This window comes from Rutilus rutilus (genome assembly GCF_951802725.1).
Source record: "Rutilus rutilus genome assembly, chromosome: 14".
In the NCBI taxonomy this organism is placed as follows: domain Eukaryota; kingdom Metazoa; phylum Chordata; class Actinopteri; order Cypriniformes; family Leuciscidae; genus Rutilus; species Rutilus rutilus.
In genome coordinates, this window is record NC_140219.1 from 34,339,034 (window position 1) to 34,402,770 (window position 63,737).

At 41.1% G+C, this 63,737-nt stretch overlaps 2 protein-coding genes and 2 long non-coding RNA genes across 9 annotated transcripts; all 4 read right to left on the bottom strand.

Annotated features, from left to right (window-relative positions):
- Positions 1–6,853: 6,853 nt before the first annotated feature.
- LOC311303519 (uncharacterized protein) lies at positions 6,854–20,907 on the bottom strand. 4 transcript variants are annotated; one of them, XR_014629769.1, is made up of 4 exons: positions 8,685–8,891; positions 8,016–8,153; positions 7,505–7,829; positions 6,879–7,283 (listed from the first exon to the last, which is right to left on the bottom strand). XR_014629769.1 is itself a non-coding variant. In XM_084430042.1 (3 exons), the coding sequence occupies exons 1-3, from the start codon at positions 8,767–8,769 to the stop codon at positions 7,096–7,098; spliced, it is 957 nt and encodes a 318-aa protein (XP_084286168.1). In that variant the 5' UTR covers positions 8,770–8,954; the 3' UTR covers positions 6,854–7,095. The 4 variants fall into 4 exon arrangements, 3 of the variants coding, with proteins under 3 accessions (XP_084286168.1, XP_084286169.1, XP_084286170.1); XM_084430042.1 differs by having other exon boundaries at positions 6,854–7,829; positions 8,685–8,954; XM_084430043.1 differs by lacking the exon at positions 8,685–8,891 and adding an exon at positions 20,634–20,877 and having other exon boundaries at positions 6,884–7,829.
- A 14,437-nt stretch (positions 20,908–35,344) lies between these two features.
- LOC311303538 lies at positions 35,345–36,602 on the bottom strand. The gene is made up of 2 exons (XR_014629780.1): positions 36,343–36,602; positions 35,345–35,908 (listed from the first exon to the last, which is right to left on the bottom strand). It is a non-coding gene; the product is annotated as an uncharacterized lncRNA (long non-coding RNA).
- Positions 36,603–45,485: 8,883 nt separating this feature from the next.
- LOC311303539 lies at positions 45,486–46,707 on the bottom strand. Its single transcript, XR_014629781.1, has 2 exons — positions 46,451–46,707; positions 45,486–46,016 (listed from the first exon to the last, which is right to left on the bottom strand). It is a non-coding gene; the product is annotated as an uncharacterized lncRNA (long non-coding RNA).
- A 3,234-nt stretch (positions 46,708–49,941) lies between these two features.
- On the bottom strand, positions 49,942–55,904 carry LOC311303524 (uncharacterized protein). 3 transcript variants are annotated; one of them, XR_014629770.1, is made up of 4 exons: positions 55,642–55,904; positions 54,979–55,116; positions 54,494–54,731; positions 49,942–50,472 (listed from the first exon to the last, which is right to left on the bottom strand). XR_014629770.1 is itself a non-coding variant. In XM_084430051.1 (3 exons), exons 1-3 carry the CDS (start codon positions 55,724–55,726, stop codon positions 50,039–50,041), a joined length of 657 nt encoding a protein of 218 aa, XP_084286177.1. In that variant the 5' UTR covers positions 55,727–55,898; the 3' UTR covers positions 49,942–50,038. The 3 variants fall into 3 exon arrangements, 1 of the variants encoding a protein (XP_084286177.1); XM_084430051.1 differs by lacking the exon at positions 54,494–54,731 and having other exon boundaries at positions 55,642–55,898; XR_014629771.1 differs by lacking the exon at positions 49,942–50,472 and having other exon boundaries at positions 54,412–54,731.
- Between the last annotated feature and the right edge of the window lie 7,833 nt (positions 55,905–63,737).

The following is a 63,737-nucleotide window of genomic DNA, read 5'->3' on the forward strand; positions in this document are numbered from 1 at the left end:
TGTGTGTGTGTGTGTGTGTGTGTGTACACAAGAGTACACACTGCAGCTTATGAAATGTGTTTTGTGTTGTAAGTGTTTGTTGCACATTTTGACGCCTTGATAACATTGATATATTTAATGTTCTGGCCTAAAAATGTTAGACGAGCTTTCTTAATTCCAACTTACCTTCTCCATCACGACGTGTGTTCGCGTGATGTTGTTGGTTACTTAGTAACGAACGTACGGCGGCCGAGAATTTTCCGTCAACTTCCGTGTGTTCGCGCCTATGGTTCGCGCATCTATGTTGCCTAGTAACGAACGCAATCTGGCCGAGATACGAGCTGGCGGCAGGAAGCTTCACTTTGTGTGCCTGCGCCTCGTATACAACGTTATATATAAAGCTTGCAGGACAACTTGGTTGGCATTGCCTTTTCAGCGTGAGAAATACACGGTGTGGCGTGTGAGCGTGTGAACTGGTTGAATTGCGTGTGTCTCACGGCCAATGCGTGAGACTTGAGAACCCTGTTTTCAAGTTGTTGCTATGAATAACCTCTTACACCTAAACTCTACAGGAAGTGGATCTCTACTGGCATAAATCTGTGTAGAATATAAAGAGACACAGCATACACAGACACAGGGGCATGTCTAAAATTGGAAACTGAATTACAATTGCTGATTGACTTGCAATGCGGATCCAAGTAATTATGACTAACAACAGTGTTTCAAGCAACTATAGGGAATATATATATATATATATATATATATATATATATATATATATATATATATATTCTCTGTTCCCAGAGAACCGGGGTTACGCAAGTGACCTAACGTTCTCTTTCAAACGCTATATAAGGCCATACAGTTGATGGGGCTCTAGCGCTTTGAATAGTGTTTATAACCTTCTGCAGAAGCCCGAATGTGTTTAAATTTAACCCTTCACAGGCGTAGACACAAAGATCGACTTGTTCCGGGTGTGGGTAAAATATTTGCCAGTGCAGTGCGTCTGACAGTGCAGGTCCAGCTGGACAATCTCTGCCAGCCACAGCCTCCCCGGCCAACGAGGGGCTATCAGAAGGATAGATCATTAGTTTTCTCTTACTCTGTCCAGCGTGGGAGAAATTAGACTCAGCGGTGGGAATGCATAGCAACACGTTCGGCCACAAATGTGCCGGCGCATCCACACCCAAAAGCACATTTTCATTACTGAAAGAGAAAGATACAGCGGACACTTTGCGTTTGACTGCAAGGCGAAGAGATCTACGGCAGCCCTGCCACACATCCCCAAAGTTGATTCTGGACCCCAGATTCATGAGATGAGATGTGAGCATCTCTGTGTCCCATTCCGCACACTCCCGTGAATGAGCACATATCAGAAAATCATCCAGATAAGCAGATATTCTGGGCTCATTGTGTCTCAGCGCTGATAACGCTGCCTCTCTGCACCTGCTGAACCCGTGCAGAGTTAGGCTGAGCCTGAATGGAAGAATTAAAAAAAATGTGTACACTTCGCTCTGAAAGGAAAAGCTGATATATTTCCTGTGTGCAGGACAGAAGCTTATATGCAGTGGTGGAGGAAGTACTGAATCTCAGTACTTAAGTAAAAGTCCAAATAACCAGAGACATAATTACTTTAGTAAAAGTAGAAGTACCACAATGAAAACCCTACTTAAGTAAAAAGTACCTGATTTTAAATATACTTTAAGTATTAAAAGTAAAAGTACTTGCATAATTTATTTTCTTAATGTCTATATTCTAATAATTAGGGCTGTAACAATATGCAATATGAAACCGAAATAGCACCATTCAGATCCACGAACCTGTGTCACGGTGTGAGAAGGCAGAATCGCGACACACCCCTTATTTGAAGCTAACATTATACAATACATAGATCTACACCTCAAAACTAGTTGAGGATAAATTCTTTAAAATTGGGCAATCCCACCGTTATGGACGTGACATTTGCAGTAAAAACTTGAAATATAAATTCTCAGAAAATGCATTTGATAGGCTACATATTGAAACTGTTTATATATCCATACTCAGTTCAGACATTAGGAGTCCAGACATTAGAAAAATATCAGTCTACATACACATGCGTTTTATATTTAATATGAGGGAAATAGGCTACACATGCGTTACGGACGTGACACAAAAAAATCTTGAACTTTTAGGTGGCAAAACATTTTTTTGTAATTTCTTACACTGCGCAAACCAAAATTAATACTACCCACCGGATGAAGAAGGGTTGGCTCTCCACTGAACATAAAATATTCATTTTATTTTTTGTGTTCGCATTTATGAGGAAAAAAACAATGTTACGGACGTCACCGCTCTTGAAAGCGGCACTAAAAGACTGCTTTAAAACTTTCACAGAGCCCTCAAACAGGAGGCACAAAGCCAGGGCCGGCCCGCGGCATAGGCGGTATAGGCAAATGCTAAGGGCGCCACTCATCCATAGGGGCGCCAGAATGAGTGAACGAGTGAATTTTTTATTTATTTTTTACATTTTTTTTTTTTTATAATAGGCTACTATTTTAAAACCATTAATTCGAAATACTACCAAATAAAGCAAAAAAAAAAAAAAAAAAATCCGGCTCTTCAATCATCGAGTGCTTGAAGTGCGTCAGAAACAGAGCGCGCGCGCGATCAGTTGTTGGTAATTTGTTGTGTAGCGTGCCCGACGCCGCATCCAATGTAGACAGCACTGCTAAACACACAGCTCGTAGAAACGGGCCTGGCAGCTCGCGCCAGTTCTAGACACGGTGAAAGTTTCCTGATTGTGACGGAAGGCCGAATTTACATGACACATTATAAATGATCATAGTCTGCGATAGATACAGTGCCAAAAAGAAGAGAAGAGGATAAAGACAGAGGTAAAGAGATGTAGTGAATGAACAATTTATTGCATAGGAGTAAGATACTATAATTTCATGGCAGTTATTTTTACCTTAAACTTAATGTTAGCAGCTGTTCTGAGTTCTGAGTCCCCAGACTGTGATTTTGTACAATCATGTCAGTTTTAAGACGCATTTTTTATTATCACTTTTTTTATTAAGGTTTTACTCTACAGTTGTGCAGTTTTTTGGGGGATACAGTACAGGCCAAAAGTTTGGAAACATTACTATTTTTAATGTTTTTGAAAGAAGTTTCTTCTGCTCATCAAGCCTGCATTTATTTGATCAAAAATACAGAATTTTTTTTTTATATTGTGATATATTATTACAACTTAAAATAATTTGTTTTCAATTTATTATACTTTAAATTATCATTTATTTCTGTGATGCAAAGCTGAATTTTCAGCATCATTACTCCATTCTTCAGTGTCACATGTGACATCCGGTCTATCACATGATCCTTTAGAAATCATTCTAATATGATGATTTATTATGAGTGTTGATGCATGGGGCGCCAGATAAAATCTTGCCTAGGGCAGCAAATTGGTCAGGGCCGGCCCTGCACAAAGCCATTCTTTAAAGTGAATTTCGTTTTGTATTAATTGTATCTTAATTTTAATCAATGTTTTATCAACCAATTGCCTTGATTTAATAAATAAGAAGTAAATATAGCAGACTATAGCAGATAATCACGACACGGAGGCGCCGGCGCGTGAACTGGAGCTCGTCTCATAAATGAACCCGAAACTCAGCTTATAAGGTAGCCTACTTGCCTCACAGACTTGAGAAATATATATATATATAGAAAGCTTGAAATGTCTACTTTTAAACAGAGCAACCCAAAACAAAAGAAAATAGACTGCTATCTGCTTATGTAATCCTTATGAAATGTGCATTTCTCTCTGGCGCGTTCACTACTGCGAAGATCGCGAATCAGCATCGTCAACTTCATCTTTGGAGCCGACACTGACACAGAAAACACTTATTTATTAATAAACAGTTAAATGTGTCCTTGCTATATTTTACATATTCATAATCATTATTTTTGCCGGTTCTTTGTGACAGCTTTTAGGTGCTTTATTAGCAGCGCCACCCTTACATGTTACATAAACGCTCACCACCGCATCAGCACCGAAAACATGGAGATTTTTTTCAATCCCTGTTTTGGCAGGGTGGAAAAATGATCAGAAAATGTAACGAAACGTTGTAGAAATGTAGTGGAGTAGAAAGTATAATAACTGCTGCAAAAAGTAACGAAGTAAAAGACAAAAGTATGCACTATTGATTCTACTTAAGTACAGATACGTGAAAAATGTACTTAAGTAACAAAGTATTTGTACTTCGTTACATTCCACCACTGCTTATATGAAAGTAAGCATCCTTGAGATCACCCCTGCAGATTGTGCGAGCGAGAGCTTTGTACGCACTACTGCAACTCTTTACTTTGGAATTGACAGCAAAGCATTGGCACGTCTTCAAAATACAGAATGCTGGCGAGAATGCTCAAGTCAGCCAAAACAAATTTGAGTCAATTACTCAAATTGGCATTTAAAGACATTGTAAACACACCTAAGGTTTAAGGAGGTCTGCGCGGGACTGTTTTTTTTTTCCGTCCCGCTCCCACAAGGTTCTATTCAGCAACAGCTTAAAATACACTCTGTGTTCACCCGCTTTATTTCCCGACCTGACGGGTCCGCAAAATTTAGATCTCGTTTCTAGAATCTCACATTCAAATGTCTCTAACGGAAAGAAGGAGATTAAGTAGCCTATAACAATTCTAAATGCTATACAAAAATTGTGTTTGTGTCAATGTAAATATTAGGCTATTTTAACATTGTACTGTCAGCAGAGAAAAAATATGTCACAGAAAAAAATAATGAAATATAAATAACAAATTAAATAGGACAAAGCCTATCACTCAAATTTCTAAGCAACATAAACGAAAACCATATTGCCCTACAGACAAATGAAGTAGGCTATTTTCTGCTGAACTATTTCAAACATCCTTGCAAAAAAAGAATGTTGTTGACTGACAATGGTTTCAGTAGGCTACCAAACAGCTCCTCAGAGCTAGGTGTACAGGTGGTCAGAATGAAGTGCGGATACGCTGTCAAAAGATGTCGGGAGTGGGCTATTGTCAGTTAGACCGCCCGCTCCGTCTAAAGTATAGGTACACCAGAGTTCCGACCACTACCGTCTTTCTACTTTAAAATTTAATCCCGCGCCGCATGATTCCTTATGGGCGTTTCACACAGTATGACTACAGCTTTTCTCAAGTTGTGTAAGAGTTTTGTGCAGCATTTAGGACTTCCAAAATAATCCGGCGGGCCAGAAAATATTGCTGGCGGGCCAGTTTTGCCCCGCGGACCGCCAGTTGCCGACCCCTGCTGTACATGCTACCATTAGGAGATATCATTAGGAAACATGGAATTAGTTTTCACTGTTATGCCGATGATACTCAGCTGTACTTTTCTTCAAAACCTAACGAAACCTACCAATTCACAAAATTAACGGAATGCATAGCTGATATAAAAAACTGGATGACTAGTAATTTCCTACTACTAAATTCAGAAAAAACAGAGATTCTAATTATTGGACAAAAAACTTCCACACGTAATAACCTAGAATACTGTCTAACACTTGATGGCTGCTCTGTTAAGTCTTCGTCGTCGGTTAGGAATCTGGGTGTGCTCTTTGATACCAATCTTTCATTTGAAAGTCACGTGTCTAGTATCTGTAAAACCGCATTTTTCCATCTTAAAAATATATCTAAATTACGCCATATGCTCTCATTGACAAATGCGGAACAATTAGTTCATGCGTTCATGACCTCAAGGCTAGATTATTGTAATGCTCTACTGGGTGGTTGCCCTGCACGCTTAATAAACAAACTACAGCTAGTTCAAAACGCAGCAGCTCGAGTTCTTAGCAGAACCAGGATTGCATTAGCTCCCTATTAAACATCGTATGCATTTTCAAATATTGCTGATTACTTACAAAGCACTAAATGGTTTAGCTCCGCAGTACTTAAGGGAGCTCTTAACGCATTATAGTCCTTCACGTCTATTGCGATCTCAAAATTCCGGCCAGTTAAGAATACCTAGAATATCAAAATCGACTGCTGGCAGTAGATCCTTTTCCTATTTAGCACCAAAACTTTGGAACAGTCTTCCTACCATTGTCTGGGAAGCAGACACACTCTGTCAGTTCAAAGCCAGATTAAAGACACATCTCTTTGACCTAGCATTCACATAATACATTATTGACTTCTATAATCCAATGTTAGACTGCATTGATTAGGTCAGCCGGAACTGGGAACACTTCCGCACACATAAGAAGAATGGCATCTACGCTAATTTTTGTGTATCCCGAGGTTTTCCCGCAGCCTGCCGGATCCAGGCCATATCCAGATCTGACGAAGGACCTTCGCCTGGACCCGATGACAACGCAGTGCTGAAGTGCCAACTAGTCTCTCCCCTGTGAAGGATCCCTTTCCCACTCTACAGATAAATCGCTGTCAGGATAATTTCAGTTTCGCATTCTACCCTGAAGTGATAAAATTCTGTATCAAAATGTTAAGGCCAGACAAGTTGTTTAAGGCTTAGTTCATAGGGAATTACAAACCTGCGCACATATATTCAAATGCGCATAATTATAAATTAATTCTTGATGCGCACGCCATCAGCGTTTCTCTAATGATATAACTAATGATCCTTGCGACGGAAGTGAATCAATCAAAACTAACGTGAGCTGGAAAATATCTTTATTCAAGAACCGCTATAAAGCCAAAACAATCTGTTACCTTAAATTATCCGTTTGTTACTATAAAGCCGCTTTGAAACAATTTACATTGTTAAAAGCGCTATATAAAGGAAGAGGACTTGACTGAAATTTAAGGCCATGTTAAAAGCACATCTTTTAAGACTTCCTGGGCATCTTCATGATGGGTGTTTGATCATTATCTTGTCTTTTATTTTCCTCTCTCTGTGCTGTTATTTACGTTTAGTTATTGTGAACCACTTGGGCAACAGCTGCTGCAATATAAAAATGAAACTCTTCAGGCAAATAACTAAAATAAAGAGACTTAAAGTATATGATTTATTTGTTAAACAGGAAAAGCATTCCATACGACAATGGTAAAATCAACACCGTTAACTGCATGCATGGCCACATTCTTTATGGCCAGGAGGATCCCCCCTTAGTGACAGGACATTGGCCATCAAGGTGAGTTTTTTTGGCAGTTTTCAGCACATACTGCAGGCTTTGCTGGTTTGGCCCCAGGCATCACTGGAGGCTCTGGAGGACCCCCCTTAGGGCCAGAACATGGGGCATCAGGGTGAGTTTGTTGGCAGCTTTCGGCACACACTGACGGCTTTGCTGGTTCAGACGCAGGCTTCACTACAGGCTCTGGAGGACCCCCCTTAGGGCCAGAACATGGGGCATCAGGGTGAGTTTGTTGGCAGCTTTCGGCACACACTGACGGCTTTGCTGGTTCAGACGCAGGCTTCACTACAGGCTCTGGAGGACCCCCCTTAGGGCCAGGACATTGGCCATCAGGGTGGGTTTTTTGGCAGCTTTCAGCACATACTGCAGGCTTTGCTGGTTCGGCCCCAGGCATCACTGGAGGCTCTGGAGGACCCCCCTTAGGGCCAGAACATGGGGCATCAGGGTGGGTTTGTTGGCAGCTTTCGGCACACACTGAAGGCTTTGCTGGTTCAGACGCAGGCTTCACTACAGGCTCTGGAGGACCCCCCTTAGGGCCAGGACATTGGCCATCAGGGTGAGTTTTTTGGCAGCTTTCAGCACATACTGCAGGCTTTGCTGGTTCGGCCCCAGGCATCACTGGAGGCTCTGGAGGACCCCCCTTAGGACCAGAACATGGGGCATCAGGGTGAGTTTGTTGGCAGCTTTCGGCACACACTGAAGGCTTTTCTGGTTCGGCCACAGGCTTCACTGCATGGATTCAGATAGTCAGCGTTAGTCAGTCCATTTTGCAACATTCAGTCTTAGATGTACAGTACAAAACACGCAAAGCATGAACAGCAAGTTGTACTTCCAGAAAGAATTTTGGTGAACGATAAAATAAATCCAACTGAAACAACGAGAAGGCTGACTCAAACACTAATAGAACATAAATACCTGTAAATGGAGCCATACACTGACGTCCACATCCATTGCTGCAGCATTTCTCATGTTTCGGACAGTCACTATCATAGGAACACAACTCAGCACAATTTCCTCCTCCAGATTTTGTGCTTGGACACTGTCCTGGCTTTTCTGTGATACAGACACATGACAGAAATGAAAAAAGTGGTCAAAGATCAGAGTAGGTTTTACAAGAAAATACTAGTTCAGTCTTTCTATTTTATAGTTTCACATTTAGTTCAGTTTAATTCACATTGTCCTCCAGAGCAGTCTCGATCACAAGTACATCCTCCACGGCACGACCGTCAGCTTTACCAGACACCACAGGAGTGTTGTTGCAATAGTTTCAGTATTTATAAGTCAGGGGTTTCGCAGTGTGCGTCTCAAACTTGAAAATATTCATACATTTATCTGCTTCAAAATCAAGTAGAAATACCATTTATAACTAAACTGACAATTAGTTTCAAAGACACAGAGTGCCATTACAACCTACCCCACTACTGGTGAGGTGTGTTATAGAAGCACAATGCAGAAAGAAGACATCCATCAGTATGTTGTTCATAAGTTTACTATTACAACTAATTGTACTGAACATCATATATTGTAAGGCATTTATTTATGCATTTCTTAGGGCAGTGTAATGAAGCTAAAAGATCTCCTCACCTATGACTCCAGCATGGTTTATGCTCAAACATGCAGACAGACACAATAAAACAACACTCAACAAGCAGTATACTTGAGCTGTCATCCTCTCGACCTGTGATCTCACAATCAACTCTACTGGAAAATGCACTTAATTAGTCAGTCAGTAGGGACAGTGAGACACACAAAACTACACCGAAAACATGTGCTGCTGAATCCCTTAACATACGTTGCTGTCCAAAGATTTATAGATCCAAGGAAGTCTGGGTAATTCCAACCCTGATGAAACTCACCTGCGTGTAGCTTTCTAGTAGCCTAATCCTGAAGACCTTGATTAGCTTGTTCAGGTGTGTTTGATTAGGTTTGGAGGAGCGGAGCACTGCGGTCACGCCAGATGACATAATTAGAAGATTGAGTGTTTCTATGGCAACACTATCAATGACAAAATGGTCAGGTGGTCAGAGCTCTCAGAAAATTGTACCTTTTCAAGTTGTTGCTATGAATAAACTCTTACACCTAAACTCTACAGGAAGTGGATCTCTACTGGCATAGATCTGTGTAGAATATAAAGAGACACAGCATACACACACTGTAAAAAATTTGTAACACTCCCAAATCAAAAATTTCAATTGACCGATATCATCTAAATTTTTCAATTGGCCCAAGTGAAAATCTGTACATTTAATTTTAGAATTTACAGAATTTCACTTGGGCCAATTGAAAAATTTAGATGTTATCGGTCAATTGAAATTTTTGATTTGGGAGTGTTACAAATTTTTTAATTGGAAACTGAATTACAATTGCTGATTGACTTGCAATGCGGATCCAAGTAATTATGACTAACAACAGTGTTTCAAGCAACTATAGGGAATATATATATATATATGTGGCAGTATAGATGTTTGGCTTTGGGCCACTATTGGTTGCTTCAGGTCTCTTTATTAAGCCTATCACCGTTAAAGGCAGTGTATAGATGCTTTGTATTGAATTACGTGACCGAGCTTCTTCCTCTTCCGGTTCCGCATGCTGAGCTGCATGCGTGAAATTTGTTTGTTTAGTCACTCATATGGCATGTAGGAGATCGAGTGCTGTTTCCCATGGCTGGCGTTCTTGTGTAAAATTTTTACAGGTAGGAACGCGGTTGGTTATAGGTTTCTTTTCTTTTATAGGGCAGTGGGTGAATTAAAATCCCTTCTGTTCTATCCACAGCGTGCGTCTTGAACTCACACTTCGGACTGCCGTGACTGCGATTCCTTGCACTCCAAGTATGCAGTTTATTTGTAAACATGTCATGCTTTATGAGATTTCTTTTAATTATAGCTGTCGTTCCAGAAGTGCAGTATATTCTGCCGAGTAGCGGGGAGGATTCCGTTGCTGGGGTAACCTGTGATTCGCTCATTGATCACGAAGCGCTGCTGTTTTGCTGCTGTCTCAACTATATTAAAACGAAAGGATTCGCGTCAATTTCATTCCACTCTGGCTGCGGCCGAACAAGAAACTGTTAGCGCTTTAATGGCGTGTGCAGGTTGACAGGAGGAATATCGCCGCCCTGCAGTTTTTGTGTGTGTGTGTGTGTGTGTGTGTGTGTAGGCCACGTGCGTGTATGCGTGTGCGTTTACAAGGAGAGTGTTGTTTTGTATGGTAATTGTATTTTTCTTACAAATGTTAATTGTTTAGTTAATTTTTGTATTTTCCTTTCTTTTGTTATTTTGTATTCGTGTTTCGATTGTGAACTGTATTTAATTATTCTATGTACATGTGTTGTCGTTTGATGTCATTAGGGGTTGAGTGTCCAAGAGCAAACAGGGGTGGGGCTTGCCTTGTGGATTATCTTGTGCTGTGCTGTGGATGTGCACCGGTGTGAAGGTGATACTGATGTGGTTATTGCTTTGGTTTTTCTTTTGCATCTCTGGTGTTACTTACGGAGTGTTGTGGTGCTCATTGAGTGTCCCCCTGCTGGCCTCCCTCAGTCCTGTTGTCTGATTATTTTTGTGTTGATATTGTGAGGTTTGTGTATTTTATATTTTGAACATTTTCCTTGTATTGTCTTTGTCTTGAATTATTTATTATATTTGTGTCCTTTAATAAAAAAAGTAATTTATTCATCCACGTCTCTTGTCCTGTTAAGGGAATAAATCTGTGCGGCCTATTTATTAGGTTGTTTTTCCTGGGTTGAGAATTCCCAGCTGGCGTAGTCATTACATTAGATCCTTAGTAACTCCTCGTCATGCCATATATATATATATATATATATATATATATATATATATATATATATATATATATATATATATATATTCTCTGTTCCCAGAGAACCGGGGTTACGCAAGTGACCTAACGTTCTCTTTCAAATGCTATTTAAGGCCATACAGTTGATGGGGCTCTAGCGCTTTGAATAGGGTTTATAACCTTCTGCAGAAGCCCGAATGTGTTTAAATTTAACCCTTCACGGGCGTAGACACAAAGATCGACTTGTTCCGGGTGTGGGTAAAATATTTGCCAGTGCAGTGCGTCTGACAGTGCAGATCCAGCTGGACAATCTCTGCCAGCCACAGCCTCCCCGGCCAACGAGGGGCTATCAGAAGAATAGATCATTAGTTTTCTCTTACTCTGTCCAGGGTGGGAGAAATAAGACTCAGCGGTGGGAATGTATAGCAACACGTTCAGCCACAAATGTGCCAGCGTATCCACACCCAAAGGCACATTTTCATCCCTGAAAGAGAAACATACAACGGACACTTTGCGTTTGCCTGCAAGGCGAAGAGATCTACGGCAGCCCTGCCACACATCCCCAAAGTTGATTCTGGACCCCAGATTCATGAGATGAGACGTGAGCATCTCTGTGTCCCATTCCGCACACTCCCGTGAGTGAGCGCATATCAGAAAATCGTCCAGGGGTGCGTTTCCCGTACAACTATATAGCTCGCTGCTTAACTACCATAGTACGATGCATCGTTGGAGAAATCAACTAGCTAGTCACGACTGTTTCCCGAAACCATATGTCGCAAAGTATCGTTCAAGCATGTTGGTTTATGACATCTCGCACGTGGTGGACTAATAACTTATTTTAATTAATTTGTTTGAGATCGAATTAACGCTAGATTTTGTCATACAAGTTACAGACATGGCATCTGAAGACTATTTCTAATTTTTCTCAGTTATTTTGCTTTATTACCAGACTCAATATTTGGCTCGTTCTTACATAGTAGAGCACGTTTGCACATGCACAGTCTTCAAAAACGGTGCTTTAAATCTCTTGACAAACTAAAAGACGTAAATTACATTTGTATGTATTCTAAATAAATAACACTGGTTGTACTGAATGTCAGCTTGCTTATTTTGCTAAAGATAAGGATTTATTCAGTCTACATCTCATGTAAACTAGAAACTATGCTTCTAACAACCACACAAGTTTGCGATGCTGTTTGCGAACGTTCGTTGGAACGATGGTTTCGGGAAACACCAAATTGTTGAACTATGCTGATAACAACGGAACTTGCGACCATAGTTGGTTAACGATGCTTTGGGGAAACGCACCCCAGATAAGCAGATATTCTGGGCTCATTGTGTCTCAGCGCTGATAACGCTGCCTCTCTGCACCTGCTGAACCCGTGCAGAGTTAGGCTGAAGCTGAATGGAAGAATAAAAAAAAAATTGTACACTTCGCTCTGAAAGGAAAAGCTGATATATTTCCTGTGTGCAGGACAGATGCTTATATGCAGTGGTGGAGGAAGTACTGAATCTCAGGACTTAAGTAAAAGTACAAATAACCAGAGACATATTTACTTTAGTAAAAGTATAAGTACCACAATGAAAACCCTACTTAAGTAAAAAGTACCTGATTTTAAATGTACTTTAAGTATTAAAAGTAAAAGTACTTGCATAACAGTTTATTCTCTTAATGTCTATATTCTATATGCTGTTTTAAGTTACTCTGGGTTAACATCAGCAATGACCTTACCTGGTCTGCTCACACGGACAAGGTGGTCAAAGCGGCCCGGAAACGCCTATTCTTCTTGTGGAGACTGAAGAAGTTTGGCATGGACCCAGTCATCTTCACTAACTTCTATAGATGTACAATTGAGAACACACTGACTGTCTGTATCACAGTGTGGTATGGGAGCTGCATTGACAGGGAACGAAAAATACTATGCAGTGTGGTTAGGTCTGCAGAGTTCATCATTGGCAGGAAGCTCCCAGCCCTACAGGACATCTACCACACACGATGCCTCAAGAAAGCGGGCAGTATTCTAAGAGACTGTTACCATCCATCTTTCAGTCTTTTTACCCTGCTGCCTTCAGTAGATTCGGTAGATACCAAAGCATCCGGGCCCGCACACAAAGACTGGATAACAGCTTTTTCCCAAGGGCCATCAGGCTCCTAAATGGACAATGACCATTTGTGAAGACCTAGTGATCTCTTCACTTTCTCTTTAGTTATCTATGCACTGTCACTTTAGTTATCTGGTTGCACCTAGTATATTATATGGTTATTATGTGGTGTCTTGTCATAAGAATATTAGTGCCAGCTTAACCTTGTGTTGTTCTGTGCATCTGACAATAAAAGACTTGAACTTGAACTTCTAATAATTAGGGCTGTAACAATATGCAATATGAAACCGAAATCGCACCATTCAGATCCACGAACCTGTGTCACGGTGTGAGAAGGCAGAATCGCGACACACCCCTTATTTGAAGCTAACATTATACAATACATAGACCTACACCTCAAAACTAGTTGAGGATAAATTCTTTAAAATTGGGCAATCCCAGCGTTATGGACGTGACATTTGCAGTAAAAACTTGAAATATAAATTTGCAGAAAATGCATTTAATAGGCTACATATTGAAACTGTTTATATATCCATACTCCCTTCAGATATTAGAAAAATATCAGTCTACAGACACATGCATTTTATATTTAATATGAGGGAAATAGGCTACACATGCGTTACGGACGTGACACAAACAAATCTTTAACTTTTAGGTGGCAAAATATTTTTTTGTAATTCTATGAATTACACTGCGCAAACCAAAATTAATACTACCCACCGGATGAAGAAGGGTTGGCTCTCCACTGAACATAAAATATTCATTTTATCTTTTGTTCGCATTTATGAGGAAAAAAACAATGTTATGGACATCACCGCTCTTGAAAGCGGCACTAAAAGACTGCTTTAAAACTTTCACAGAGCCCTCAAACAGGAGGCACAAAGCCATTCTTTAAAGTGAATTTCGTTTTGTATTATTTGTATCTTAATTTTAATCAATGTTTCATCAACCTCACATCAACCTCACATCAACCTCACAAATTGCCTTGATTTAATAAATAAGAAGTAAATATAGCAGACAATAGATAATCACGACACGGAGGCGCCGGCGCGTGAACTGGATTCATCTCATAAATGAACCGAAACTCAGCGTATAAGGTAGCCTACTTGCCTCACAGACCTGAGAAATACATATAGAAAGCTTGAAATGTCTACTTTTAAACAGAGCAACCCAAAACGAAAGAAAACAGACTGCTATCTGCTTATGTAATATCCTTATGAAATGTGCATTTCTCTCTGGCACGTTCACTACTGCGAAGATCGTGCATCGTACAGCATCGTCAACTTCATCTTTGCAGGCGACACTGACACAGAAAACACTTTAATTGTTTATTAATAAACAATTAAAATGTCTCCTTGCTATATTTTACATATTCATAATCATTATTTTTGCCGATTCTTTGTGACAGCTTTTAGGTGCTTTATTAGAAGCATTACATGTTACATGAACGCTCACTACCGTCATTTTTTTCAATCCCTGTTTTGGCAGGGTGGAAAAATGATCAGAAAATGTAACGAAACGTTGTAGAAATGTAGTGGAGTAGAAAGTATAATAATTGCTGCAAAAAGTAACGAAGTAAAAGACAAAAGTATGCACTATTGATTCTACTTAAGTACAGATACGTGAAAAATGTACTTAAGAAACAAAGTATTTGTACTTCGTTACATTCCACCACTGCTTATATGAAAGTAAGCATCCTTGAGATAAACCCCTGCAGATTGTGCGAGCGAGAGCTTTGTACGCACTACTGCAACTCTTTACTTTGGAATTGACAGCAAAGCATTGGCACGTCTTCAAAATACAGAATGCTGGCGAGAATGCTCAAGTCAGCCAAAACAAATTTGAGTCAATTACTCCGTTTTTAAAATAGTGGCCGTTTTGGTAGAATTATCGCTTAAAATACACTCTGTGTTCACCCGCTTTATTTCCCGACCTGACGGGTCCGCAAAATTTAGATCTCGTTTCCAGAATCTCACATTCAAATGTCTCTAACGGAAAGAAGGAGATTAAGTAGCCTATAACAATTCTAAATGCTATACAAAAATTGTGTTTGTGTCAATATAAATATTAGGCTATTTTAACATTGTACTGTCAGCAGAGAAAAAAAAAATGTCACAGAAAAAAATAATGAAATATAAATAAATTAAATAGGACAAAGCCTATCACTCAAATTTCTAAGCAACATAAACGAAAACCATATTGCCCTACTGACAAATGAAGTAGGCTATTTTCTGCCGAACTATTTCAAACATCCTTGCAAAAAAAGAATGTTGTTGACTGACAATGGTTTCAGTAGGCTACCAAACAGCTCCTCAGAGCTAGGTGTACAGGTGGTCAGAATGAAGTGCGGATACGCTGTCAAAAGATGTCGGGAGTGGGCTATTGTCAGTCAGACCGCCCGCTCCGTCTAAAGTATAGGTACACCAGAGTTCCGACCACTACCGTCTTTCTACTTTAACCCTCTGGGGACCAAGCTGTTTTTGGGGCCCTTGAGATGTTCTGACATGCTCTGACATTTGTGCTTTTTTCAGTTATTTATAAACATGTTAATGGCAAAGGTGTAAATTCACTCTATATAGCACAAACAGGGCTACCATAATATGCGAGCAACGTGTATGTAGATGTTTGTATTTTTAAGAGAATAATGTTTATGCGTGGTTATTTAAAAAAATAAAAATGAAAGTTGCTGAAATAAGACCACAAAACTCTGCATAATTAGCCATTCATTCAGGTGTGACACTGACTGAGCCACAATGCAAGGACAAAATATATATTTTGAAGAAGACTTATATTGACCATTTAAGATTTTGCTTACATCTATCTTGTAAATATGTTTTGCTATTTTATAAAAAAGGTTACAATTACAACAATAATTACAATTTCAGCAATATTTCTGCAAAAAAGTACTCTTTCTTTGTAAAAAAAAAAAAAAAAAAGATTATAGGCCTACATTTTATCATATGTATTCATTAGTTTGAATATAGCCAACATTGGAACATCTTAGTCTATGACTTTATTTTTGACAAAATAGTATTTTATATATATATATATATATATATATATATATATATATATATATATATATGAGCAGAAAAGCTTATTTGATGTGACAGTATATTCTACAGTAAAAACTGTACCCAAATCTAGTCAACAAAATGTTGTCTTTCATACTTCGCCTGACTGTAACGTTGTTTTTATGAAATATTAGGGCATAGCCTATAAATGTTAATTTGCAGTTTAATACGTTGCTTATACAAATACATTTTATTTCAACATATTCCAGTCGATTTTTACTCATCTCAGTAGGCTATAGCAAAGCAGTTTATTCTTTCACACACAGATGCGCGATTCATATTTAGGCTAAACAGTCTTTACAAATATGTACCCTTCATTCATCTCACAGAAACGCGATTCATATTAGAAACGCGATTCATCTTTTTGTTTACATAGGCCTACACTAACGTTATAACGTTATTCCACATTAACACTTGAGAAAGGATAACTTAGCCTACCTCACTCCTCAGCGGGATCTGCTCCTCATATACTCCTCATATCAGCACGGAAACTTTTCTCCATAAGGTAGGCTATATTATGCCTCTTTGTTTACAGCTGATGTGGGGGCGTTTCACAGACTGAAATGGTTCTCAGAATTTGCGTTTGAATAGCACGCGCTCTCCGGGGCGTGGTCAAATTACTTTTGAATGGCTCGTAATGAGCTCGACTGGAGTCGCTCTCTTTTTATACAGATTACAGAAGCTGATAATATTTGTTTTTTATATAAATTACTTCATTTAAAAGCTGCGATCTCAAGCTTTATGCCCGTGGGTCTGTTTGCCTGTTTGACTGAATTTTCGCGGAGTTATAGATCATTTTCGAACGCGTTTCAAATGGGAGTTTACTGACAGAGAGAAGGCAGAAATAGCATCATGTTAATTTTTCTTTATTTGTCAAAAAGCAAAACACTTTATTTTTATTGCGAGTATACAGAAAAAAAATAGAAACTGAACAGGATCGATTGATGTATTACACGAAAATGAAAGATCAAAATTAACAGAGCATTTTGTGTTTATTTTTCATTGCTAAAAAAAAAAACGAGCAAAACTCGCCCGCGCGTTTTTGGTCCCCAGAGGGTTAAAATTTAATCCCGCGCCGCATGATTCCTTATGGGCGTTTCACACAGTATGACTACAGCTTTTCTAAAGTTGTGTAAGAGTTTTGTGCAGCATTTAGGACTTCCAAAATAATCCGGCGGGCCAGAAAATATTGCTGGCGGGCCAGTTTTGCCCCGCGGACCGCCAGTTGCCGACCCCTGCTGTACATGCTACCATTAGGAGATATCATTAGGAAACATGGAATTAGCTTCCACTGTTATGCCGATGATACTCAGCTGTACTTTTCTTTAAAACCTAACGAAACCTACCAATTCACAAAATTAACGGAATGCATAGCTGATATAAAAACTGGATGACTAGTAATTTCCTACTACTAAATTCTGAAAAAACAGAGATTCTAATTATTGGACAAAAAACTTCCACACGTAATAACCTAGAATACTGTCTAACACTTGATGGCTGCTCTGTTAAGTCTTCGTCGTCGGTTAGGAATCTGGGTGTGCTCTTTGATACCAATCTTTCATTTGAAAGTCACGTGTCTAGTATCTGTAAAACCGCATTTTTCCATCTTAAAAATATATCTAAATTACGTCATATGCTCTCATTGACAAATGCGGAACAATTAGTTCATGCGTTCATGACCTCAAGGCTAGATTATGGTAATGCTCTACTGGGTGGTTGCCCTGCATGCGTAATAAACAAACTACAGCTAGTTCAAAACGCAGCAGCTCGAGTTCTTAGCAGAACCAGGATTGCATTGGCTCCCTATTAAACATCGTATACATTTTCAAATATTGCTGATTACTTACAAAGCACTAAATGGTTTAGCTCCGCAGTACTTAAGGGAGCTCTTAACGCATTATAGTCCTTCACGTCTATTGCGATCTCAAAATTCCGGCCAGTTAAGAATACCTAGAATATCAAAATCGACTGCTGGCGGTAGATCCTTTTCCTATTTAGCACCAAAACTTTGGAACAGTCTTCCTACCATTGTCCGGGAAGCAGACACACTCTGTCAGTTCAAAGCCAGATTAAAGACACATCTCTTTGACCTAGCATTCACATAATACATTATAGACTTCTATAATCCAATGTTAGACTGCATAGATTAGGTCAGCCGGAACTGGGAACACTTCCGCACACATAAGAAGAATGGCATCTACGCTATTTTTTGTGTTTTTGTTTATCCTGAGGTTTTCCCGCAGCCTGCCGGATCCAGGCCATATCCAGATCTGACGAAGGACCTTCGCCTGGACCCGATGACAACGCAGTGCTGAAGTGCCAACTAGTCTCTCCCCTGTGAAGGATCCCTTTCCCACTCTACAGATAAATCGCTGTCAGGATAATTTCAGTTTCGTGTTCTACCCTGAAGTGATAAAATTCTGTATCAAAATGTTAAGGCCAGACAAGTTGTTTAAGGCTTGGTTTGTAGGGAATTACAAACCTGCGCACATATATTCAAATGCACATAATTATAAATTAATTCTTGATGCGCACGCCATCAGCGTTTCTCTAATGATATAACTAATGATCCTTGCGACGGAAGTGAATCAATCAAAACTAACGTGAGCTGGAAAATATCTTTATTCAAGAACCGCTATAAAGCCAAAACAATCTGTTACCTTAAATTATCCGTTTGTTACTATAAAGCCGCTTTGAAACAATTTACATTGTTAAAAGCGCTATATAAATGAAGATGACTTGACTGAAATTTAAGGCCATGTTAAAAGCACATCTTTTAAGACTTCCTGGGCATCTTCATGATGGGTGTTTGATCATTATCTTGTCTTTTATTTTCCTCTCTCTGTGCTGTTATTTACGTTTAGTTATTGTGAACCACTTGGGCAACAGCTGCTGCAATATAAAAATGAAACTATTCAGGCAAATTAATAACTAAAATAAAGAGACTTAAAGTAGCCTATATGATTTATTTGTTAAACAGGAAAAGCATTCCATACGTCAATGGTAAAATCAACACCGTTAACTGCATGCATGGCCACATTCTTTATGGCCAGGAGGATCCACCCTTAGTGACAGGACATTGGCCCTCAGGGTGAGTTTTTTGGCAGTTTTCAGCACATACTGCAGGCTTTGCTGGTTCGGCCCCAGGCATCACTGGAGGCTCTGGAGGACCCCCCTTAGGGCCAGAACATGGGGCATCAGGGTGAGTTTGTTGGCAGCTTTCGGCACACACTGACGGCTTTGCTGGTTCAGACGCAGGCTTCACTACAGGCTCTGGAGGACCCCCCTTAGGGCCAGGACATTGGCCATCAGGGTGAGTTTTTTGGCAGCTTTCAGCACATACTGCAGGCTTTGCTGGTTCGGCCCCAGGCATCACTGGAGGCTCTGGAGGACCCCCCTTAGGGCCAGAACATGGGGCATCAGGGTGAGTTTGTTGGCAGCTTTCGGCACACACTGAAGGGTTTGCTGGTTCAGACGCAGGCTTCACTACAGGCTCTGGAGGACCCCCCTTAGGGCCAGGACATTGGCCATCAGGGTGAGTTTTTTGGCAGCTTTCAGCACATACTGCAGGCTTTGCTGGTTCGGCCCCAGGCATCACTGGAGGCTCTGGAGGACCCCCCTTAGGGCCAGGACATTGGCCATCAGGGTGAGTTTGTTGACAGCTTTCGGCACACACTGAAGGCTTTTCTGGTTCGGACTCAGGCTTCACTGCATGGATTCAGATAGTCAGCTTTAGTCAGTCCATTTTGCAACATTCAGTCTTAGATGTACAGTACAAAACACACAAAGCATGGACAGCAAGTTGTACTTACAGAAAGAATTTTGGTGAACGATAAAATAAATCCAACTGAAACAACGAGAAGGCTGACTCAAACACTAATAGAACATAAATACCTGTAAATGGAGCCATACACTGACGTCCACATCCATTGCTGCAGCATTTCTCATGTTTCGGACAGTCACTATCAAAGGAACACAACTCAGCACAATTTCCTCCTCCAGATTTTATGCTTGGACACTGTCCTGGCTTTTCTGTGATACAGACACATGACAGAAATGAAAAAAAGTGGTCAAAGATCAGAGTAGGTTTTACAAGAAAATACTAGTTCAGTCTTTCTATTTTATAGTTTCACATTTAGTTCAGTTTAATTAACATTGTCCTCCAGAGCAGTCTCGATCACAAGTACATCCTCCACGGCACGACCGTCACCTTTACCAGACACCACAGGAGTGTTGTTGCAATAGTTTCAGTATTTATAAGTCAGGGGTTTCGCAGTGTGCGTCTCAAACTTGAAAATATTCATACATTTATCTGCTTCAAAATCAAGTAGAAATACCATTTATAACTAAACTGACAATTAGTTTCAAAGACACAGAGTGCCATTACAACCTACCCCACTACTGGTGAGGTGTGTTATAGAAGCACAATGCAGAAAGAAGACATCCATCAATATGTTGTTCATAAGTTTAATATTACAACTAATTGTACTGAACATCATATTTTGTAAGGCATTTATTTATGCATTTCTTCAGGCAGTGTAATGAAGCTAAAAGATCTTCTCACCTATGACTCCAGCGTGGTTTATGCTCAAACATGCAGACAGACACAATAAAACAACACTCAACGAGCAGTATACTTGAGCTGTCATCCTCTCGACCTGTGATCTCACAATCAACTCTACTGGAAAACGCACTTAATTAGTCAGTCAGTAGGGACAGTGAGACACACAAAACTACACCGAAAACATGTGCTGCTGAATCCGTCAACACACATTGCTGTCCAAAGATTTATAGATCCAAGGAAGTCTGGGTAATTCCAACCCTGATGAAACTCACCTGCGTGTAGCTTTCTAGTAGCCTAATCTTGAAGACCTTGATTAGCTTGTTCAGGTGTGTTTGATTAGGTTTGGAGGAGCGGAGCACTGTGGTCACGCCAGATGACATAATTAGAAGATTGAGTGTTTCTATGGCAACACTATCAATGACAAAATGGTCAGGTGGTCAGAGCTCTCAGAAAATTTTACCTTTTCAAGTTGTTGCTATGAATAACCTCTTACAGCTAAACTCTACAGGAAGTGGATCTCTACTGGCATAAATCTGTGTAGAATATAAAGAGACACAGCATACACAGACACAGGGGCATGTCTAAAATTGGAAACTGAATTACAATTGCTGATTGACTTGCAATGCGGATCCAAGTAATTATGACTAACAACAGTGTTTCAAGCAACTATAGGGAATATATATATATATATATATATATATATATATATATATATATATATATATATATTCTCTGTTCCCAGAGAACCGGGGTTACGCAAGTGACCTAACGTTCTCTTTCAAACGCTATTTAAGGCCATACAGTTGATGGGGCTCTAGCGTTTTGAATAGTGTTTATAACCTTCTGCAGAAGCCCGAATGTGTTTAAATTGAACCCTTCACAGGCGTAGACACAAAGATCGACTTGTTGAGGGTGTGGGTAAAATATTTGCCAGTGCAGTGCGTCTGACAGTGCAGGTCCAGCTGGACAATCTCTGCCAGCCACAGCCTCCCCGGCCAACAAGGGGCTATCAGAAGGATAGATCATTAGTTTTCTCTTACTCTGTCCAGGGTGGGAGAAATTAGACTCAGCGGTGGGAATGTATAGCAACACGTTCAGCCACAAATGTGCCAGCGTATCCACACCCAAAGGCACATTTTCATCCCTGAAAGAGAAAGATACAGCGGACACTTTGCGTTTGCCTGCAAGGCGAAGAGATCTACGGCAGCCCTGCCACACATCCCCAAAGTTGATTCTGGACCCCAGATTCATGAGATGAGATGTGAGCATCTCTGTGTCCCATTCCGCACACTCCCGTGAATGAGCACATACTGTATCAGAAAATCATCCAGATAAGCAGATATTCTGGGCTCATTGTGTCTCAGCGCTGATAACGCTGCCTCTCTGCACCTGCTGAACCCGTGCAGAGTTAGGCTGAGCCTGAATGGAAGAATTCAAAAAAATGTGTACACTTCGCTCTGAAAGGAAAAGCTGATATATTTCCTGTGTGTAGGACAGATGCTTATATGCAGTGGTGGAGGAAGTACTGAATCTCAGTACTTAAGTAAAAGTCCAAATAACCAGAGACATAATTACTTTAGTAAAAGTAGAAGTACCACAATGAAAACCCTACTTAAGTAAAAAGTACCTGATTTCAAATATACTTTAAGTATTAAAAGTAAAAGTACTTGCATAATTTATTCTCTTAATGTCTATATTCTAATAATTAGGGCTGTAACAATATGCAATATGAAACCGAAATAGCACCATTCAGATCCACGAACCTGTGTCACGGTGTGAGAAGGCAGAATCGCGACACACCCCTTATTTGAAGCTAACATTATACAATACATAGACCTACACCTCAAAACTAGTTGAGGATAAATTCTTTAAAATTGGGCAATCCCACCGTTATGGACGTGATATTTGCAGTAAAAACCTGAAATATAAATTCTCAGAAAATGCATTTAATAGGCTACATATTGAAACTGTTTATATATCCATACTCAGTTCAGACATTAGGAGTCCAGACATTAGAAAAATATCAGTCTACATACACATGCGTTTTATATTTAATATGAGGGAAACAAAAAAATCTTGAACTTTTAGGTGGCAAAATATTTTTTTGTAATTTCTTACACTGCGCAAACCAAAATTAATACTACCCACCGGATGAAGAAGGGTTGGCTCTCCACTGAACATAAAATATTCATTTTATCTTTTGTGTTCGCATTTATGAGGAAAAAAACAATGTTACGGACGTCACCGCTCTTGAAAGCGGCACTAAAAGACTGCTTTAAAACTTTCACAGAGCCCTCAAACAGGAGGCACAAAGCCATTCTTTAAAGTGAATTTCGTTTTGTATTAATTGTATCTTAATTTTAATCAATGTTTTATCAATCAATTGCCTTGATTTAATAAATAAGAAGTAAATATAGCAGACTATAGCAGATAATCACGACACGGAGGCGCCGGCGCGTGAACTGGAGCTCGTCTCATAAATGAACCGAAACTCAGCTTATAAGGTAGCCTACTTGCCTCACAGACTTGAGAAATATATATATATAGAAAGCTTGAAATGTCTACTTTTAAACAGAGCAACCCAAAACAAAAGAAAATAGACTGCTATCTGCTTATGTAATCCTTATGAAATGTGCATTTCTCTCTGGTGCGTTCACTACTGCGAAGATCGCGAATCAGCATCGTCAACTTCATCTTTGGAGCCGACACTGACACAGAAAACACTTATTTATTAATAAACAGTTAAATGTCTCCTTGCTATATTTTACATATTCATAATCATTATTTTTGCCGGTTCTTTGTGACAGCTTTTAGGTGCTTTATTAGCAGCGCCACCCTTACATGTTACATGAACGCTCACCACCGCATCAGCACCGAAAACATAGAGATTTTTTTCAATCCCTGTTTTGGCAGGGTGGAAAAATGACCTGTGCACTTGTAATGACACATCAAGGATGTTAAGAGGCTAAAAGCAGGTTTAAAACTTGCCCCATTGAAGTCAACAGGGTGCAAATTTTAAAACGAGGATAACACGTTGTAGGCAACACAGATTTTTGTCGTTGTTCTCTGTACTGACAGCACTCCAAATGTACAAAAAAATGAGCTCAGTGTTAAAATTGACCGGAGTTCTCCTTTAATAGTCTTTAATAATAAATACATGTTCAAATTAAAACCTTAATAGCGCTTCAGGTGATATGCTTTAGTTATTTTGTTTATCCTATTTACCTGCATTGCCCTGTCAATTAGATGCAAATGTGCGCATTTGTTACTTCTTGACGCCTAATTTGCATACAGAACGTCCCCAGTTAATGACTTACATCAATAGTCTTTCCCCCTGAAATTTAGTAATCTAAATTGGTGAATTTAGAAGAAATCTACAGATGCAAACAGATGGAGGATACACTCTAAAATATGTAGTAAATCTGAGTAACTGCATCTGGTACATTAATACATAAAACTGAGTAGAAATAAGTTAACATTAAACATTAGAAATAACAATATTTATAAATTAACTTTTTATTTATGAGTAATTTAACTTTTTTTATTTCCTCTAAACCTTTATAAAATAGTATCCCATACAACCACAAATACATACATGACATTGGCTTTTATTGAATTTTTACTCAATTATTTTGGTAAGTTTAATTCAAACAATCAAGTAAGATTTTCAGAGATTTTATTTAGTTAATAAAGTTAAAAATTTCTGTAATATTTACTTAGCCACAGAATATTTTTAAGTCAAGTCAAGTCAAGTCATTTTCATTTATATAGCGCTTTTAACAATGTAGATAGTCTCAAAGCAGCTTTACAGAGATAAATGTATAATTTAACGTAAGATTGTTTTGGCTTTATAGCGGTTCTTTAATAAAGTTATTTTCCAGCTAAAGTTAGTTTTGATTGATTCGCTTCCGTCGCAACGATCATTTGTTTTTAAATTAGGGCCGCCAAGACGACACCATTCTCTCTACACAGACTTTAAACGCGAACCTGTGAGAAACGCTGATGGCGTTCAGATGCGCATTAAGAACGGGTTCTATAGTTATGTGCGTTTGAATATATGTGTGCAGGTTTGGAATTCCCTGCAAACCAAGCCTAAACAAATTACTGGTGTTTCCTTATAGTTTTGATTCAGAATTTTATTTTATTTTATCAATTCGGGGTAGATACGCAAATTGAGTTTTCCCGACGACGCGTTATCTGTAGAGTGGGAAAGGGATCCTCCATAGGGAGAGACTAGTTGGCACTTCAGCACTGCGTTGACATCGGGTCCAGGCGAAGGTCCTTCATCAGATCTGGAAACGGCCTGGATCCGGCAGGCTGCGGGAAAACCTTGGGATAAACAAAGACACTAAAATTAGCGTAGATGCCATTCTTCTCATGATGTAACAAGTACATCAGGATTTATGGGAAGTGTTCCCGGTTCCAGCTGACCTAATCTATGCAGCCTAATATTGAATTATAGAAGTCTATAATGTATTATGTGAATGCTATGTCAAAGAGATGTGTCTTTAATCTAGATTTGAACTGACAGAGTGTGTCTGCTTCCCGGACAATGGTAGGAAGGCTGTTCCAAAGTTTTGGTGCTAAATAGGAAAAGGATCTACCGCCAGCAGTCGATTTAGATATTCTAGGTATTATCAACTGGCCGGAATTTTGAGATCGCAATAGACGTGAAGAAGTATAATGCGTTAAGAGCTCGCTCAAGTACTGCGGAGCTAAACCATTTAGTGTTTTGTAAGTAATCAGCAATATTTTAAAATTGATGCAATGTTTAATAGGGAGCCAGTGCAGTTTTGACAGAACCGGGCTAATATGGTCATACTTCCTGGTTCTAGTAAGAACTCGAGCTGCTGCGTTTTGAACTAGCTGTAGTTTGTTTATTAAGCGTGCAGGGCAACCACCCAGTAGAGCATTACAATAATCTAGCCTTGAGGTCATGAACGCATGGACTAATTGTTCCGCATTTGTCAATGAGAGCATATGACGTAATTTAGATATATTTTTAAGATGGAAAAATGCGGTTTTACAGATACTAGACACGTGACTTTCAAATGAAAGATTGGTATCAAAGAGCACACCCAGGTTCCTAACCGACGACGAAGACTTAACAGAGCAGCCATCAAGTGTTAGACAGTATTCTAGGTTATTACGTGAGGAAGTTTTTTGTCCAATAATTAGAATCTCTGTTTTTTCAGAATTTAGAAGTAGGAAATTACGAGTCATCCAATTTTTTATATCAGCTATGCATTCTGTGAATTTAGTGAATTGGTAAGTTTCGTTAGGTTTTGAAGAAATATAGAGCTGAGTATCGTCGGCATAACAGTGGAAGCTAATTCCATGTTTCCTAATGATATCTCCTAATGGTAGCATGTACAGAGTGAACAGCAGCGGTCCTAGTACTGAGCCCTGTGGTACGCCATACTGAACTTGTGATTGATAAGACATCTCTTCATTTACTGCTACAAACTGATAACGGTCAGATAAGTATGATTTAAACCATGCTAGTGCAATTCCACTAATGCCAACATAGTTTTCTAGTCTATTTAAAAGAATGTTGTGGTCAATGGTGTCAAACGCAGCACTAAGATCGAGTAACACTAATAGAGAGACACAACCACGATCGGATGATAAGAGCAAATCATTTGTTACTCTAACGAGAGCAGTCTCAGTACTATGGTATGGTCTAAATCCGGACTGAAAATCCTCGCAGATATCATTTCTTTCTAGAAAGGAACATAGTTGTGAAGATACTGCCTTTTCTAGTATCTTTGACAGAAAAGGTAGATTCGAGATCGGCCTGTAATTGACTAATTCTGAAGGATCAAGTTGCATTTTTTTAACAAGTGGTTTAATCATAGCCAGCTTAAAGTTTTTTGGTACGTATCCTAGAGACAAAGATGAATTAATGATATTTAGAAGAGGATCTATGACCTCTGGAAGCATCTCTTTCATTAGCTTAGTCGGTATAGGGTCTAACATACATGTTGTAGATTTAGATGATTTAACGAGTTTAGTAAATTCTTCCTCTCCTATAGCAATGAATGAATCAAATTTTTCCTCAGGGAGACTACAAGAGTGTAGTAAGTTTAAAACAAACTCCATCTAAATGTGGATTTTGAAGGTTTTATTTGATGATGATGATACAGTCCTCCCTCAAATGTGAAACTAAGTCCATGTCAGTCACCATCAGTTATTGTGTATGTGTGTGTGTGTGTGTGTGTGTGTACATGCATAGCAATAATAATATTAATGTATTTGATTAAAACATTAAGGCAATTCAGTCTTCTGATGCTTGGTTGTGTGAAGCTAAAAAGTTATTTTGCTTGTGAAACAAAACGTATTTAAACAATTAATAAATATATACTTGAAACTAGTAGCATAGAAAATGTTTTCAAAACATGCACATTGTGAAATGGTTTCCTTTGCTGCTCTATAAACCTAGTGAATACTAAGGAGACCATGGTTTCTGTGTGAACTGATTATTTTGTAGACATCTTTTGAAAATGAAACAATTGCGTGAGTTTGAGGAAGATAAAATGAATTAACTTTTTTAATTAAGGTGAGACACTACAGGTGAATAGGGTAAAATTTTAAAATAATAGATATCACCATGAAACTTCCTCAGTTCATTACTTACACAAGTTCATAAAAAAAATGTTTTACAAGTTTTGGAATTTTTTATGTTTAATTATGCAAATTAGGTATTATCTCATTAAATATGTGCAATTTTGCATATTTTTTCAGTAGATATATCTGAAAATATGATAAAGCCAGAAGCAAAATTATTTTTTCATTTTGATTACACACAAGATGAAAAAAGATGTTCAGAGGGATTTCAGGATATATGCTTTCATTAACTAGGAAATCAAAATATACTGTCCATAGCCTTACAATATCGATTTTCACCATTTTTTTTTAATTAAAATGTCACATAAATCAGGCCAGGAATGATTTATTAACAAATCCCTCTGAACAGATCTTCAGAATACTGCTAAGTGTATAACTGGAAAGTTTGGTGTACACAGGTGCTACATAGGCTGAGATGTTTCTACTGGAGAATGACAAAAAAAACGCAAACATTTTTTTTTGAGAAACCGGCAGTTAAAGATTTAATAGCTCTAAATGAGATTTCGTCTTTAGCTTTAAATCCCCCTTTGGACATTCACGATTGGTTACTGATAGAAAGGAAATGCCCATATTTGGTTTACATAGCGTTGACCCAGAGCTTTACAACAATCCCGGACATGACAGTCTTCAGTGAACAGACGGAGCTCGGCATGTCGCGTTGGAATACTAACTTCCTGGTAAATTCGGGAGAAACTTACTGCCGCAAGTAAACAAAATGTAATAAAATAAACATCGTAATGTATATTTTCAGCGTTTTCTTTATAGCAGCTTGAAAGAATCCATATTGAAGGAGTAAACTCGGCCAAAATCTCAAAACTGACCACTGCATAAAAAATCTATGTTTTTGCCTGCCGTGTCTCCCGGAAAGGCGTCCAGGAGGCATCCGGAAAAGATGCCCGAGCCACCTCAGCTGGCCCCTCTCGATGTGGAGGAGCAGCGGGTCTACTCTGAGCTCCTCCCGAGTGAACGAGCTTCTCACCCTATCTCTAAGGGATCGCCCAGCCACCCTGCGGAGAAAGCTCATTTTGGCCGCCTGTATCCGGGATCTTGTCCTTTTGGTCATGACCCACAGCTCATGACCATTGGTGAGAGTTGGAACGTAGATTGACCGGTAAATCGAGAGCTTTGCCTTGCGGCTCAGCTCTTTCTTCACCACGACAGACTGGTACATCAACCGCATTACTGCAGAAGCTGCACCGATCCGTCTGTCAATCTCCCGTTCCATCCTTCCCTCACTCGTGAACAAGAGCCCAAGATACTTGAACTCCTCCACTTGAGTCAGGAACTCTCCACCAACCTGAAGCGGGCAAACCACCCTTTTCCGACTGAGAACCATGGCCTCGGATTTGGAGGTGCTGATTCTCATCCCAGCCGCTTCACACTCGGCTGCAAACCGCCCCAGTGCATGCTGAAGGTCCTGGTCTGATGGGGCCAGCACGACAACATCATCCGCAAAGAGCAGAGATGAAATCGCGTGGTCCCCAAACCTGACACCCTCCGGCCCCTGGCTGCGCCTATGAATTCTGTCCATACAAATTATGAACAGAACCGGCGACAAAGGGCAGCCCTGCCGGAGTCCAACATGCACCGGGAACAAGTCTGACTTACAGCCGGCAATGCGAACCAAGCTCCTGCTCCGGTCGTACAGGGACCGGATAGCCCTTAGCAAAGGGCCCCGAACCCCATACTCCCAGAGCACCCTTCACAAAATGCCGCGAGGGACACAGTCGAATGCCTTCTCCAAATCCACAAAGCACATGTGGATTGGTTGGACAAACTCCCATGAACCCTTCAGCACCCTGGAGAGGGTATAGAGCTGGTCCAGTGTTCCACGACCGAGACGAAAACCACACTGTTTCTCCTGAATCCGAGGTTCTACTATCGGCCATATTCTCCTCTCCAGTACCCTGGCATAGACTTTCCCGGGGAGGCTGAGAAGTGTGATCCCCCTATAGTTGGACCACCACCCCGGTCTGCCAGTCTAAAGGCACTGTCCCCGACCGCCACGCGATGCTGAAGAGGTGTGTCAGCCAAGACAGCCCCACAACATCCAGAGACTTGAGGTACTCAGGGGGGATCTCATCCACCCCCGGTGCCTTGCCACCGAGGAGTTTCTTGGCTACCTCGGTGACTTCAGTCCGGGTGACGGACGAATCTGCCTCCGAGCTCTCAGCCTCTGCTTCCTCAATGGAAGACGTGACGGCGGGATTGAGGAGGTCCTCAAAGTATTCCTTCCACCATCCGATGACATCCCCAGTCGAGGTCAACAGCTGCCCACCTCCACTGTAAACAGCGTTGGTAGGGCAATGCTTCCCCCTACTGAGGCGCCGGACGGTTTGCCAGAATCTTTTCGAGGACGACCGATAGTTCTTCTCCATGGCCTCTCCGAACTCCTCCCAAGCCCGATTTTTTGCCTCCACAACCACCCGGGCTGCAGTCCGCTTGGCCTTTCGGTACCCGTCAGCTGCCTCAGGAGTCCCACAAGCCAGCCAGGCCCGATAGGACTCCTTCTTCAGCTTGACGGCATCCCTTACTTCCGGTGTCCACCACCGGGTTCGGGGATTGCCGCCTCGACAGGCACCGGAGACCTTACAGCCACAGCTCCGAGTGGCCGCGTTGACAATGGAGGTAGGGAACATGGTCCACTCGGACTCAATATCTCCAGACTCCCTCGGGATCTGGTCGAAGCTCTGCCGGAGGTGGAAGTTGAAGATCTCTCTGACAAATAAGTAAAACAAAAGGAAATAAGGTTTTTAAGAGTTTAGAGATGACTGGCACACAAAGGAAGGGTGGTCCCTAGGAAGGTGGTCTATATAATGGAATGTAGCAAGGGGTTCGGGGCCTTGTGTTACTCAGATGAGCCCATGATGTTGAAGGACCTCAAAGAATTCAGCATCATGTATTTTAATGTTGGGTTTACATCTCTTCTCTTTATTCCAGAGCATTTGATGTTTTGTATCGATTATCTTAGAATTGATTATGAAATTGGCATGATACATTTACCTGACATAATAAATTGTTACATTTGATTATTCTAACCGTCTTTGACATTATTTTCATTAAAGAGTTAAAAAGAATAGTCAAACATTCGCTCACATTTAATGATGCACATATATCATTAAAACCTTTTCATTTATGGAGTCAGATGAAATAACTTTCAAATGTATTGCATTTAATCAAAAAATACTTTGCCTCGAGAAAAGACAGTAACACGTAGAGACCTTCCGCGCTGCCTATTTTTGGTGTAATGACATCTTCTGTCTATCAGAGCGATGCACATCCCCGGTCTCCTAAACCACACAGCAGACATGCTTTCAAGGAACGGGATTCCTCACGGAGAGTGGAGACTTCATCCCAGGTCGGATGATCTGGGACCTCTTCTGCATCTGTTTGTAACGAGGCGCGTTGTGTGGCTGCTTCAGAGACCTTAGGGGAGCTAGACGCCATGCCCTACCGAGTGTTGGACACACTCACAGAGTCTCGTGAGCCTTCCACCGGGCACCTTTATGCTCTAAAATGGGGATCGTTTGTAAAATGGTGCAGTGACGCAGATAACGACCCAGAGACCCCCGTGTCAGATGTTTTACATTTCCTGTAGCACAGGTTGGATAATGGGAGCCTGCCGTCCACGCTAAAGGTTTATGTGGCCACTATTGCCTCGTTTCGTTCCCCGGTTGATGGGCAATAGATCGGAAGGCATGCTCTGGTGATCAGATTTCTCAGGGGAGCAAGGAGGTCACATCCTCTGCGGCCACCTTCAATGCCCCCTTGGGATCTGGCGCTGGTTTTGAAGGCTCTCTCTTTACCATCGTTTGAGTCCTTGGCTTCTATCACTGTTAAGGAACTCTCTCTGAAAACTGCTCTGCTTCTTGCCCTGGCTTCTGCCAAGTGCACTGGGGATTTACTTGCTTTCTTGGTGGATGGTGATTGTATTTGTTTTGGACCCTGCAACTGCAGTGTCACTCTCCGGCCGAGATGGGGTTACGTTCCTAAGTCTCTATCCCCTTTAAAGAACAGGTCATTCCTCTACCCGCTTTATCTGCCAAGCCATCAACCTGAAATTTTCTGTTTTGAATTTCTAAAAATCACAGCTTCATCGGAATGTTATGAAACTTGGTCACTTTTATGGCATTAGGTATGTGAACACACAAAAAAATTGAGGTCATGATCCGAGCATGCTAAGTGGTCGTAAAAACAATTGTCACACTTGTGCTCTTCGGTCAAAAATGACTGACCATAGGAAATGAATGGGAAATTGACAAAAACAACAAAATTCTGAGAATATGTGTGTGTACAATCTACAAATCGGCCACAGTGCAGAAAAAAAGTGCTCAACAATGAAGGGGCGACACTCTAAAACATCAAGAGTGCAAAAAAGACACACCCACCCACACACACACACATACAAACACACTTTTATACACATACACACCAATGAATTGTGATTAAAAATAAATCTGTTTTGAATTTTTAAAAAGCACAGCTTTATCGAAATGTTACGAAACTTGGTGACTTTTATGGCATTAGGTATGTGAACACTCAAAAAAAAATGAAGGCATGATTCGAGCAGGCTAAGTGGTCGTACAAAAACAATTAGTCACACTTGTGCTATTCGGTCAAAAATGATCGACCATAAAAAATGAATGGGAAATTGACAAAAACACAAAAAATCACTACAAATCGGCCAGGATGCAGAAAAAAAGTGCTCAGCAATGAAGGGGTGAAACTCTAAAACATCAATAGTGAAAAACATAACATAATTAATAATTATAATGAATTTATATATATATATATATATATATATATATATATATATATATATAATTATCATTAAAATGATTAAAATAATAATTAATATAATGTTAAAAAAATATATATATATAAATAATAATAAGCTGTGATAAAGCATACTGTTTATTTTTGTCATTTTTAAATGAATCGTAATGTTACCTGTAACAAAATGCTTTCTCTGTATTCAGGTTTGACTGTAGTAATACTGCAAAAACGTGTACACTTCACATCAAATTTATTTACAAAAAATGTATAAACCTTGGCAAAAAGTTTTATTTGAGAATTTCTAAAAAATACATTCAAATCTTCACCTTAAAAGTAATTTGGTCCAAAAACAACTAGAGAATTCACAAGCCTCTCCATAGATGTCCCTAATCTGACTTAAAAACAAAAAGTCTCTATATTGATCTGAAATACTGCAATAATTGAAGAAATATTTTTAAAAATGTGAGAAAAAAAAATTGTGTATTATTTTCAATGGCAAAAATTAGCCATAAATATTGCATAAATATTAATAAGTACCATCAAATCCTCTCAAAATACAAAAGAAAAAACTATTATTGACCAAAAATAAATTGCATTGGTTTTACTGGGGTGGAGGAAGTTTCATTTTTAGGTGTCCGGTCACTTCTGACCGGGAAGATAACACGTGTTCCACCCAAACGAAGAGCACCTGATAGGTAGTTTTGTGTTTTATATTGTGTAGGTCTCCAGCTAACCGGTTAACTCACATTATTGCTGTCTTACAGAAATACTTCTGCTAAGCAGCTGTGGGCCACTATTACCTAAACTGTGTCTATTAATGCAGATTGTTTGTCGTTCTTACTACTTTGAGAAAGTAATCCATGCTTTTATACAAACACAAGAGGTATCATATATCCCCTATTCTGGCCTTACACTTGCTACCAGATCATTTTGGGATAAAGTACATTTGTATACTTTTAAAGCCCTGCACAGACTGGCACCAAAATATGTTTCTGAGCTCATACATTTTTATTACTCACAGAGATCATTAAGGTCCCAAAACCAGCTGCTCTTTAAAACTCCTTGGTCACGCTTAAAAGGCAAAGGAGATTGCGCTTTCTCAGTTGCAGCCCCAAAGTTGTGAAATGGTTTACCAATGTCTATCATATCCCAAGTTGTGAAATGGTTTACCAATGTCTATCAGATCCTCTACCTCTGTAAACATGTTTAAAACCCGTCTTAATACATATTTGTTTGGAGGGAGGCACGTGACCTGTGAGCATGATGGCAGCGTAGTGTTCTGACTCCGCCAACCCTACTCATTTTCATTTATATATCCATGTTTATTCGCTAATTGCTCTACACTTTGTTTTATGTTTTGACTTTGGACATCGACAGTATGTCTTCTCGTCAAGGAAAATCGTCCAGCAAGCAAACGCAGCGTGATCAAGCGCACGAGGCAGAAAAGATGGAGGATTCGCTCGTCGCCATAATCGCCTCTGCTATGGAGAAACAACAGCAGTTTTTTAAAGGGCAGTTTAAAACGTTACAAGACAGGCTAGATAATATTCAGTCTGAGCTTTCCAGCTGCTCTAATGGGGTAAGAGAACTGCACGATCGATATGCCGCCAGATTGAGGAAAAGATGGCTGATTTGGAGGACCGGAGCCGCAGGGATAACGTTCGTATTATGAATCTCCCAGAAGGCATGGAAACCACAAATCTCACAACATATATCTCGGGATCTTTACCTGTATGGTTCCCTACGTTGACCGATGCTAAACCGGAGATCATGAGAGTTCATCGCATCGTCCCACCCAACACCTCTGGCAGGCCTCGCACGGTCATTATGAAGATGCTACGTTATACCGTTCGTGATTCAATTCTCCGGAGCTCTGGAACCGGTATCGAAGTCAAGGTATCGGTATTGGTATTGATATCGTTATGGGACATTTTTTAATGCTACCCAGTCCTAGGTAAAAGGCATGCAACTCCAAAGCAGAGCAGTTCTAAGCTGAATCACTGACTTTGGGAACGAAAGGCAGGATAGGCAGCAGCGTAAACCTTGCTGTCAACCGGACTGAAATTCAGACATGCCTGATGAACCGACAAGGCATGTAACCAACTCAACCACTCGCTTAGCTGAGAATAACGCAAGTAGTAAGACCATTTTAAGAGATAGAAGCTTAATATGAACACTCTCCAGAGGTTCAAACGGGGCTCGAGTTAAAGCATTCAGAACCGTGGACAAGTCCCATGGCAGCACCAGCCGCTTCGACACTGGTCTCAAACGCTTCACTCCCTTCATAAAACTACATATAAGACGGTGCCGTCCCACTGAAACTCCTTGAAGCCTACATAACAAGCCGAAATAGCAGCCAGGTAAAGTTTAATAAGAGAAAACGCTCTCCCATTGTTCATGAAGCTTAGCAAAAAGCAGAGTATCAGCGGGCTATCAGAAGGATAGATCATTCGTTTTCTCTTACTCTGTCCAGGGTGGGAGAAATTAGACTCAGCGGTGGGAATGCATACTGTAGCAACACGTTCGGCCACAAATGTGCCGGCGCATCCACATCCAAAGGACATACAGCGGACACTTTGCGTTTGCCTGCAAGGCGAAGAGATCTACGGCAGCCCTGCCACACATCCCCCAAAGTTGATTCTGGACCCCAGATTCATGAGATGAGACGTGAACATCTCTGTGTCCCGTTCCGCACACTCCCGTGAGTGAGCACATATCAGAAAATCATCCAGATAAGCTGATATTCTGAGCTCATTGTGTCTCAGCGCTGATAACGCTGCCTCTCTGCACCTGCTGAACCCGTGCTGAGCCTGAATGGAAGAATAAAAAAAAAAAAAATGTGTACACTTTCCTCTGAAAAGAAAAACTGATATATTTCCTGTGTGCAGGACAGATGCTTATATGAAAGTAAGCATCCTTGAGACCATTATAGTGGCCGTTTTGATAGAATTATCTATAAGATTATGTTACTTGTTTATAAGGTGTCACAATTTTGCCAGTTATCTTTCTAGTATACTGGCATTTTATAATCCATCTTGAGATAATGGCAACAGAGTTCTCATGTCAGAACCAAACTTTGGAATGAACTCCCACTTTCTGTAATGTCACTACTGAAATTTAAGGCCATGTTAAAAGCACATATTTTAAGACTTCCTGGACATCTTCATGATGGGTGTTTGATCATTACCTTGTCTATGTTTTTTTGTTGTTTCGCTGTACTATTTAGTTATTGTGAACCACTTTGGGCAACAGCTGCTGCAATATAAAAATTAAACTCTTCAGGCAAATGAATAAAATAACAAAATAAAGAGACTTAAAGTATGAGATTTATTTGTTAAAGAGGAAAAACATCCCATACATCAATGGTAAAGTCAACACCATTAACTGCATGCATGGCCAAATTTTTTATGGCCAGGAGGATCCCCCCTTAGGGCCAGGACATTGGCCATTAGGGTGAGTTTTTTGGCAGTTTTCAGCACATACTGCAGGCTTCACTGGTTCGGCCGCAGGCTTCACTACAGGCTCTGGAGGACCCCCCTTAGGGCCAGGACATTGGCCATCAGGGTGAGTTTTTTGGCAGTTTTCAGCACATACTGCAGGCTTCACTGGAGGCTTTGCTGGTTCGGCAACAGGCTTCACTACAGGCTCTGGAGGACCCCCCTTAGGGCCAGGACATTGGCCATCAGGGTGAGTTTTTTGGCAGTTTTCAGCACATACTGCAGGCTTCACTGGAGGCTTTGCTGGTTCGGCAACAGGCTTCACTACAGGCTCTGGAGGACCCCCCTTAGGGCCAGGACATTGGCCACCAGGGTGAGTTTTTTGGCAGTTTTCAGCACATACTGCAGACTTTGCTGGTTCAGCTGCAGGCTTCACTGCATGGATTCAGATAGTCAGCGTTAGTCAGTCCATTTTGCAACATTCAGTCTTAGATGTACAGCACAAAACACGCAAAGCATGGACAGAAAGAATTGTATTTTAAGTATTATTCATCATCTATTTATACGTCAGGGGTTTCGCAGAGTGCATCTCAAATTTGAAAATATTCCTACATTTATCTGCTTCAAATCAAGTAGAAATACCATTTACAACTAAACTGACAATTAATTTCAAAGACAAAGAGTGCCATAACAACCTACCCCACTACTGGTGAGGCATGTTATAGAAGCACAATGCAGAAAGAAGACATCTATCAATATGTTGTTCATAAGTTTAATATTACAACTAATTGTACTGAACATCATATTTTGTAAGGCATTTATTTATGCATTTCTTCGGGCAGTGTAATGAAGCTAAAAGATCTTCTCACCTATGACTCCAGCGTGGTTTATGCTCAAACATGCAGACAGACACAATAAAACAACTCTCAACGAGCAGTATACTTGAGCTGTCATCCTCTCGACCGGTGATCTCACAATCAACTCTACTGGAAAATGCACTTAATTAGTCAGTCAGTAGGGACAGTGAGGCACACAAAACTACACCGAAAACATGTGCTGCTGAATCCCTTAACATAAATTGCTGTCCAAAGATTTATAGAACCAAGGAAGTCTGGGTAACTCCAACCCTGATGAAACTCACCTGCGTGTAGCTTTCTAGTAGCCTAATCTTGAAGACCTTGATTAGCTTGTTCAGGTGTGTTTGATTAGGTTTGGAGGAGTGGAGCACTGCGGTCACGCCATATGACATAATTAGAAGATTGACTGTTTCTATGGCAACACTATCAATGACAAAATGGTCACATGGTATATATATATATATTAATGATGAACAGATAGAATTTAGGCTGAAACATTTTTTATTGATTTAACAATAGGGGAATACAGAGCCATAAAAACACTTTAATCTATAAAACAATGAAATCAATTTTTTTTTAATCAAAATCATACAAATAAAACATAAGTTATCTTTTTCAACAGCCTGTATGTCTTAACAGCTTTACAATTGTCCTCTATTGAGGTTAGGGAATTGTAAAATATCTTTAAAGCTACTGTATTAAAGTTCTTCAGTCAAGAGTAGTGAGTGATTTTATCTTTTGTTGTTTCATTAACATTAAAGGGATAGTTCAGCTAAAAATGAAAATTCTGTCATTATTTACTCACTCTCAAGTTGTTTTAAACCTGATATTTATGTTGAACAGAAACGTTTTTGAAGAATGCGTGCAACAGTTGCTGGTACTCAATGACTTATAATTATTATTTTTATTTTTGACTAAGGCGCCAGAACTGTAGCTGATAGAATGTGCGCTGTAGCACGATACTACCATATTTCTTCAAAAGCAGATCGTGGAGACATTAAATCATCCACGATCAAAAATCGTGATATCGCATAAGCACAAGTATAAAACTGTAAGAATTGAGAAATTAGGAGATGCCGGACAGTCTGGATGAAGAGCGACCAGACCCTGAGAGGACAAAGGACCTCTTTGGAAAATAATATTTGAACTCCCCCTCGTGCACTATTGAGACGAAAGTCTCAACATCTTTCCCTCATCCACCCTCTCCTTCTCCCACCATGCGAAGATCACCAAAAACTCACCCAAGAATATATGGTTTAATGTGAATGATTATCACCAAGTATTTCTCATGTTTGGTATCATTTGAAATGTCACAGTGCGACTGGTACAAATGTCTCATTTCCATCCATCCATCCATCTTCTTCCGCTTATCCGGGGCTGGGTCGCGGGGGTAGCAGACTGAGCAGGGATGCCCAGACTTCCCTCTCCCTAGACACTTCCTCCAGCTCTTCCGGGGGGACACAGAGGCGTTCCCAGGCCAGCCGGGAGACATAGTCCCTCCAGCGTGTCCTAGGTCTTCCCCGGGGTCTCCTCCCGGTGGGACATGCCCGGAACACCTTCCCGGGAAGGCGTCCAGGAGGCATCCGGAAAAGATGCCCGAGCCACCTCAGCTGGCCCCTCTCGATGTGGAGGAGCAGCGGGTCTACTCTGAGCTCCTCCCGAGTGACCGAGCTTCTCACCCTATCTCTTAGGGATCGCCCAGCCACCCTGCGGAGAAAGCTCATTTCGGCCGCCTGTATCCGGGATCTTGTCCTTTCGGTCATGACCCACAGCTCATGACCATAGGTGAGAGTAGGAACGTAGATTGACCGGTAAATCGAGAGCTGAGCCGCCCACGACAGACCGGTACATCGACCGCATTACTGCAGAAGCTGCACCGATCCGTCTGTCAATCTCCCGTTCCATCCTTCCCTCACTCGTGAACAAGAGCCCAAGATACTTGAACTCCTCCACTTGAGGCAGGAACTCTCCACCAACCTGAAGCGGGCAAACCACCCTTTTCCGACTGAGAACCATGGCTTCGGATTTGGAGGTGCTGATTCTCATCCCAGCCGCTTCACACTCGGCTGCAAACCGCCCCAGTGCATGCTGAAGGTTCTGGTCTGATGGGGCCAGCACGACAACATCATCCGCAAAGAGCAGAGATGAAATCGCGTGGCCCCCAAACCTGACAACCTCCGGCCCCTGGCTGCGCCTAGAAATTCTGTCCATAAAAATTATGAACAGAACCAGCGACAAAGGGCAGCCCTGCCGGAGTCCAACATGCACCGGGAACAAGTCTGACTTACTGCTGGCAATGCGAACCAAGCTCCTGCTCCGGTCGTACAGGGACCGGATAGCCCTTAGCAAATGGCCCTGAACCCCATACTCCCAGAGCACCCTCCACAAGATGCCGCGAGGGACACAGTCGAATGCCTTCTCCAAATCCACAAAGCACATGTGGATTGGTTGGGCAAACTCCCATGAACCCTCCAGCACCCTGGAGAGGGTATAGAGCTGGTCCAGTGTTCCACGACCGGGACGAAAACCACACTGTTCCTCCTGAATCCGAGGTTCTACTATCGGCCATATTCTCCTCTCCAGTACCCTGGCATAGACTTTCCCGGGGAGGCTGAGAAGTGTGATCCCCCTATAGTTGGAGCACACCCTCCGGTCCCCCTTCTTAAAAAGAGGGACCACCACCCCGGTCTGCCAGTCCAAAGGCACTGTCCCCGACCGCCACGCGATGCTGCAGAGGCGTGTCAGCCAAGACAGCCCCACAACATCCAGAGACTTGAGGTACTCGGGGTGGATCTCATCCACACCCGGTGCCTTGCCACCGAGGAGTTTCTTGACTACCTCGGTGACTTCAGCCTGGGTGATGGACGAGTCCGCCTCCGAGCCCTCAGCCTCTGCTTCCTCAATGGAAGACGTGACGGCGGGATTGAGGAGATCCTCGAAGGATTCCTTCCACCGTCCGATGACATCCCCAGTCGAAGTCAACAGCTGCCCACCTCCACTGTAAACAGCGTTGGTAGGGCACTGCTTCCCCGAGGCGCCGGACGGTTTGCCAGAATCTCTTCGAGGCCGACCGATAGTCCTTCTCCATGGCCTCACCGAACTCCTCCCAAGCCCGATTTTTTTGCCTCCACAACCACCCGGGCTGCAGTCCGCTTGGCCTGTCGGTAACCGTCAGCTGCCTCAGGAGTCCCAAAAGCCAGCCAGGCCCGATAGGACTCCTTCTTCAGCTTGACGGCATCCCTTACTTCCGGTGTCCACCACCGGGTTCGGGGATTGCCGCCTCCACAGGCACCGGAGACCTTACGGCCACAGCTCCGAGTGGCCGCGTTGACAATGGAGGTGGAGAACATGGTCCACTCGGACTCAATATCTCCAGACTCCCTCGGGATCTGGTCGAAGCTCTGCCGGAGGTGGAAGTTGAAGATCTCTCTGACAAATAAGTAAAACAAAAGGTAATAAGGTTTTTAAGAGTTTAGGGATAACTGGCACACAAAGGAAGGGTGGTCCCTAGGAAGGTGGTCTATATAATGGAATGTAGCAAGGGGTTCGGGGCCTTGTGTTACTCAGATGAGCCCATGATGTTGAAGGACCTCAAAGAATTCAGCATCATGTATTTTAATGTTGGGTTTACATCTCTTCTCTTTATTCCAGAGCATTTGATGTTTTGTATCGATTATCTTAGAATTGATTATGAAATTGGCATGATACATTTACCTGACATGATAAATTGTTACATTTGATTATTCTAACCGTCTTTGACATTATTTCATTAAAGAGTTAAAAAGAATAGTCAAACATTCGCTCACATTTAATGATGCACATATATCATTAAAACCTTTTCATTTATGGAGTCAGATGAAATAACTTTCAAATGTATTGCATTTAATCAAAAAATACTTTGCCTCGAGAAAAGACAGTAACATGTAGAGACCTTCCGCGCTGGTCGGATGCCGGTTTTGGGCCGATCGAGCACGAGCTTACAAAACGACTGTTATCATGTCTGAAAACAAACACAAGTAACGGAGTTTACAAAACTGTATCGCACGAGTGCTACAGTGGTACATTAATTCATCGCACATACCAATCTTTTCATATATGTTGCACTGTACAGCCCTGTATCTGCCATCTGCGCCTTCTGCATATGCGACCGCTGCAGTTTTGGCTGAAAACTCGAGTCCCTTTGAGGGTGTGGACCTCAGGTTGTATGCGCATTCTGGTCTAAAACAGCTGCGCCATTGCCCTAAGGCCGTGGCCCGACCCAGATATGTTCAGTCAAGGGGTGCCCTTGGAACTGGTGACAGGACGCACTGTAGTGTTGTGTTGTTTCGCATCGACAACATGTCTGTGGTTTCGAACATAAATCGCCAAGGCAGCTTGCACTCTAAAGCCCTTTTCAAGCAGGATCCAAGTGGATGCTACACACTGGTGGTGGTTGAGGAGAGATTCCCTGATATGATTGTAAAGCGCTTTGGGTGTACAGTAGTACATATGAAAGCGCTATATAAATGCCTCATTCTATTCTATTCTATTCAGGATGCGAGCCTCCTATTGTTGGTGTAATTACATGTTCTGTCTATCAGAGCGATGCACATCCCCGGTCTCCTAAACCACACAGCAGACATGCTTTCAAGGAACGGGATTCCTCACGGAGAGTGGAGACTTCATCCCAGGTCGGATTATCTGGGACCTCTTCTGCATCTGTTTGTAACGAGGCGCGTTGTGTGGCTGCTTCAGAGACCTTAGGGGAGCTAGACGCCATGCCCTACCGAGTGTTGGACACATTCACAGAGTCTCGTGAGCCTTCCACCAGGCACCTTTATGCTCTAAAATGGGGATTGTTTGTAAAATGGTGCAGTGACGCAGATAACGACCCAGAGACCCCCGTGTCAGATGTTTTACATTTCCCGTAGCACAGGTTGGATAATGGGAGCCTGCCGTCCACGCTAAAGGTTTATGTGGCCACTATTGCCTCGTTTCGTTCCCCGGTTGATGGGCAATAGATCGGAAGGCATGCTCTGGTGGTCAGATTTCTCAGGGGAGCAAGGAGGTCACATCCTCTGCGGCCACCTTCAATGCCCCCTTGGGATCTGGCGCTGGTTTTGAAGGCTCTCTCTTTACCATCGTTTGAGTCCTTGGCTTCTATCACTGTTAAGGAACTCTCTCTGAAAACTGCTCTGCTTCTTGCCCTGGCTTCTGCCAAGTGCACTGGGGATTTACTTGCTTTCTTGGTGGATGGTGATTGTATTTGTTTTGGACCCTGCAACTGCAGTGTCACTCTCCGGCCGAGATGGGGTTACGTTCCTAAGTCTCTATCCCCTTTAAAGAACAGGTCATTCCTCTACCCGCTTTATCTGCAAAGCCATCAACCTGAAATTTTCTGTTTTGAATTTCTAAAAATCACAGCTTCATCGAAATGTTACGAAACTTGGTGACTTTTATGGCATTAGGTATGTGAACACTCAAAAAAAAATGAAGGCATGATTCGAGCAGGCTAAGTGGTCGTACAAAAACAATTAGTCACACTTGTGCTATTCGGTCAAAAATGATCGACCATAAAAAATGAATGGGAAATTGACAAAAACACAAAAAATCACTACAAATCGGCCACGATGCAGAAAAAAAAGTGCTCAGCAATGAAGGGGTGAAACTCTAAAACATCAATAGTGAAAAACATAACATAATTAATAATTATAATGAATTTATATATATATATATATATATATATATATATATATATATAATTATCATTAAAATGATTAAAATAATAATTAATATAATGTTAAAAATATATATATATATATAAATAATAATAAGCTGTGATAAAGCATACTGTTTATTTTTGTCATTTTTAAATTAATCGTAATGTTACCTGTAACAAAATGCTTTCTCTGTATTCAGGTTTGACTGTAGTAATACTGCAAAAACGTGTACACTTCACATCAAATTTATTTACAAAAAATTTATAAACCTTGGCAAAAAGTTTTATTTGAGAATTTCTAAAAAATACATTCAAATCTTCACCTTAAAAGTAATTTGGTCCAAAAACAACTAGAGAATTCACAAGCCTCTCCATAGATGTCCCTAATCTGACTTAAAAACAAAAAGTCTCTATATTGATCTGAAATACTGCAATAATTGAAGAAATATTTTTAAAAATGTGAGAAAAAAAAATTGTGTATTATTTTCAATGGCAAAAATTTGCCATAAATATTGCATAAATATTAATAAGTACCATCAAATCCTCTCAAAATACAAAAGAAAAAAATATTATTGACCAAAAATAAATTGCATTGGTTTTACTGGGGTGGAGGAAGTTTCATTTTTAGGTGTCCGGTCACTTCTGACCGGGAAGATAACACGTGTTCCACCCAAACGAAGAGCACCTGATAGGTAGTTTTGTGTTTTATATTGTGTAGGTCTCCAGCTAACCGGTTAACTCACATTATTGCTGTCTTACAGAAATACTTCTGCTAAGCAGCTGTGGGCCACTATTACCTAAACTGTGTCTATTAATGCAGATTGTTTGTCGTTCTTACTACTTTGAGAAAGTAATCCATGCTTTTATACAAACACAAGAGGTATCATATATCCCCTATTCTGGCCTTACACTTGCTACCAGATCATTTTGGGATAAAGTACATTTGTATACTTTTAAAGCCCTGCACAGACTGGCACCAAAATATGTTTCTGAGCTCATACATTTTTATTACTCACAGAGATCATTAAGGTCCCAAAACCAGCTGCTCTTTAAAACTCCTTGGTCACGCTTAAAAGGCAAAGGAGATTGCGCTTTCTCAGTTGCAGCCCCAAAGTTGTGAAATGGTTTACCAATGTCTATCATATCCCAAGTTGTGAAATGGTTTACCAATGTCTATCAGATCCTCTACCTCTGTAAACATGTTTAAAACCCGTCTTAATACATATTTGTTTGGAGGGAGGCACGTGACCTGTGAGCATGATGGCAGCGTAGTGTTCTGACTCCGCCAACCCTACTCATTTTCATTTATATATCCATGTTTATTCGCTAATTGCTCTACACTTTGTTTTATGTTTTGACTTTGGACATCGACAGTATGTCTTCTCGTCAAGGAAAATCATCCAGCAAGCAAACGCAGCGTGATCAAGCGCACGAGGCAGAAAAGATGGAGGATTCGCTCGTCGCCATAATCGCCTCTGCTATGGAGAAACAACAGCAGTTTTTTAAAGGGCAGTTTAAAACGTTACAAGACAGGCTAGATAATATTCAGTCTGAGCTTTCCAGCTGCTCTAATGGGGTAAGAGAACTGCACGATCGATATGCCGCCAGATTGAGGAAAAGATGGCTGATTTGAAGGACCGGAGCCGCAGGGATAACGTTCGTATTATGAATCTCCCAGAAGGCATGGAAACCACGAATCTCACAACATATATCTCGGGATCTTTACCTGTATGGTTCCCTACGTTGACCGATGCTAAACCGGAGATCATGAGAGTTCATCGCATCGTCCCACCCAACAACTCTGGCAGGCCTCGCACGGTCATTATGAAGATGCTACGTTATACCGTTCGTGATTCAATTCTCCGGAGCTCTGGAACCGGTATCGAAGTCAAGGTATCGGTATTGGTATTGATATCGTTATGGGACATTTTTTAATGCTACCCAGTCCTAGGTAAAAGGCATGCAACTCCAAAGCAGAGCAGTTCTAAGCTGAATCACTGACTTTGGGAACGAAAGGCAGGATAGGCAGCAGCGTTAACCTTGCTGTCAACCGGACTGAAATTCAGACATGCCTGATGAACCGACAAGGCATGTAACCAACTCAACCACTCGCTTAGCTGAGAATAACGCAAGTAGTAAGACCATTTTAAGAGATAGAAGCTTAATATGAACACTCTCCAGAGGTTCAAACGGGGCTCGAGTTAAAGCATTCAGAACCGTGGACAAGTCCCATGGCAGCACCAGCCACTTCGACACTGGTCTCAAACGCTTCACTCCCTTCATAAAACTACATATAAGACGGTGCCGTCCCACTGAAACTCCTTGAAGCCTACATAACAAGCCGAAATAGCAGCCAGGTAAAGTTTAATAAGAGAAAACGCTCTCCCATTGTTCATGAAGCTTAGCAAAAAGCAGAGTATCAGCGGGCTATCAGAAGGATAGATCATTCGTTTTCTCTTACTCTGTCCAGGGTGGGAGAAATTAGACTCAGCGGTGGGAATGCATAGCAACACGTTCGGCCACAAATGTGCCGGCGCATCCACATCCAAAGGACATACAGCGGACACTTTGCGTTTGCCTGCAAGGCGAAGAGATCTACGGCAGCCCTGCCGCACATCCCCCAAAGTTGATTCTGGACCCCAGATTCGTGAGATGAGACGTGAACATCTCTGTGTCCCGTTCCGCACACTCCCGTGAGTGAGCACATATCAGAAAATCATCCAGATAAGCTGATATTCTGAGCTCATTGTGTCTCAGCGCTGATAACGCTGCCTCTCTGCACCTGCTGAACCCGTGCTGAGCCTGAATGGAAGAATTAAAAAAAAAAAATGTGTACACTTTGCTCTGAAAGGAAAAACTGATATATTTCCTGTGTGCAGGACAGATGCTTATATGAAAGTAAGCATCCTTGAGACCACCCCTGCAGATTGTGCGAGTGAGAGCTTTGTACGCACTAATGCAACTCTTTACTTTGGAATTAACAAAGCATTGGCACATCTTCAAAACACAGAATGCTGGCGAGAATGCTCAAGTCAGCCACATTTTTTGAGTCAATTACTTCGTTTTTAAAATAGTGGCCGTTTTGATAGAATTATCTATAAGATCATGTTACTTGTTTATAAGGTGTCACAATTTTGCCAGTTATCTTTCTAGTATACTGGCATTTTATAATCCATCTTGAGATAATGGCAACAGAGTTCTCATGTCAGAACCAAACTTTGGAATGAACTCCCACTTTCTGTAAAGTCACTACTGAAATTTAAGGCCATGTTAAAAGCACATCTTTTAAGACTTCCTGGACATCTTCATGATGGGTGTTTGATCATTACCTTGTCTATGTTTTTTTGTTGTTTCGCTGTACTATTATTTGTTTAGTTATTGTGAACCACTTTGGGCAACAGCTGCTGCAATATAAAAATGAAACTCTTCAGGCAAATGAATAAAATTACAAAATAAAGAGACTTAAAGTATGAGATTTATTTGTTAAAGAGGAAAAACATCCCATACATCAATGGTAAAATCAACACCATTAACTGCATGCATGGCCACATTTTTTATGGCCAGGAGGATCCCCCCTTAGGGCCAGGACATTGGCCATTAGGGTGAGTTTTTTGGCAGTTTTCAGCACATACTGCAGGCTTCACTACAGGCTCTGGAGGACCCCCCTTAGGGCCAGGACATTGGCCATCAGGGTGAGTTTTTTGGCAGTTTTCAGCACATACTGCAGGCTTCACTGGTTCGGCCACAGGCTTCACTACAGGCTCTGGAGGACCCCCCTTAGGGCCAGGACATTGGCCATCAGGGTGAGTTTTTTGGCAGTTTTCAGCACATACTGCAGGCTTCACTGGAGGCTTTGCTGGTTCGGCAACAGGCTTCACTACAGGCTCTGGAGGACCCCCCTTAGGGCCAGGACATTGGCCACCAGGGTGAGTTTTTTGGCAGTTTTCAGCACATACTGCAGACTTTGCTGGTTCAGCTGCAGGCTTCACTGCATGGATACAGATAGTCAGCGTTAGTCAGTCCATTTTGCAACATTCAGTCTTAGATGTACAGCACAAAACACGCAAAGCATGGACAGAAAGAATTGTATTTTAAGTATTATTCATCATCTATTTATACGTCAGGGGTTTCGCAGAGTGCATCTCAAATTTGAAAATATTCCTACATTTATCTGCTTCAAATCAAGTAGAAATACCATTTACAACTAAACTGACAATTAATTTCAAAGACAAAGAGTGCCATAACAACCTACCCCACTACTGGTGAGGCATGTTATAGAAGCACAATGCAGAAAGAAGACATCTATCAATATGTTGTTCATAAGTTTAATATTACAACTAATTGTACTGAACATCATATTTTGTAAGGCATTTATTTATGCATTTCTTCGGGCAGTGTAATGAAGCTAAAAGATCTTCTCACCTATGACTCCAGCGTGGTTTATGCTCAAACATGCAGACAGACACAATAAAACAACACTCAACGAGCAGTATACTTGAGCTGTCATCCTCTCGACCGGTGATCTCACAATCAACTCTACTGGAAAATGCACTTAATTAGTCAGTCAGTAGGGACAGTGAGGCACACAAAACTACACCGAAAACATGTGCTGCTGAATCCCTTAACATAAATTGCTGTCCAAAGATTTATAGAACCAAGGAAGTCTGGGTAACTCCAACCCTGATGAAACTCACCTGCGTGTAGCTTTCTAGTAGCCTAATCTTGAAGACCTTGATTAGCTTGTTCAGGTGTGTTTGATTAGGTTTGGAGGAGTGGAGCACTGCGGTCACGCCATATGACATAATTAGAAGATTGACTGTTTCTATGGGAACACTATCAATGAAAAAATGGTCAGGTGGTACAGCAATTACGTGGTACAAGTCGGAGCTCTCAGAAAATTCCACGTTTACAAGTTGTTGCTATGAATAACCTCTTATGCTGCGTTCACACCAAACGCGAATAGCGCGTCTAATTCGCGCCTGATTATACGCTTGACCACTTTGTGTTAATTCGCGCGTCAAGAGCGAAATTGACGCGCGTAAAATCAAAAGTTTGAAATGAAATTTACGCGCGCCACGCGCGTCAGAGGCGAAATCCGGAGGCGAAAGTTTCGAAACCTGTTGGCGGCCATCTTTTTTAGATGTTTATCGAGCATTAGCAGTAGCATTAATCGAGAGAGTCACCGCTCGTATATGCTCTGGAGAGCAGAAACAGCTGCGTAGGGGACATCGTCGCTGTACTCGGGTCCACCAGACCCTCCGGAGGGTTTCAGGAGTTTCACAATTTGCTCCAGGAGCTAGGTTTGGTGGACCTAACGGTGAGGACGCTGACGAGGACAGCGTAGGCCGTATAAGCCTCGGCCTCGAGTGGTCGCTGCATGACGAGCCCGCGCTGTACATCCCGGCGCGAGGTTCACCCTCGCCCGCACCTAATCTGTCATTTATTTTTGTTTTGATAATAAATGGAGCCAGCCTCCAAAAGTGAAACCTGTCCTGTGATTTTTTTTTTAAAGTTTTTATACACTAAATTGTGTTTGTTGTCTTTACATTAGATTAATAAAGTTTCATATAATCTAGAATAGATATGGAATAAATAGCATTCAATAAAAAATGAGTATCTCTCATATTGAAATCGAGTTTTTATGTGAAAGATTTGCTTTGTTGTGCATTTTAGTCATATTACAAAATAATTTATTGAGGCCAAACACAAAATAACATTATAAACTGTCACTTCACCACGTGACAGCAGCAAGCAGGCTCCTGATTGGTTAACGCGGCGCGAATTGACGCAGAAGATCATATATCTATACGTTATCTATGCGAACAGTGCGATGTATCTCACTACATCCCCAGGCGTGATAGACTTTGGAAGCACCAATTACACCACAGCTCACAGTTACAATCACAGCTCATGATAAGGAGCCCACCCCCTCTCTATATATACAGCTATGAAACCCAAAACAGCATTCTAAGCACGCTCTTCCCCTGTGTTATGCGAGTAGGGAAGCTTGGTCAGATACCTTGCTCTGTTCCCAGAGAACCGGGGTTACGCAAATGACCTAACGTTCTCTTTCAAACGCTATTTAAGGCCATACAGTTGATGGGGCTCTAGTGCTTTGGATAGTGTTTATAACCTTCTGCAGGAGCGCGAATGTGTTTAAATTGAACCCTTCACGGGCGTAGACACAAAGATCGACTTGTTCCGGGTGTGGGTAAAATATTTGCCAGTGCAGTGCATCTGACAGTGCAGGTCCAGCTGGACAATCTCTGCCAGCCACAGCCTCCCCGGTGAAGGATTACAAATTTAAGAATCTATTTCAGATATGCTTCCTTACATAAACATCACGGTGAAGAATACTGATTTTAGCATTTGAGGTATAAATGATGCTTATTGAGTTTCCAGCAAGAGATTCCTGCCAGCAGGTTTGTTCCAGTGTAAGTTAAATGAGTCAGATCACAGAGACTCTAACCTTTCGTCTTTGATGGCTCTTGGAGCCAAAGTCCCAGCTCCAGACGGTGAATGGTTGGGCTGATTGGATTAGCATATATGCGTTTGAATAGTTATGCTGATTGGATTGAGACTGTTAACACGCTGGAGTCTAGGGGGGTTCCTTAACCTGTATACTTCATTTGCATGCTTTGTTTGAATTTGTCTCCACCTCCAGAAGTCCCTCCTCCTAAAATGCCTATAAGATACCATGTAAAGTTACTTTAGATTAGACTGTTGGAAGAACTGCAGCAACGCAACGTGAAGTTCTCAATAAAGAATAACTTCTGTTTGAACGCGATCCCAACGTCTCCTGGTCTTGCTTCGATGAAGGAATAAAGTTTCCAACACCGGCCAACGAGGGGCTATCAGACGGATAGATCATTCGTTTTCTCTTACTCTGTCCAGGGTGGGAGAAATTAGACTCAGCGGTGGGAATGCATAGCAACACGTTTGGCCACAAATGTTCCAGTGCATCCACACCCAAAGGCACATTTTCATCCCTGAAAGGGAAACATACAGCGGACACTTTGCGTTTGCCTGCAAGGCGAAGAGATCTACGGCAGCCCTGCCGCACATCCCCCAAAGTTGATTCTGGACCCCAGATTCATGAGATGAGACGTGAGCATCTCTGTGTCCCATTCCGCACACTCCCGTGAGTGAGCGCATACCAGAAAATCGTCCAGATAAGCAGATATTCTGAGCTCATTGTGTTTCAGCGCTGATAACGCTGCCTCTCTGCACCTGCTGAACCCGTGCAGAGTTAGGCTGAGCCTGAATGGAAGAATAAAAAAAAAAAAGTGTACACTTCGCTCTGAAAGGAAAAACTGATATATTTCCTGTGTGCAGGACAGATGCTTATATGAAAGTAAGCATCCTTGAGACCACCCCTGCAGATTGTGCGAGTGAGAGCTTTGTACGCACTAATGCAACTCTTTACTTTGGAATTAACAAAGCATTGGCACATCTTCAAAACACAGAATGCTGGCGAGAATGCTCAAGTCAGCCACATTTTTTGAGTCAATTACTTCGTTTTTAAAATAGTGGCCGTTTTGATAGAATTATCTATAAGATCATGTTACTTGTTTATAAGGTGTCACAATTTTGCCAGTTATCTTTCTAGTATACTGGCATTTTATAATCCATCTTGAGATAATGGCAACAGAGTTCTCATGTCAGAACCAAACTTTGGAATGAACTCCCACTTTCTGTAAAGTCACTACTGAAATTTAAGGCCATGTTAAAAGCACATCTTTTAAGACTTCCTGGACATCTTCATGATGGGTGTTTGATCATTACCTTGTCTATGTTTTTTTGTTGTTTCGCTGTACTATTATTTGTTTAGTTATTGTGAACCACTTTGGGCAACAGCTGCTGCAATATAAAAATGAAACTCTTCAGGCAAATGAATAAAATAACAAAATAAAGAGACTTAAAGTATGAGATTTATTTGTTAAAGAGGAAAAACATCCCATACATCAATGGTAAAATCAACACCATTAACTGCATGCATGGCCACATTTTTTATGGCCAGGAGGATCCCCCCTTAGGGCCAGGACATTGGCCATTAGGGTGAGTTTTTTGGCAGTTTTCAGCACATACTGCAGGCTTCACTACAGGCTCTGGAGGACCCCCCTTAGGGCCAGGACATTGGCCATCAGGGTGAGTTTTTTGGCAGTTTTCAGCACATACTGCAGGCTTCACTGGTTCGGCCACAGGCTTCACTACAGGCTCTGGAGGACCCCCCTTAGGGCCAGGACATTGGCCATCAGGGTGAGTTTTTTGGCAGTTTTCAGCACATACTGCAGGCTTCACTGGAGGCTTTGCTGGTTCGGCAACAGGCTTCACTACAGGCTCTGGAGGACCCCCCTTAGGGCCAGGACATTGGCCACCAGGGTGAGTTTTTTGGCAGTTTTCAGCACATACTGCAGACTTTGCTGGTTCAGCTGCAGGCTTCACTGCATGGATACAGATAGTCAGCGTTAGTCAGTCCATTTTGCAACATTCAGTCTTAGATGTACAGCACAAAACACGCAAAGCATGGACAGAAAGAATTGTATTTTAAGTATTATTCATCATCTATTTATACGTCAGGGGTTTCGCAGAGTGCATCTCAAATTTGAAAATATTCCTACATTTATCTGCTTCAAATCAAGTAGAAATACCATTTACAACTAAACTGACAATTAATTTCAAAGACAAAGAGTGCCATAACAACCTACCCCACTACTGGTGAGGCATGTTATAGAAGCACAATGCAGAAAGAAGACATCTATCAATATGTTGTTCATAAGTTTAATATTACAACTAATTGTACTGAACATCATATTTTGTAAGGCATTTATTTATGCATTTCTTCGGGCAGTGTAATGAAGCTAAAAGATCTTCTCACCTATGACTCCAGCGTGGTTTATGCTCAAACATGCAGACAGACACAATAAAACAACACTCAACGAGCAGTATACTTGAGCTGTCATCCTCTCGACCGGTGATCTCACAATCAACTCTACTGGAAAATGCACTTAATTAGTCAGTCAGTAGGGACAGTGAGGCACACAAAACTACACCGAAAACATGTGCTGCTGAATCCCTTAACATAAATTGCTGTCCAAAGATTTATAGAACCAAGGAAGTCTGGGTAACTCCAACCCTGATGAAACTCACCTGCGTGTAGCTTTCTAGTAGCCTAATCTTGAAGACCTTGATTAGCTTGTTCAGGTGTGTTTGATTAGGTTTGGAGGAGTGGAGCACTGCGGTCACGCCATATGACATAATTAGAAGATTGACTGTTTCTATGGGAACACTATCAATGAAAAAATGGTCAGGTGGTACAGCAATTACGTGGTACAAGTCGGAGCTCTCAGAAAATTCCACGTTTACAAGTTGTTGCTATGAATAACCTCTTATGCTGCGTTCACACCAAACGCGAATAGCGCGTCTAATTCGCGCCTGATTATACGCTTGACCACTTTGTGTTAATTCGCGCGTCAAGAGCGAAATTGACGCGCGTAAAATCAAAAGTTTGAAATGAAATTTACGCGCGCCACGCGCGTCAGAGGCGAAATCCGGAGGCGAAAGTTTCGAAACCTGTTGGCGGCCATCTTTTTTAGATGTTTATCGAGCATTAGCAGTAGCATTAATCGAGAGAGTCACCGCTCGTATATGCTCTGGAGAGCAGAAACAGCTGCGTAGGGGACATCGTCGCTGTACTCGGGTCCACCAGACCCTCCGGAGGGTTTCAGGAGTTTCACAATTTGCTCCAGGAGCTAGGTTTGGTGGACCTAACGGTGAGGACGCTGACGAGGACAGCGTAGGCCGTATAAGCCTCGGCCTCGAGTGGTCGCTGCATGACGAGCCCGCGCTGTACATCCCGGCGCGAGGTTCACCCTCGCCCGCACCTAATCTGTCATTTATTTTTGTTTTGATAATAAATGGAGCCAGCCTCCAAAAGTGAAACCTGTCCTGTGATTTTTTTTTTAAAGTTTTTATACACTAAATTGTGTTTGTTGTCTTTACATTAGATTAATAAAGTTTCATATAATCTAGAATAGATATGGAATAAATAGCATTCAATAAAAAATGAGTATCTCTCATATTGAAATCGAGTTTTTATGTGAAAGATTTGCTTTGTTGTGCATTTTAGTCATATTACAAAATAATTTATTGAGGCCAAACACAAAATAACATTATAAACTGTCACTTCACCACGTGACAGCAGCAAGCAGGCTCCTGATTGGTTAACGCGGCGCGAATTGACGCAGAAGATCATATATCTATACGTTATCTATGCGAACAGTGCGATGTATCTCACTACATCCCCAGGCGTGATAGACTTTGGAAGCACCAATTACACCACAGCTCACAGTTACAATCACAGCTCATGATAAGGAGCCCACCCCCTCTCTATATATACAGCTATGAAACCCAAAACAGCATTCTAAGCACGCTCTTCCCCTGTGTTATGCGAGTAGGGAAGCTTGGTCAGATACCTTGCTCTGTTCCCAGAGAACCGGGGTTACGCAAATGACCTAACGTTCTCTTTCAAACGCTATTTAAGGCCATACAGTTGATGGGGCTCTAGTGCTTTGGATAGTGTTTATAACCTTCTGCAGGAGCGCGAATGTGTTTAAATTGAACCCTTCACGGGCGTAGACACAAAGATCGACTTGTTCCGGGTGTGGGTAAAATATTTGCCAGTGCAGTGCATCTGACAGTGCAGGTCCAGCTGGACAATCTCTGCCAGCCACAGCCTCCCCGGTGAAGGATTACAAATTTAAGAATCTATTTCAGATATGCTTCCTTACATAAACATCACGGTGAAGAATACTGATTTTAGCATTTGAGGTATAAATGATGCTTATTGAGTTTCCAGCAAGAGATTCCTGCCAGCAGGTTTGTTCCAGTGTAAGTTAAATGAGTCAGATCACAGAGACTCTAACCTTTCGTCTTTGATGGCTCTTGGAGCCAAAGTCCCAGCTCCAGACGGTGAATGGTTGGGCTGATTGGATTAGCATATATGCGTTTGAATAGTTATGCTGATTGGATTGAGACTGTTAACACGCTGGAGTCTAGGGGGGTTCCTTAACCTGTATACTTCATTTGCATGCTTTGTTTGAATTTGTCTCCACCTCCAGAAGTCCCTCCTCCTAAAATGCCTATAAGATACCATGTAAAGTTACTTTAGATTAGACTGTTGGAAGAACTGCAGCAACGCAACGTGAAGTTCTCAATAAAGAATAACTTCTGTTTGAACGCGATCCCAACGTCTCCTGGTCTTGCTTCGATGAAGGAATAAAGTTTCCAACACCGGCCAACGAGGGGCTATCAGACGGATAGATCATTCGTTTTCTCTTACTCTGTCCAGGGTGGGAGAAATTAGACTCAGCGGTGGGAATGCATAGCAACACGTTTGGCCACAAATGTTCCAGTGCATCCACACCCAAAGGCACATTTTCATCCCTGAAAGGGAAACATACAGCGGACACTTTGCGTTTGCCTGCAAGGCGAAGAGATCTACGGCAGCCCTGCCGCACATCCCCCAAAGTTGATTCTGGACCCCAGATTCATGAGATGAGACGTGAGCATCTCTGTGTCCCATTCCGCACACTCCCGTGAGTGAGCGCATACCAGAAAATCGTCCAGATAAGCAGATATTCTGAGCTCATTGTGTTTCAGCGCTGATAACGCTGCCTCTCTGCACCTGCTGAACCCGTGCAGAGTTAGGCTGAGCCTGAATGGAAGAATAAAAAAAAAAAAGTGTACACTTCGCTCTGAAAGGAAAAACTGATATATTTCCTGTGTGCAGGACAGATGCTTATATGAAAGTAAGCATCCTTGAGATCACCCCTGCAGATTGTGCGAGCGAGAGCTTTGTACACACTAATGCAACTCTTTACTTTGGAATTAACAAAGCATTGGCACATCTTCAAAATACAGAACGCTGGCGAGAATGCTCAAGTCAGCCAAAAAAAATTTAGTCAATTACTTCGTTTTTAAAATAGTGGCCGTTTTGATATAAGATCATGTTACTTGTTTATAAGGTGTCACAATTTTGCCAGTTATCTTTCTAGTATGCTGGCATTTTATAAACCATCTTGAGATAATGGCGACAGTTCTCATGTCGGAACCAAACTTTGGAATGAACTCCCACTTTCTATAGAGTCCCTACTGAAATTTAAGGCCATGTTAAAAGCACATCTTTTAAGACTTCCTGGACATCTTCATGATGGGTGTTTGATCATTACCTTGTCTATGTTTTTTTGTTGTTTCTCTGTACTATTATTTGTGTTTAGTTATTGTGAACCACTTTGGGCAACAGCTGCTGCAATATAAAATGAAACTCTTCAGGCAAATTAATAAAATAAAGAGACTTATTTGTAGTATGAAGTACTATGAAGTATGAGATTTATTTGTTAAACAGGAAAAACATCCCATACATCAATGGTAAAAATCAACACCATTAACTGCATGCATGGCCACATTCTTTATGGCCAGGAGGATCCCCCCTTAGGGCCAGGACATTGGCCATCAGGGTGAGTTTTTTGGCAGTTTTCAGCACATACTGCAGGCTTCACTGGAGGCTTTGCTGGTTCGGCCGCAGGCTTCACTACAGGCTCTGGAGGACCCCCCTTAGGGCCAGAACATGGGGCATCAGGGTGAGTTTTTTGGCAGCTTTCAGCACATACTGCAGGCTTCACTGGTTCGGCCGCAGGCTTCACTGCATGGATTCAGATAGTCAGCGTTAGTCAGTCCATTTTGCAACATTCAGTCTTAGATGTACAGCACAAAACACGCAAAGCATGAACAGAAAGAGTTGTATTTTAAGTTATTCATCTATTACATTTGTAAAGCAATCCTGTGCTGGAAAATGTGCTATCAGCTCTATACGTTTGACACGGTGAACGATAAAATAAATCCAACTGAAATAACGAGAAGGCTGACTCAAACACTAATAGAACAAATACCTGTAAATGGAGCCATACACTGACGTCCACATCCATTGCTGCAGCATTTCTCATGTTTCGGACAGTCACTATCATAGGAACACAACTCAGCACAATTTCCTCCTCCAGATTTTGTGCTTGGACACTGTCCTGGCTTTTCTGTGATACAGACACATGACAAATGAAGAAAGTGGTCAAAGATCAGAGTAGGTTTTACAAGAAAATACTAGTTCAGTCTTTCTACTTTATAGTTTCACATTTAGTTCAGTTTAATTAACATTGTCCCCCAGAGCAATCTCAATCACAAGTACATCCTCCACAGCACAACCGTCAGCTTTACCAGACACCACAGGAGTGTTGTTGTAATAGTTTCAGTATTTATACGTCAGGGGTTTCTCAGTGTGCATCTCAAATTTGAAAATATTCATACATTTCTCTGCTTCAAATCAAGTAGAAATACCATTTATAACTAAACTGACGATTAGTTTCAAAGACAAAGAGTGCCATTACAACCTACCCCACTACTGGTGAGGTGTGTTATAGAAGCACAATGCAGAAAGACATCCATCAATATGTTGTTCATAAGTTTAATATTACAACTAATTGTACTAAACATCATATTTTGTAAGGCATTTATGCATGCATTTCTTCAGGCAGTGTAATGAAGCTAAAAAATCTTCTCACCTATGACTCCAGCGTGGTTTATGCTCAAACATGCAGACAGACACAATAAAACAACACTCAACAAGAAGTACACTTGAGCTGTCATCCTCTCGACCTGTGATCTCACAATCAACTCTACTGGAAAACACACTGAATTAGTCAGTCAGTAGGGACAGTGAGGCACACAAAACTACACTGAAAACATGTGCTGCTGAATTCCTTAACATAAATTGCTGTCCAAAGATTTATAGAACCAAGGAAGTCTGGGTAACTCCAACCCTGATGAAACTCACCTGCGTGTAGCTTTCTAGTAGCCTAATCTTGAAGACCTTGATTAGCTTGTTCAGGTGTGTTTGATTAGGTTTGGAGGAGTGGAGCACTGCGGTCACGCCATATGACATAATTAGAAGATTGAGTGTTTCTATGGCAACACTATCAATGACAAAATGGTCACATGGTATATATATATATTAATGATGAACAGATAGAATTTAGGCTGAAACATTTTTTATTGAGTTAACAATAGGGGAATACAGAGCCATAAAAACACTTTAATCTATAAAACAATGAAATCAATTTTTTTTAAATCAAAATCATACAAATAAAACATAAGTTATCTTTTTCAACAGCCTGTATGTCTTAACAGCTTTACAATTGTCCTCTGTTGAGGTTAGGGAATTGTAAAATATCTTTAAAGCTACTGTATTAAAGTTCTTCAGTCAAGTCAAGTCATGTTGTTTTATTAACATAGAAAAATGTTGTTCACCTAAAAATGAAAATTCTGTCATCATTTACTCACTCTCAAGTTGTTTTAAACCTGATATTTATGTTGAACATAAAAGTTTTTGAAGAATGCGGGCAACAGTTGCTGGTACTCTATGACTTATAATTATTTATTTTTTCTTCGTACTATGGAAGTCATTGGGGACCAGCAACTGTTAATACCCACATTCTTCAAAATATCTTCTTTTGAGTTAAGCACAAGAAATAAATTAATACAGGCTTGGAACAACATGAGAGTGAGTAAATCATGACAAATTATTTTGGGGTGATCTAGCCCTTTAAGGACAAGCGACAGCATGTTTACTAGGTGCTGTCACTTTGAGATTTTCTCTCAACTGTTTTCATCCACTTTAGACATAACCAACTGTGTTTATGTACACCTTGTGTGTATTTGGCAGTATTAGCACAATCAGACGCGAAAGATAAAGTCTTTGGCGCTGTTTGACAGTGCGCGCGCGCTTCGGGTGTACGCACTCAGAAAAAGTGCATCATGTCAGAACAGAACGCCACTGAAATGTTTACCCGGAAAAGCTTTAAAGCCCAAGCAGATAATGATCTTTTGGGATTGTGAATAAGTGCAGTGTCCTGTGAGTGTAACTCTACCGCTGCATTAACATGTGATGTGAATGTACGTTGAGTTTTACAGTATTGGGACTAAGGCGCCAGAACTGTAGCTGATAGAATGTGCGCTGTAGCACGATACTACCATATTTCTTCAAAAGCAGATCGTGGAGACATTAAATCATCCACGATCAAAAATCGTGATATCGCATAAGCACAAGTATAAAACTGTAAGAATTGAGAAATTAGTTGATCCTGGACAGTCTGTATGAAGAGCGACCAGACCCTGAGAGGACAAAGGACCTCTTTGGAAATTAACATTTGAACTCCCCCTCGTGCACTATTGAGATGAAAGTCTCACCTCAGAGTCATCCTAATCTACATCTCTTTCCCTCATCCCCCCTCTCCTTCTCCCCCATGCAAAGATCACCAAAAACTCACCCAAGAATATATGGTTTAATGTGAATGATTATCACCAAGTATTTTTCATGTTTGGTATCATTTGAAATGTCACAGTGCGACTGGTACAAATGTCTCATTTCCATCCATCCATCCATCTTCTTCCGCTTATCTGGGACCGGGTCGCGGGGGTAGCAGTCTAAGCAGGGATGCCCAGACTTCCCTCTCCCTAGACACTTCCTCCAGCTCTTCCGGGGGGACACCGAGGCGTTCCCAGGCCAGCCGGGAGACATAGCGTGTCCTAGGTCTTCCCCGGGGTCTCCTCCCGGTGGGACATGCCTGGAAAAACTTCCCGGGAAGGCGTCCAGGAGGCGTCCGGAAAAGATGCCCGGGCCACCTCAGCTGGCCCCTCTCAATGTGGAGGAGCAGCGGGTCTACTCTGAGCTCCTCCCGAGTGACCGAGCTTCTCACCCTATCTCTAAGGGATCGCCCAGTCACCCTGCGGAGAAAGCTCATTTCGGCCGCCTGTATCCGGGATCTTGTCCTTTCGGTCATGACCCACAGCTCATGACCATAGGTGAGAGTAGGAACGTAGATTGACCGGTAAATCGAGAGCTTCGCCTTGCGGCTCAGCTCTTTCTTCACCACGACAGACCGGTACATCGACCGCATCACTGCAGAAGCTCCACCGATCCGTCTGTCAATCTCCCGTTCCATCCTTCCCTCACTCGTGAGCAAGAGCCCAAGATACTTGAACTCCTCCACTTGAGGCAGGAACTCTCCACCAACCTGAAGCGGGCAAACCACCCTTTTCCGACTGAGAACCATGGCCTCGGATTTGGAGGTGCTGATTCTCATCCCAGCTGCTTCATACTCGGCTGCAAACCGCCCCAGTGCATGCTGGAGGTCCTGGTCTGATGGGGCCAGCACGACAACATCATCCGCAAAGAGCAGAGATGATCTGATATATATATATATATATATATATATATATATATATATATATATAATTATCATTAAAATTATTCAAATAATAATTAATATAATGTTTAAAAAATATATATATAAATAATAATAAGCTGTGATAAAGCATACTGTTTATTTTTGTCATTTTTAAATGAATCGTAATGTTACCTGTAACAAAATGCTTTCTCTGTATTCAGGTTTGACTGTAGTAATAATGCAAAAACGTGTACACTTCACATCAAATTTATTTACAAAAAATGTATAAACCTTGGCAAAAAGTTTTATTTGAGAATTTCTAAAAAATACATTCAAATCCTCACCTTAAAAGTAAGTAATTTGGTCCAAAACAACTAGAGAATTCACAAGCCTCTCTATAGATGTTCCTAATCTGACTTAAAAATAAAAAAATATGGATTTAAAAGGCCCAGTCTCTATATTGATCTGAAATATTGCAATAATTGAAGAAATTGAAGAAAAAAAATTATGTTTTATTTTCAATGGCAAAAATTAGCCATAAATATTGCATAAATATACCATCAAATCCTCTCAAAATACAAAAGAAAAAAATATTATTGACCAAAAATAAATTGCATTGGTTTTACTGGGGTGGAGGAAGTTTCATTTTTAGGTGTCCGGTCACTTCTGACCGGGAAGATAACACGTGTTCCACCCAAACGAAGAGCACCTGATAGGTAGTTTTGTGTTTTATATTGTGTAGGTCTCCAGCTAACCGGTTAACTCACATTATTGCTGTCTTACAGAAATACTTCTGCTAAGCAGTTGTGGGCCACTATTACCTAAACTGTGTCTATTAATGCAGATTGTTTGTCGTTCTTACTACTTTGAGAAAGTAATCCATGCTTTTATACAAATACAAGAGGTATCATATATCTCCTATTCTGGCCTTACACTTGCTACCAGATCATTTTGGGATAAAGTACAAGGTACATTTGTATACTTTTAAAGCCCTGCACAGACTGGCACCAAAATGTGTTTCTGAGCTCATACATTTTTATTACTCACAGAGATCAAGGTCCCAAAACCAGCTGCTCTTTAAAACTCCTTGGTGTTTTGCGCTTTCTCAGTTGCTGCCCCAAAGTTGTGAAATGGTTTACCAATGTCTATAGGGTGACCATATTTTAGTTTTCAGAAAACAGGACGGGGGCGTGTCTGGGGGGGCGTGATTAAGGGGTTGGGGGCGTGGTTGGGGTGAATGCATAAAAAAATACTTGACAAATGCATTCACAACCTTGCAACTATGTTATTGTACTTTAATGCATAAAGTAATACATCCTTTCCATTCAATGTTTGGACCGAAACAATAGAATAGGCCTACTATAAAAAAAAAAAGTTTAGCTTTTAACACCTTTTACATGACACTATTTCTTTTCATGGTCATAGGTTAAAAATCTACCACTAAAATAAAAAATCTACTACACTATTTCAGTATATATTAAAAAAAAAAAATTACAATCCTCCTGATGTTCTCTTGTAGCCTATAATTTCTTTATGTGGGCTTCTAGATCGCTAGCACCTTTATTTGACACTGACACGTACGTGCCAGCTTTGCAGTTCAAGCATTCTGCTTTACACGGATCCCGACCGAAACGAAACCACGGGCATTTTCTCTGTAAATCATCTGTGAATTTACATTTGGGCTTTTTTTTAACGCTGTTAGCTACTTACATATAAACTGAAGCGTCGACCGTCGAGTCCTGGTCAAGTCACGCTGCTAAAATTGAAATTCTTTGTCTGTGAACGTAAAGTCCGCCTACTTTGATTTGATTGGTCATTTCAAATATTCTGATATTGACGAGCAGTGTGACAGACCAATGAGGCTGAGATGAACAGTGAACACACACACACACACACACATAGGCCTCTGTATTCTGACGTGCGCTCTGCTTGCCGCTGCGGATTGAGGAACGCGCTGATTATAACAAGACGGGGCGAAGCCGAAGTCGGTTTCATATGTTTTGTGTGCAAAGGCAAGCATGTATTTAGTGCGATTGGTACAAATGTCTCATTTCCAAATAAGTAAAACAAAAGGTAATAAGGTTTTTAAGAGTTTAGGGATAACTCTTAACCCCCTGGGGTCAGCGGTATCGCCGGCAATACCAGCTCGCTTTTTTCCTTATCAGTGCAAAAGAGACTCAAAATATTCAGTTTATTTTAATTTGACATACTTGTGTTATACATCAATCGATCCTGTTAAGTGTGTGTTTTTTTTTGTGTATACTCACAATAAAAACAATCTGTCGTGCTTTTCGCCGAATAAAGAAAAATAAACATGATGTGAGTTCTGCCTTCTCTCTGTCAGTGAATTCTGAAACGCGTCCGAAAATGAACCGTAACTCAGCGAATACTCAGTCAAACAGGCATACAGACACACAGGCATGAAGCTTGAATTCTCTTCTTTTAAATGAAGTAATTTTTATAAAAAAACAAATATTCTAAGTTTATGTAATATGTATGAAAAGAGAGAGATGTCAGTCGTTCTCTTTCAGCTCATTATGTTTTAATGTGACCCCGCCCACGGAGAGCACGCACTATTCAAACGCAAATGATCTGAGGCGATCCATGCAAACCTGCGAAACACCCACATCAGCTGGATAACACACACAGCGAGTTATCAGAGTCATGTACTTTACGACGCTGTGAGGAATAATACTATCTTAATAATAATCCTGGGAAATTTACCTCAGAAGTGCTGGAAGTTTCATTTCGAGGAGCAACAGATCCAGCTGGGGAATAGGTCAGTTCAATATTTGCTTTGTTCTAATCGCAATAGTGTCTGTACACGCAAAAAGACTGTTTAAATATGAATCGCGTTTCTGTGTGTGAATGAATGAACAGTTTTTACCAAACTCTTATTGCTATACTGAGATGAGTAAAAATCGACTACAAAAATCGGATAGATTATAAAGTTTTTACTGTAAAATACTGCCACATCTATATATATATATATATATATATATATATATATATATATATATATATCAGGGGTGGCACGGTACATGAAAAAACATCCGAACCGTTCGGCTCGCTTGTCTCGGTTCGGTGCGTGTGTGCGTCGCATGGTTCGACTTCGACGCATGCGCAATGTAGCCTCGTGCCCGTGCTAATACAATGCTAAATCATAAATCAGATGTATGTAGAATAACATGATGATGTCCAGCAATCGATTTAAATAGTACACTGGGTTTACTTAGACATTTAATGAGATCTACTCCACTATGTTGTTTTTTCACATGAATAAATACATAGGTCGACTGTTTCACAAATGTAGCCTACTTTAATGGTCCAGTGGCAGAACTCTTGCCAAGCGTGTCATAGGTTCATCAAAACCGATTATGTTTATCAGTGGTTGTATATCAAGCAGGGACAGATTTGTGTGAATTTTGCTTTGTGATTTCACCGGAACGAATAGAGAGTCTCCTCAACGGATTGAAGCGCGCGTCCGAGTGAAGACTGCGGCGTGTGAACACTGTATCAGCACCACTGATCGCAGCGGCAACGAGCACTTTGATCACTTGATTAAAAAAACAAATTTCAGCGCTAGATTGCTTCTTATTTAACAAGCGAACGAAACGAATAATTTGCTAGTTAACTGGAGATGTTTTATTTATTTGTATTGGTACATCCGTGGGGACAATATCGACCCTGGGGTACATGTCCCACCTGCAAATTACGCCTATGATGACGAGACACGAAGAGAAATTGACAAAGAACTGTCCGACACAGCCCACGTAGCTCTCCAGATGGATGGACCTCCAGGGCCACTGAAAGTTTCCTCACGGTGACCGCTCACTCACTATATTACTTCGAAATGGGAAATGAGAAGCTGCGTTTTGCAAACACGCCCCATTTATGAAATAAATCAATTAATAATTAGATAATTAAGCTATATATCATATGCTGAAGTAAATATTTGGAGTGTTAAAGATTAAAAGAAAAAAAATAACAAGAACCGTACAGAACCGAAAACCGTGACCCAAAACCGTGATACGAACCGATCTGTGGGTTTTGTGAACCGTGCCACCCCTAATATATATATATATATTTGATGAAGTCATCAACTAAGATGTTATTATAGTGTTTGTTCCAATGTAGGCTATATTCAAACTAATGAATCCTTAACTTTGAAATACGTATGATAAAATGTATAATTTAGTTTTTACAAAGAAAGATTACACTGGAAATATTGTTAAAATTTAAATGGTTGAAATAGCAAAAAATATATATATAAGTATAGAACAAAATCTCAATATAAGCCTTCTCTTTAAATTATTTTTATTATGCTTTATTAGTGACACATTTGGGTAGAGAATATATTCCAAAACTTACCGAAAATACAGTATGAGAACAATTAACTGCACAATTACTAGAAATGTTTACCTTGGATATTATACAATTTGCAAGCACAATTTATGAAAAAAAACAACAACAACTGTGTTTCCAACTGTGAACCAATTTTATATTTTATATATATATATATACACATTAGGGATGGGGCCGATCCGATCCAGTATCGGTATCGGGACCGATACCAGCGTAATTCACGTATCGGATTTTCCCGATCCAACCTGCGGAGATTTCCGATATCCATGAGCCATGTATGCGCTTTAACGTTGTCTGCTGAAATGACTCCAAAAGTGATTCCCGCCGGCGAGTCTGTTAGCTGGCTGCAAACTGCGGAATGGATTTCCTGAAAGGAGGCGCGGCTCAATGAGACACAGAGTTATGAGACACGCCCCCGCTCAGGAAATCCATTCCGCAGTTTGCAGCGAGCTAGCAGGATAGCATTAAGCAGCATTGTGTGGTGGCTAACCAAAATGTCCGCTGTGTGGAAATATTTCACATTAGAAACACCGCAGAGCAAGACAGCTAAATGCAACGTTTGCAAAGCAATTATTCAGAGAGGCGGATGCTCCCTCGCGTCATTCAACACAACTAATGCAATAAAACACTTAAAAAAGCACCACGTTAAAGAACACGAGGATTTTTTAGCCAGCGGGCAGAAAGACAACGGGAGCCGTCAGGAATCACTTCTGGAGTCCTTCCAAAAGCAAGGTAAACTCCAGGCAGACAACGTAAAGGCTAAAGCGATTACCGAGAAGTTGCTCTACTTTATCGTACTCGATGACCAACCATTTTCAGTGGTGGAAAATGCTGGATTTCGCAGCCTGATTGAACACTTGCAGCCACGGTATAGTTTACCATCCCGGAGATATTTATCAGAGACTGCGTTACCTGAACTATACAGCCGAGTGTCAACCAAGTTAGCTGATAAGTTAAAAGGAGTTCCAGCCCTGAGCTTTACTTCAGATATTTGGACTTCAGATGTCTGCCCAATGTCGCTGATAAGCCTCACAGTGCACTGGGTTGACTCAGATACACATGGCCTC

Coding starts and splice junctions, on each gene's coding strand:
- LOC311303519 (XM_084430042.1), bottom strand. CDS start 8,769: ATGACAGCTCAAGTATACTGCTTGTTGAGTGTTGTTTTATTGTGTCTG. Junction 8,154..8,684: donor AAACCATGCTGGAGTCATAG/GTGAGGAGATCT, acceptor TCTGTATCACAG/AAAAGCCAGGACAGTGTCCA. Junction 7,830..8,015: donor GTGTATGGCTCCATTTACAG/GTATTTATGTTC, acceptor GAATCCATGCAG/TGAAGCCTGTGGCCGAACCA.
- LOC311303524 (XM_084430051.1), bottom strand. CDS start 55,726: ATGACAGCTCAAGTGTACTTCTTGTTGAGTGTTGTTTTATTGTGTCTG. Junction 55,117..55,641: donor AAACCACGCTGGAGTCATAG/GTGAGAAGATTT, acceptor TCTGTATCACAG/AAAAGCCAGGACAGTGTCCA. Junction 50,473..54,978: donor GTGTATGGCTCCATTTACAG/GTATTTGTTCTA, acceptor GTATCCATGCAG/TGAAGCCTGCAGCTGAACCA.